This window comes from Emys orbicularis, chromosome 1, assembly GCF_028017835.1.
Source record: "Emys orbicularis isolate rEmyOrb1 chromosome 1, rEmyOrb1.hap1, whole genome shotgun sequence".
In the NCBI taxonomy this organism is placed as follows: Eukaryota; Metazoa; Chordata; order Testudines; family Emydidae; genus Emys; species Emys orbicularis.
In genome coordinates, this window is record NC_088683.1 from 21,811,647 (window position 1) to 21,883,735 (window position 72,089).

General features: G+C 43.3%; 1 protein-coding gene across 1 annotated transcript; it reads right to left on the reverse strand.

Annotated features, from left to right (window-relative positions):
• Positions 1-17,133: 17,133 nt before the first annotated feature.
• LOC135895444 (semaphorin-3D-like) lies at positions 17,134-58,113 on the reverse strand. The gene is made up of 7 exons (XM_065423556.1): positions 58,078-58,113; positions 38,510-38,581; positions 36,648-36,689; positions 34,888-35,045; positions 32,352-32,416; positions 29,712-29,851; positions 17,134-17,609 (listed from the first exon to the last, which is right to left on the reverse strand). The coding sequence occupies exons 1-7, from the start codon at positions 58,111-58,113 to the stop codon at positions 17,181-17,183; spliced, it is 942 nt and encodes a 313-aa protein (XP_065279628.1). The 3' UTR covers positions 17,134-17,180.
• Positions 58,114-72,089: the final 13,976 nt, after the last annotated feature.

A 72,089-nucleotide genomic window follows, 5' to 3' on the forward strand; every position in this document is an offset into this window, starting at 1 on the left:
TGCTCATGGTTTTGAACTCAGCTGCCCTGCAGGCATGCGTCCCTCCCCTTTCAAAGCTTCCTGACACAGCTGAGCCTGCTGCTCTGCTCTGGGAATAAAGAACAAAACATTAACATGAAATGCTGCTGTCTCCCGCACTATGAACACAGAGGTAGACAGGCAAGCAGGGGCATGTGTGTGTGTGTGTATGTGTGTGTAAGAGAGAGAGAGAGAGAACCCGCTGTGCTGTGCAGAGCCAGGAAGGGAGGCGGGGCTGATATCCGGGGTGTTCCCCCTCCACCTGGTTGCTGCCAGTGACTGTCTGAACGTAGAGACAGCATGTCAACACACACATTCTCCCCCAACATACGCACTCCCCCAACCCACACTTTGTTTCTTCCCCCCCCCCCCGCACACACACACACACACCCGCCCTCTCAGACACTCTCCTCCCTCCCCTCCCACTTAAGTTGAAAAGTGACTGACAATCTAGTAGGATGCTGATGGAATGATGGGATTGAGAAACCTGCATCATGTGACGCTTTACCTGCCCCATGAGGCATTACAAACCCTTCTCAAAGCACTCTGCATCCAGTTGCACAGTGGGATAACTACCCACAGTGCACTGCTCTCTGTGTTGATGCAAGAGTGCTAGTATGGATGCACTCTGCCAACACAAGGAGCATAGTGTGGACATGCAACAGCACGTTAATTAAAACGCTTTAATTAAAGTAGCAGAACTTTTGGCAACAAAACTCTGCAGTGTAGACATAGCCTTTTTCTCTCTTTGTACCATCAGTAAAATGGGACTAATGTAGTTTATTCCCTCACAGGGGTTTTTGTGAGGATAAACATATTACAAATTCTGAGTTGCTCCAATACTTTGATAATGGGAGCTACACCTCTACCCCAATATAACGCGACCCGATATAACACAAATTCGGATATAACGCAGTAAAGCAGCGCTCCAGGGGGGCGGGCTGCGCGCTCCGGCGGATCAAAGCACGTTCGATATAATGCAGTTTCACCTATAACGCGGTAAGATTTTTTGGCTCCCGAGGACAGCATTATATTGGGGTAGAGGTGTATTTAAGTACTTTAAAGAAATAAGGCCTTAAACACATGGCCATTTTTCCTCCCTTAAAATCAGTATGTTCCCTAAGTGTCCCCCCCAGCTCCAATCACCCACCTTCAAACCCCAACCACCCAAAGCTCCGTTCTCTTGTTGTGCTTTGAGGCATACAGCAAGGTTTTCACTCTGATGCTGAGTTCATGGGGTTTACTGTTAAAGGTAAGTTTTTGTTGTTGATGATGCTCCTCTTTGTGCATTGACTCCAGGCAAATGGGTGCTTATTTGGTTCCAGACCATAGTCCTGTCTATCCTCTTGTACTAAATGTTATTCATGATGATTCCCATGAGACCGATGGATTCTTCAAGCTCCTTCTCCATGCCCCGGTTGTTGATGTCCCATGCAAAAACAATGTTCCAGATTGCATTCTACAAACCCTCTGAGTTTTAGATTGTCAAGGCCTAGAAGGCGTCTGCTAATTTGAAAATTTCACATCTTCTGTGAAGCTGCTCTCTGTATTAGTATTAAACATCTGTGTAACCATTTTCTGAAGTTTCACATTTCTGTTTTTCTCCATTTGTACTGCCTCTCATTTGAGTGTATGTGCTGCACTTTCCAGATGCTTGTCACAGCTAGCCTGTCCAGTAAAATCAGCGTGCATGTTCCACCTAGTACACAATGACTTTCCTCCACTGTTTGTAGGGTATTGCTGTGCTCGTTGCTTTGCACTTATTTTAGCTACTTTACTCATTTTTTTTGTTGCTGCCTCTGTAGCATTTTACTGCTGCTGATACTGCCAAAAAGTTGAGATAACTTCCTGCTTCCACAAGACAGGTCACTGGTTTCATGGTTGAGTGGCAAGAAATGCCAAAATTCACAGGTTCCATGACAATGGTAGCCACTGTGACAAAATCTTATCCCTACACATGTTTAACTGAAGTAAATGGCTTATTCGTGGCAGTAAAGTTGAACACATAAGTGTTTGCAAGATCGGGGCCAATGATTGTTACCTCTAGTAAAATCTCGGCACACAATTAATCTGGGAATGCATGAGAGAAGAAGAAAGGGGTTACAGTAAGTGGGGTGTGTGGAAGGAAAACCTTCGAAACTGCGCTGGCAACTATATTCCCTGACAAATGAGGTGTTTGTGGTTGTTTTTCTCACAAAACCCAGGAAGATGGTGGTAAAATTGGGCCCCCCAATGCAGAGGCTGGCTGGTGTGCAGAGAATAATGGAGGGGACCACACATTGAATAGTAAGGGGGGGAAACAAATAGGGAACAGCTGGCTCATTGACTATGCACTGTCCCTCCTGCGTGCTGAATTAGGCATGGCTCTGCAGATATAATAGTATGTAACCATGTAATTAAAGTTTTTATTGTAAGGAGCATTAAGGTTGTAGAGGGAATCTTAATGTTGGCACTGCCTGACTTTAAAGTGTTTAGCTCCATTCGACTGTAACACTCTTTTAAAGATGCATGTCAATCTGTTCCAAAACATGCTTAGTTGTAATTTCCCCCCCACACACACACAATTTTGAGAATTAACTCTGAGTCAGAAATGTGGATTTGATACATCAGTGTAGAGAGCAAAGGAGAGAGCTTAAACTTGAATAATGCTAAATATAAGGGAACTTGTTGAACACCCTCAGCCGGTTTTGAAAGACATTGCTATGGTGTCACTGTATCACTCACTGGTGAAAGTGTTTACAGGTTTCCCCTCTGTGCCCATCCACAGAGGACAGGAATTGTTACAGCTTGTAGTTGTAGACACTGGGTGTTTTAGCTCAAGCTGTAGCAGCCCATACTTTTAGCTCTGATGGTCCCCCATTCAATCCTTTATGTGATAACCAAGATGATGTAACATCTTACCCTCTGTGGATCAACACAGAGAAGGTCCTGAAACACACACTCACCAGTGGGCAACAACTGTACTGGGTTACAGGTTTCAGACTCCTCATTGTTTGTACTGGGTTAGGAACTCCACTTTCTGCCACTTTTTAAAAACCGTGCATTAGCTGCAAGCAATAACAATACAGAGAAAATGTGGTGACGGGGAGCCCCTATGGGCAACTAGCTGTTCTTTCCCTCACTCCAAAATTGGATCAACTATATTACTTGATAGAAACCTAAATTACTACCAGTGTCAAGTAAACTTTGAATCTCTTTTCATTAACATTATAAATCTCATTGTGTGTGAATAGGCCCCCAAGTTCTTCCAAACGGCCAGATTTCACTTTTTCCCTCCTTTTCTCTCTTTGAGTAGTGCCTTATTTTGTCAGCAGCCCCACTGATTTCACAGAGACTAAACATGGAGTAATGTACTACTCGCTGTGAGCAATGGCATGCAGAAAGTTTAGAAAGCTAATCAGTTTCATAAATGCTGTTGTGTGAGCTTCAAAGAGCTCCTTGCTTGTGCAAGGGGCTCATAATTAAAAGGACATGGCAAACCGGGTACTTCACTAATTGTCTTCAAGTTTGACCCCATTAAACCTTTTCAGATAAAATGAAATATTTCAACTTAATTAGCTTTCCTGTCTACGGGTATCCATGAAATAGTGCTGTGCTTTAGACCCGACCAACTAAATATGTGGCTGCAGAAAGCAAACTGAGGATTTAATTTTTTTCCTCTTTCTCTCTACTCTGTTGAGCAGCCTGTACATTGCAGTGGATAAATAACAAAACATCTCATCCTGCCAGAGTTTAGACTGCTTTACCAGCTGCACACAGGGCCAAAGCCTGGTCATACTGAAGTCAGTGGCAAGTGACTGCAGTGGAACCAAGATTGATCCCACACAGGGTTCACATCATCTACTACTGAAGTGCGGCCACCTGTGGGGAGGGGAGGGGGGCACAGCAGCTGTTTAACACTGCACAGTAATACAGAGCAATCCTTTAGGCTCGGAATGAAGAACACCATATCCAATTGCAACTACAGGTGCAATTTAGGTAGGCAGAATGTTATTACCACAGTTGGAATTAGGCTTTGAGTCTCAAGCATAAAATACCATGGGAGCTTTTGTGTCCAGAGGTCAGAAGCAGTGTGGTCTATTGGTCTTTTGCGAACAGGGGCTGCTAACAGGGAGTTTCGCAAGGGAGTTTAGAAGGGGAGTGGGAAGGGAGTGGGAGTCCCTCGCCAGCCGTAACCCCATCCCTGTGGCCCCCCCCTAAAACCTATAAACCAAACCACATTCCAAAACTTCCTTCTGTAAACCACCCTTTCACTAACTAGGATAAAATGCAGGCAGAAGCCCAGCAGCAGAGTGGGGGCTATCCAGTTTATTGCACCGACTGTTGCATGTATGATTACCTGCCCTGTGGGCGGGTGGCGTATGTGTGCAGTCGGTGCAAGGAGCTCCTGGCCCTCAGAGACCATGTACGGACTTTGGAGGCCAGGGTGGCGGAACTGGAGGAGCTGAGAGAGGCAGAGAGGTATGTTGATGAGGCTTTCCGGGACACTGTAGAATTGTCCCACCTCCGCTTAGACAGCACCTGTGCTGTTAAGGAGGAAGAAGGGCCCAGGGAAGTAGAGCAGTCAATGGAAGCAGAGGGAAACTTTCCCATAGTTGGGACCCTCCTTCCAGATGGTTCTGGGGTTGCCTCTCGCACTGAGGTTGCCTCTCCGGGGGAGGGAACTCCAGTTTCTAGGAAAAGGCAGGTGTTAGTAATGGGAGATTCGATTATTAGAAATGTAGATAGCTGGGTCTGTGATGACCGGGAGAACCGTATGGTGACTTGCCTGCCTGGTGCGAAGGTTGCGGATCTCTCGAGGCATCTAGATAGACTTATGTGTAGTGCTGGGGAGGAGCCGGTGGTCGTGGTACATGTAGGTACCAATGACATAGGGAAGGGTAGGAGAGATGTCCTGGAAGCCAAATTTAGGCTGCTAGGGAAGAGACTGAAATCCAGGACCTCTATGGTGGCATTTTCAGAAATGCTCCCAGTTCCACGCGCAGGGCCAGGTAGGCAGGCAGAGCTTCAGAGTCTCAATGCGTGGATGAGACGATGGTGTAGAGAGGAGGGGTTCACGTTCATTAGGAACTGGGGAAACTTCTGGGATGGGAGGAGCCTATACAGGAGAGATGGGCTCCACCTAAACCAAAGTGGAACCAGACTGCTGGCACTAAACATTAAAAAGGTTGTAGAGCAGTTTTTAAACTAGGAGATGGGGGAAAGCCGACTGCTGCAGAGGAGCGTGTGGATCGGACACAGACTTCCCTTAGGGGAGAGTCTGATGATAGAGAATCTCCAGGTTATAGTCAGGAGCAGAGGACTGAAAAGTATAATGTAAGGGCCGGATCAGATGATAAACAGCCACATAAAAAAGAATCTGGCACATCAGAAAAAGACAGGCTAATAAACAGGGACAAGTTTTTAAAGTGCTTGTACACAAATGCCAGAAGTCTAAATAATAAGATGGGTGAACTAGAGTGCCTTGTGATAAAGGAGGATATAGATATAATAGGCATCACAGAAACCTGGTGGACTGAGAGCAATCAATGGGACACAATCATTCCGGGGTACAAAATATATCGGAAGGACAGAACAGGCCGTGCAGGGGGAGGAGTGGCACTATATGTTAAAGAAAGTGTAGATTCAAATGAAGTAAAAATCTTAAGCGAATCCACAGGTTCCATAGAGTCTCTGTGGATAGAAATTTCATGCTCTAGTAAAAATATAACATTAGGGATCTATTATCGACCACCTGACCAGGACAGTAATAGTGATGATGAAATGCTAAGGGAAATTAGAGAGGCTATCAAAATTAAGAACCCAATAATAGTGGGGGATTTCAATTATCCCCATATTGACTGGGAACATTTCACTTCAGGACGAAATGCAGAGATAAAATTTCTCGATACTTTAAATGACTGCTTCATGGAGCAGCTGGTACGGGAACCCACAAGGGGAGAGGTGACTCTAGATTTAATCCTGAGTGGAGCGCAGGAGCTGGTCCAAGAGGTAACTATAGCGGGACCGCTTGGAAATAGTGACCATAATACAATAGCATTCAACATGCCTGTGGTGGGAAGAACACCTCAACTGCCCAACACTGTGGCCTTTAATTTCAAAAGGGGGAACTATACAAAAATGAGGGGGTTAGTTAGACAAAAGTTAAAAGGTTCAGTGACTAAAGTGAAATCCCTGCAAGTTGCGTGGGCCCTTTTTAAAGACACCATAATAGAGGCTCAACTTCAATGTATACCCCAAATTAAGAAAAACAGTAAAAGAACTAAAAAAGAGCCACCGTGGCTTAACAACCATGTAAAAGAAGCAGTGAGAGATAAAAAGACTTCCTTTAAAAAGTGGAAGTCAAATCCTAGTGAGGCAAATAGAAAGGAGCACAAACACTGCCAACTTAAGTGCAAGAGTGTAATAAGAAAAGCCAAAGAGGAGTTTGAAGAACGGCTAGCCAAAAACTCCAAAGGTAATAACAAAATGTTTTTTAAGTACAAATCCTAGGAAGTCAAATCCTAGTGAGGCAAATAGAAAGGAGCACAAACACTGCCAACTTAAGTGCAAGAGTGTAATAAGAAAAGCCAAAGAGGAGTTTGAAGAACGGCTAGCCAAAAACTCCAAAGGTAATAACAAAATGTTTTTTAAGTACATCAGAAGCAGGAAGCCTGCTAAACAACCAGTGGGGCCCCTTGACGATGAAAATACAAAAGGAGCGCTTAAAGATGATAAAGTCATTGCGGAGAAACTAAATGGATTCTTTGCTTCAGTCTTCACGGCTGAGGATGTTAGGGAGATTCCCAAACCTGAGCTGGCTTTTGTAGGTGACAAATCTGAGGAACTGTCACAGATTGAAGTATCACTAGAGGAGGTTTTGGAATTAATTGATAAACTCAACATTAACAAGTCACCGGGACCAGATGGCATTCACCCAAGAGTTCTGAAAGAACTCAAATGTGAAGTTGCGGAACTATTAACTAAGGTTTGTAACCTGTCCTTTAAATCGGCTTCGGTACCCAATGACTGGAAGTTAGCTAATGTAACGCCAATATTTAAAAAGGGCTCTAGGGGTGATCCCGGCAATTACAGACCGGTAAGTCTAACGTCGGTACCGGGCAAATTAGTTGAAACAATAGTAAAGAACAAAATTGTCAGACACATAGAAAAACATAAACTCTTGAGCAATAGTCAACATGGTTTCTGTAAAGGGAAATCGTGTCTTACTAATCTATTAGAGTTCTTTGAAGGGGTCAACAAACATGTGGACAAGGGGGATCCGGTGGACATAGTGTACTTAGATTTCCAGAAAGCCTTTGACAAGGTCCCTCACCAAAGGCTCTTACGTAAATTAAGCTGTCATGGGATAAAAGGGAAGGTCCTTTCATGGATTGAGAACTGGTTAAAGGACAGGGAACAAAGGGTAGGAATTAATGGTAAATTCTCAGAATGGAGAGGGGTAACTAGTGGTGTTCCCCAAGGGTCAGTCCTAGGACCTATCCTATTCAATTTATTCATAAATGATCTGGAGAAAGGGGTAAACAGTGAGGTGGCAAAGTTTGCAGATGATACTAAACTACTCAAGATAGTTAAGACCAAAGCAGATTGCGAAGAACTTCAAAAAGATCTCACAAAACTAAGTGATTGGGCAACAAAATGGCAAATGAAATTTAATGTGGATAAATGTAAAGTAATGCACATTGGAAAAAATAACCCCAACTATACATACAACATGATGGGGGCTAATTTAGCTACAACGAGTCAGGAAAAAGATCTTGGCGTCATCGTGGATAGTTCTCTAAAGATGTCCACGCAGTGTGCAGAGGCGGTCAAAAAAGCAAACAGGATGTTAGGAATCATTAAAAAGGGGATAGAGAATAAGACTGAGAATATATTATTGCCCTTATATAAATCCATGGTTCGCCCACATCTCGAATACTGTGTACAGATGTGGTCTCCTCACCTCAAAAAAGATATTCTAGCACTAGAAAAGGTTCAGAAAAGAGCAACTAAAATGATTAAGGGTTTAGAGAGGGTCCCATATGAGGAAAGATTAAAGAGGCTAGGACTCTTCAGTTTGGAAAAGAGAAGACTAAGGGGGGACATGATAGAGGTGTATAAAATCATGAGTGATGTTGAGAAAGTGGATAAGGAAAAGTTATTTACTTATTCCCATAATACAAGAACTAGGGGTCACCAAAAGAAATTAATAGGCAGCAGGTTTAAAACAAATAAAAGGAAGTTCTTCTTCACGCAGCGCACAGTCAACTTGTGGAACTCCTTACCTGAGGAGGTTGTGAAGGCTAGGACTATAACAATGTTTAAAAGGGGACTGGATAAATTCATGGTGGCTAAGTCCATAAATGGCTATTAGCCAGGATGGGTAAGAATGGTGTCCCTAGCCTCTGTTCGTCAGAGGATGGAGATGGATGGCAGGAGAGAGATCACTTGATCATTGCCTGTTAAGTTCACTCCCTCTGGGGCACCTGGCATTGGCCACTGTCGGTAGACAGATACTGGGCTAGATGGACCTTTGGTCTGACCCAGTACGGCCTTTCTTATGTTCTTATGTTCTTATGTTCTTATGATACAGCATGGGGCTGGGAACCAGACCTCCTGACAGTGCCACTGACTTGGTGTATGGATCCGGTAATGATGTGTTGGCAGTATGTTTACAAAATATTCCCCCTTAGTCTTTCATAAGCCCTGTGAGCCATGGGTGCCTGTACTGGCAGACAGAAAGGGACTGGGGAAGGGATTTGTTTCCCATTCAAATGAAAATATATCACCCTCATAACCATAATCAAAGAGGGAGGCAACACAACCTAGCAACAAAATTCCCCAAACTCTGATGTTAAGGACTCTTTGCCATTTAGTGCAGACTGGTCCATTCCAAAAGCAATTGCAATTTGTATTTCAATGAACCACAGGGATAAGTTACAGTGCGTGCAATTGAATCATGTTCCATATACAGAGCCAATTTTGGGCATGGCTTTTAGGGTGACAATTCAGCACCTATTGGGCCAAATTTTGTTAGGTGCATACATGACTTACATCCAACTGCAGCGCTGTCAAGCCTTCTGTAGGACTTAAGTTCCTTATAGGCTCATGAAGCCCCTTCTTCATGAGGGAGTGAAATTTACCTCACTGCAGAGGGTGTGCACTGTCACAATCTACATGGACCTTGAAGGGAGGAGCACAGGTTGCAGGAGGGAAAACACCAAGGAACCAGTCTATGTGCACATGGCTAGAATGTTAGCAGTTGTACCTCCTCTGTGAATAGCATCATAAGAGCCAATTTAGTTTTTTGAAACATGGAGTCCTCTCCTGTTATTACCCAGCATGTGGTATATGAAACATGCACAAAGTCTATGTATCACTTATGTCCCACTTAAGCCCTATCTCGAGACTAAGTGAGCAGGCTGTCTGCACAGGGATGAATCTCACTGACAGTCCTTATTCAAGTGAAACTTCAGTTGAAGTCAACAAGATATGTATTTGAGTAAGATTTGCCCTGTTGACCTTGTATTAGTTCCTTAGGCCAGGTGCACACTACAGAACTCTTGGTCCGCAGTGACAAGAGATGTGATCCCTGACTGACATAGCTGTGCTGGCAGGAGTTCCTAGTGTAGATGCAGCTGGCAAAGTTGTTCTTTTACTGCTATTGCTTGTTTTGTTCAATACTATATGATACTATAAAGGTAAAATTGACTCCCACACAGAGAGTCAGTCTATGAACCACTTAAGCCCTATAACTTGGCCTTAAATGGTGCATAGTTCTTGTGCTGGACTTCTAAAATAGTGTGAATTTTGCCCTAAGTGAGAATATTAGCCTTACTGACAGAATGTGGAGCATTAACCAAATTCCTTTTGGTCAGTCTGTTTGGCTATGACTTTTCTCTTGAGAGCATTTGGGGAGCTTTTGAGCAGTTTCCTTTCTTCCCAGCCAAAGTTATCCTGAGATATTTAAAATGTTCTCTCTTTATTGGGGGGGAAAAACATGCATCTTCGTACAAGTGATTGAAAAGATTATAGATCAATCTCTCTTGATTTGTATGTTTCATAGATTTCTCTGTTTCTGATCCAATAGTAATGTATTCCAGTTTTTACGTCAACATGTTCACAAGCAACCTTAAAGTGACTTTTTTATGTTTAGTTTACAAAGAAATCTCTTCCATTTAAGTCATGAAGACATCATAAAAAAACAGAACTTAAGGAGCTGGTTGAATTTTTTTTTTAAAGTTAGATGAGTTTTGGAAAATTTGAGAGCAATTTTCAGTCTGTCATCATTTGTGATATTTCCATTTTTCCTGAATTTTCTTGTACAACATTCATTTTCAAACTGAAATTTTCAAAAAATGTCTAAAAAATCCTTTGTGACTAAGGGCTTGTCTGCATCTGGAAGTTAGTATGGAGTAATAAGCTAGGCTGTGAATTTAAAATGCACTAACTACCCATGTGGATACTGTTATGCTTTAAAGCACACGAAGGTGCTCTTAGTGCAGAATAAGTATGTCCACACAGAGAGTTAATGTGATGTATCTAGGTGCACTAGCTGCTCCACACCAGGTACTCTGGGCTTTTCCCCCATGAAAATAAGTCCTAAAAATTGGCCATGCAAGCCCCCCTTCTCCCCCCCCCCAAAAAATATACATTTTGAAAAGCAGCAAGCAGGCAAATCTTTTCTTCACACATTTCCATTGAAGTTTTTTGGGAAAAAATGAAAAAAACTTCAAAAATATGAAAACGTTTTTCCAAACAAAATTTCATTTTTGAAAAATGGCCACACTTTAATAAAGTATTTTTTTCCTTTTAAAATTTGACCATTTGTAGCTATCAGATTTTTACAACTTTGGATAACAAATTATATAACTTTAGGTGATGCTTTGAAGTATAGTAAATGTGAGTTTTGTAAACTGATCCTGGCTTTCAGCCTATAGGCAGATATATGGTACTGTCCTATGAAGTGCTAAGTGCTTTCAAAACTCATTAAAGTTGTGAAGCCCACAAGGCTCTGCCCAGGGCAGCCATGATATACCTTTGCAGACAAGTTATCTGCCTAAGCCTTCTGTTCCAGTCACTGTTACCACATATGTTGAATATTCAGAAAATGGCTGGTCTTGGACATGATTCCATTTAACAGCAGGAGTAGCAAGAACAAAATGATAGAACACAAAAAGCAGCCAAAGGCACTTCTATATAATAAGAGTAATAGAGCAGAATATGAAACACCACCAAAATCGAGACATGTCTGGGTCCATTAAAAATATCATGACTGCCTATGAGTGGACAGATGACTTTCTTGGCACGGACTATTTGAAACCATTAACTAGCGGTCCATAGCAATACTAAAAGTCACCTGGAAACATTTTTCTGGTTCTTACATCACCCAGAAAGTTTTTTGTTTTAAAGCACAACAGACATTGATTTTAAACTGGGGAACATTACACAATAACAATACAATAAAGAGGAAAAAGACCAACTTTAAACAAGAGTTTCAAAATCTCATTATTGAGGCAAATTTCACCTTCTGATCTGTGATTTGTCTTTCCAGATCTGGTTTACATCTGTCAGTCACTGAATTGTTTTGTGTCAAAACATTAGGAAAGTTTGTGGTAGACACTAATCTATACGAACACAAGTGCCTAAGAAAAAACATTGTCTGAGATGAGAATATGTTAAGGGGCCTTCTAGTGTGTTTAACTTTATACACCAAGCAATGAGTCAAATCCTGAAATCTTCACTGTTTTTCCTAGTCTTTTTCTTAATGTGAGCAAGAGTTTGCCTGAGTGAGGACAGAGTGAAAACCAAGGAAGGATTTGTCCCAATAGCTTGAGACAACAGACTTGGATTGTAGGTTATAAAAACAAACCTGAACAATTAAGAGCCCAATCCTGCATCTGTTGAAGTCTGTGGCAAAACTCCCATTAATTTCAATGGGGCCAGGTTCAGGCCCTTTAGCTGAACATTGGTGATGATCTGTTATCCCAGTATTATAATTTATTTAAATATTCAGCACTGTGAAAATGTGTGCCTGGCTAGGACACTTTTAGGATTATCATAATTAAAATACTATATGGAAGTAAATAACAAGATCATTTTTCACAGCCTTAAAATTCTCTCACTAGCTGTTCTTTTATCCTTCCTTTTTTCTTTCTGTAAAAAACTTGTTTTATAAACTTCAAAATTTGGATTACAATTACAAAGGATTTCACAGATTAGCTAATCACAGAAGCCTAATTCTGAGTAATATTTGTGACACTAAGGTAAAATATAATAAGGGACCACTTACATTTTCATAAATTGTAACAGAATATATAGGAGAGACATGTGGATTTGATTTTTCTGTCACGCAGGTGTAATTCCATTGCCTTCCATGCAGTTAACTCCTGATTCTCCTCTGTATAATGAATCTCTACATAGTTATCTACACTCTAGGCTGCGTCTTGGAATAACTTGCTATAATTACTTTGATTAGGTTCAGATCTATATTCTACTGAAAACAATGGGGCTTTGGTCACTGACATCAATGGCTGAACTGGCTCTGCAAGTATTTTTAACTCATATTAATCAGTTGCAATAACCTTGTGTTTCACATAAAATAAAATACATCCAATTATTTATGTAGGTCCCTACAGAACCGTCATACACATCACAGCAGTTTAGTAGGAAAATGAATGTCCACTAATCGTTTATTAATTTTTTATAAGGAATTTGTAAATGGTAGATGCATATCAAGACTTACATAGATTTCATTAAAATTTCAGAGCGTTTTAGACTATGGGCCCAATTCTGATCTCACATGAATGTAAACCAAGAGTAATTCCATTAAGTTTAATTGCATACATCAGTATAATTGTGATAAGGATCAGGGTCCAATGTCTAGTTGAGGACTGGCAAAATCAAGGATCTTGGCTCCTCAGTATGTGTGTAAATTTAATTGTTTGTTCAGAAAACTGTTTGCCTATGGTATGAATACGTATTCACACATGTCCCTAGAATGTTTTCCAGCAAAGGAACCAGTTTATCAGAGTAAGTGTTAAAAAGCTTTATTCCTTTGTCTGCTAATCCCACTGTCAGATTTATTTTAACTGACTTCTGGACTACTACTATATTTAGCAACTTGTTGAATCTTAAAGCTTGTATCAATTTTCAGCATTCTAATTACTATCCAAGCTGCACTGGATGTTCTGACAGCCTGTTTCAAACTCATGAAACTCAGGCAAACACCAGTTATGTTCTGAAGTGGGGTGAGAGGGAAGTTTGGGGTTTTTTTGGAGTTTTTTTTCAGGGGGGTGACTTTTAGGAGGGGTGTTGGGGTGGGAGAAGAGTACTTATTACTCATTGGAACAAAGTATTTTTTTAAAGTCTGCACTAGGGGATCTGTTTAAAACCTTCAGTTATTAATGTGGAGGTAACTTTTTCCATGCTTAACCCAAACTTTGGGTAGCATTACTGTTTATTGAGTCCTTTAAGGAGGCTGGGTTCAGTTTCATTTTAACTACGAGTATGTTGTGGCTCATTGTACAGTTCAGCAGCACAATGGACCATCAAGTCCTCATTTTGAAAGTTAAGTAGACCCAGGTTTGTGCCTTTAAATTATATATGGAAGGGAATCCTTTCTTGTCTGGCTCTTGTCGCTACAATTCCCTGAGTTAGCTCGTTCTGTTCTCCTTTGAGCCTGTCTTTGGGATTATACATTACAGAAGGATCCACCACTCTTACTCCTGACCTTGGTTATTGACTGAATAACAAACAACTGTCTAAAGAAATCCCTTCTTACCCTCCCTCAGTGTTCCATGGACTATCTAGCTAATTTACTGGTCTCCAGTGCCCCTTGTATCATCTACTGCTGTGTATGAGAAGCAGTGTGCTAGTTCAACATACATCGCTTATAAAATGTATTGAACCACAGATTTTTATCTGCACAATATTATTAAATACCCCTCCCCGGGGTGGTATGTATCCAATATACATAACGACTTAGAGGAAATTGAATTTATTTCCCCAGGATAGAAGTGGCCTCATTCCTTGCTTGGGACTTCACTCTGCTACTCCACCCAGGAGTGATGAGGTCAGTCCTCTGAGAGGAATCCTATTGCAAGAACACTTAAAAGAAAATAAAACCCCTTGAATTTAAGAGTAGTAACATTTAATTCAATCTTTTAATGCTCACAGTCCCAGTGGTGCACCCCTTAGGCCCTCAGGACTCCTGTTGAAGTTGACGGGGAGTTTTGTGCGAGGATTGTAGCACTAGGCTCTGCAAAGCTATTTAAACCTAAAGGAAACCAGTTCTGTTCAGCTCTCAAGGAAGATGGGAAAAAGTACTGAACAAACACAAACAGCTTATTTAGGGCCAAATCCTGCGCACCTTATCTCATTGAGTAGGGGCACTGAAGTCGAGGGTTGCCAACTTTGGTTGGACGAATTCCTGGAGATTTCATCACATGACATAATCTTTAATTAAAGATTAATCTTTAATTTCTGGAGACTCCAAGACAATCAGGGAGGGTTGGCAACCCTAAAAAAGTCCAGTGGTTCTACTTTCATGAAGAAGGTAAGTAGGGTTTGTGCTGTAATCAATAATTACAATTCTGGGTCCAGTCTTGCTCCCATTGACTTCAGTGGTAACAGGAGCAGGCCCGTTGTCAGTATATGTGAGCATCGGCCTAAAATGGATTAGTTGATGCTAGCACCTTAGCTTAGTCATGGCATGGCACCATTCATTTCCTGGAGGACCAAGTCTGGGAGATGGTACTCTCTGGACTGATAAAATACAACAAGGAATACATCGGTGGGTTCTGTATGGTGACTGCAGTCATCCTTAGGCAAAAATTTTCGAACGTGATTCAAGATTTTAAGTGTCTCATTTTTTGGGTGTCTAACTTGAGATTTCTTAAAGGGACCTCATATTTACAGGACAACACCCCTTCTGGAGTCTCAAATTGGGCATCAAATATCAGGGCAGTCAAAATCACTAGTCACTTTTGAAAATCTTGGCCTAAGGTGCTATTGCTGTACAAGCTGATTTCTGAGCATAATGCTTACTACTGTGAAAAGTTCTACAGACATTAATAGGCTACTCAGAGTAGTAAGGACTAAGCTTACTAATAAAAGCCTAGAACATCAGTCTCTTTGATTAAATGTCCTGTATAATGAAACTCCCCTCTCATCTTTTATAATATTTAACATTTGCAGAGTACACTATCAAAGTACTGTACACAAACTACCTAATACCTTCTAATTAACTAATGTATCTCTTAAAGAAAAAACAAAAAATCTAAAATTAATGACACAATATCCCTGGCTTTATACAATACATGCACATTCTGTTTTAGTTTTTTGTTTTTTTTCTACAAGAACTTGAGTCAGCTGAGGTTCCTTTCTACAATCTGAAAAACACATCACCATATTTGTATCATTTATCAGAAAGGAAATGTACAATGGCACAGATTGTATGGACACAATTATTGATCAGGAACTGAATGCACACACACATTGGGTAGCGGATAGGGATAATCTCCAGCATGCAGAGCCAAAGTTCTTGGTTCCTTAATGAATTGCACACCAATTACATGGCGTTCCCACAGACTTTGCTCTCAAGACATGTAGAATGCATGAGAAACAAGTAAAGTCTGTCGGTTTAGTATCCATCAAAGCTTTCTTCCATGTGAGGAAGTGGCTAATTTGTCATTTCACACTCAAAGAGGCGTGAAAGGCAGAAAGGGGGAGGTTTGGTAGAGTGGGGGAGAGGGGCTGCAAAGCATGAGAAGAGGCAATAGCCCTGATTTTGATCTTGCTTACACTAGTGTAAATTGGGAGAAAGTCCAATGAAGCCAATGGAGTTACACTGGTGTAAATCAGATCTGAAGGAAGCACAGTGTCTCTTGCTCATACAAGAAGATTTATCTTATTAATGAGAGAAAGTAAAACTAGGAACACTTTACAAATGATGTTATTGTAAATCGCAAAGCTGCTCATCTCTAACTTCTACTTCTGTTTATTTACATGTGGGCTCTTTTTGTTTTTATTTAATTCTAATAAAATAGTATTAATTCCAACAACACAATGCCTTGTTTGAAATACACAAGAGCTTTTATAAAACAAATACACAAGTCTGAGGAATGTCTGCTCTCTCCCCATTGTTATACCTGGCGTAAGAGCACTGTCAGTTTCTTTCTGTCACCAAATATGTTTCCCTCATTGTCTTTTGTCATCAAGTTTGGGAGGGTTTTTGTGCGTGTGTGTTCTCCGCTCCTCTTTTTTTCCACAACAAACTAACCATACTCCAGAAAATGAAGCCAGCCGGGGGTTAGAGTTGTAGAGGTGAGTGGAGACATTCAGGGTAAAATCTTCAGCGAGACAATAGAGGTGAAGGCAGAAATCCCATTATTTGTTAATAGGGTTTGTGCACATACCTCCCACGCGCTGCTTAGGACATTTACTCTTGAGTATCTTGCTGGCAGTTTCAATTTGAGTCAACATTTCATTTCAGCAGATGGACTGCAAACTAGAGGCTGCTTATGCCCTAATGAATAAAGCTCTATATTTCCTCCTCTTAAAATGTGATTACATTTTTTATGGGGAAAACGAGCGTTACTCTTAAACTGATATTTAATTTGATTTTTTTGCTTTGCTTCTATGTGCCAGCAAATGCCACCCATGTACCTAAATATATGCCCAATGGGTAATTTAGTATAGTTTTGCAGATCTGTCACAAAATGGCCTGTATCTATATGGCACCTCCCATCCTTACAAGATCAAAGCACTTTTACAAATACATCCACATACCCCTGAACTGCAGCCATCTCTGGGGTGGAATGATTAATAATGCACTATAACACAGACTTTAAATCACATATAAAAATTATGCTAGGGAAGCTGTGAAACACCCACATGTTCATGAATCAGCTTCTTGTGATCTAAGTGTTAGCTAAAAAATCTGAATTTCTGGGGAAAAAACCCAGATTTGGAATTATTGCCTTGAGTGCGATGCTCAAATAAGGAACTTGCCATTTGCTAAAGTATTCCAGTATTACAGTGCAGTCATATACAGACTAATAATGACTGTGCGTTATCTAATCTCAGTGTGAAGCAATATTAATTAATAGGAAGGATGCACAAAACAGAACACAGTATTTTTGCATGTTAAACGTCCTTTCTTTAAATAGAATATAAAACTACGTAGATGTAGGCCTGGCATGTGGGCTGCTGACAGGTTCATGGTGCCTTCGATTTCGCTTTTTCTTCATCTCCTGCATGTGCTTCCATTTTGCCCCACCTTTGTTCCGCTGCCGCCGCTTCTCCCGGTGCCACATCTGTTCACAATACTCATCCAGGCTGAAGCTGGGGCTGCTGACGAGTTGGATGTAATCCTTGTACCTCAGCCACGACTCAGTAAGCAAATCTCTCATCCATCTGTCTTTGTCCTCCGTTTTCTGAGTGCTTTCCATGTGCCCGTTCTCTATGACGTTCAAATTTAACTTCACGATGGTGTGAATGAACGTGTGCTCCTGTGCTTTGCAGTAATACGCCCCTGTGTCCTTTCTCTGCAGGCTGCGGATCAGCAGCCCGTATTCCGTTTTGATGATTCTCTCGTCAGCCTTCAGCTGTGAGATTGGACAAAGCAGAAAACAATGCATTAAAAGCACAGGAAAAATAAAATTTGAGTATGTGTTAGGTGGGGAGTAGAGGAGACAGAGGGGACGGTTGGCTCAGGGACTGACTATGCAGCCTTTTACCTCTAGGTCACTGGCATATAAGTACCTTAGATAGACAGATGCATATGGAACCATTTGAATTTCAGAGTTCTACTATTCAATTAATAATTATAGTCTCATCAGCATGCCTTAGTTAAAGGTACATATAGTCTGAGAAGATAGAGTCACCAAGAAATAATACAATTAAACAGACCAAAACAAGGGTAAGGTAGCCTACTTTCTCGAAGCAAGAGCTGGATAGTTAGCTGGACAAATCCCATTAGATTGCAAGCTGTTTGGGGCAGGGGCTATCATTTTATTCTGTTTCTACAACACATAGCACAATGGGGTCCTGGTCCACGGCTGGGGTGCCTAGCCACTACCACAATACAAATAATAAATCAATAGTAATAACAATTAAGTCAATAAGTCTTATTCTGATCTGACACTGGGTTTACAACAGTGTAAACTCTCTTAACTTCAATGTAGTTATGCTTCATTTATACCATTGTAAGTGAGAGCAGAAAAACGTGAATAAGATTCAGGGAGCTAAAACCCAGTGCAATTTTTTTATCATGTAGGGTTCAGGATCTGTGAATGAGAAAACCTAGAAAAAAACTGAGACTTAAAGCTAAGGCTGAATTTCTGTGCATTATGTACCCTATTCACTGCAGCATTTGTGGAATTGTACTTGAGATTGTGAAGGCTGTGGAAATACTTGCTATATCTAGCACAATATGACATGTTAGCCACTGGGGTGCTGGTGGCTCAATGCAATTGGTACCTGCTACTTTGCAAATCTGGTAACCTACAAGTGATTTACAAAATTAATTAAGCCTCACAATCCCTCTCTGAGGCACTGATATGTTAGGATCCTTGCAGATGGAGAAACATGGATGCTAAGTGATTTGCCCAAGGTCACACAAAGACTCAGTGGCAGAGCTGTGAGTAAAGCTCTGACTCCCAATCCCTTGCTCTAATTCCATACCCCAGGGTACATTCCCTATGAAGCGCTGATGTTCGAAAAGGAAGCTGGCACTTCACAGAGTGTGCAGTAGTGTTCTGCTGCCACACAGAAGCTGCAGGGGAGAATAACAGCGAAGGGATTGTGGTTCAGTTTGATTAGCTCACAATGCAGCATGCACATTAAGCACATCTTCAGCACCACTGGTGGCATTGTTATAATACACAAGGATCCTGTTTAATTCACTATTGTGCTGAGCGCCTCACTGGGAAAAAAGAAAGAAATCTGGAAAACGTCCCAGACTATACATCTGCCCTTCCAGCATATTTCAGAGGATGAAGATCAGGGAAGCATAAAGATGAGTAAATTAACTGTATTCACAGTGGGTAGACTACACACTGTTTTTATGTGAAAAATCTGTAAGCAATTCTTCATCCCTAAATAATATATATAAGTCCTGCTTGCCTGGCTTGCTACCATACTAGCTGAAGCACTCTTCAGCCAGATATGTGCAGCTGCCTGTGTGCCATTGATGACCCACTCAGAGAGCACACATCAGCTACTAGAAAGGCAGGGTGGTCTACTGAACGGAACTCGGCTCAGCTGGGGCTTACTGGTGGGTTCTGTTTGGTTCTGTCATGGACACACAATATGGCCTGAGGCAAGGCAGCTCCGGATTTCAGTTTCCTCATTCATAAATTGGCGACAATAATACTGACTGCATCACAAGGGGGAAGTCAGGCTTATTTAATAAGTGTCTGGCAAGTGCTTTGTGATCTTTTGATACCAGGCACTATACAACCCCAAAGTTTGTCTGAGTTAAACTAAATTAGTCATGGTCAAAATACAAGTACATTTACAGCAGCTAACAGTCCTGCAATAGCGGGGAGATGGACTAGGTAATTCAATAAGTCTTTTCCTTCGCTAGATTCTATCACATAGGGCAGTTTTACCAACCTTTTCAGGATGGCATCCCCTTATTTGAAGTAAAAAAAATTTGCAAACCCCTTGCGCTTACTGTAAGGTAATAAAAATGTATCAATGATAACAAAGATAAGCCTATATAATTTATTTGTGTGTGTGTTTCACGCTGCTGAGAGACAATACTTGACTCTGAAAAGTAAGGCTGTGTGGGCAATGGTGGAGAGAGATTTTCTTTGGTTTAGATTATAATAAAATTTTCAATACCTCACAAACCTCCCCCATCTCCCCAATTGCCTTTCATGATCCCCCCTTTGTTCCCCCCATAACGATTGTGACCCACTAATTAAGAAACATTGACATGGATATCTGCTGGATAGCTGAGGAAGACAGAGAAATATAGGGTGGGATTTTCAAAACTGCTCAGCATTGGCCTTTACTCTGGTGCCATTAGAACCCATATGGATTTCAACAGGAGTAGAGTTAGACCGAGTGAGCTTTCTTGAAAATTTCACCTAGACATGGCATTATATTGTGTCAAGTGATACCACAACATTTGGTATCCTGTAAAGATAGAATGTGAAGGAGATCTTTTAAGTTTTTGAAAAGGCCTATTTTAAGGGTAAGGGTTCCCTCATTTTTTCCTATGATTATTTCTAAGGCCACCCAAAGATGTATTCTTAAGTGCCTTCCAAAACAGAAAGAAAACAGAATGCCTTCTCCAAGGTGCTTAGAAGGCCAAGATTATGCATTTAATCAGCATGGGTATGGCAGTATGAGGAAAGGTTTTTAAATAATTCTGGGAAAACATGCCTTAACCTGGTTAATTTCATGTAGGCATAATGGCAAAGATAGATCTTAAAAAGGGGCTTGAATGAGTTGAAGGTGGCGTCTTTTCATAGAAGCGCAAGCAGCTCATGCCAGGAGTAGGGACTAGTGTGCAAGAAAGTGCAAAGAGGGCTGTGAGTAAAGTTGATGACCAGGGCGAAAAGTCTGGTGTCGCTGGTGGAGCAGAAGAGATGACACAATAAGAGACAAGAGGCTCAAACCACTGCTGAGCCCAGGTAAGGGAGTTTCAAAGAGGCATCCTGTGGCTCCCTGGCACCATAGTTTTGAGCAGATTGAGGGCTGTTCTACACTATGTCCCAGCTGCAATGTCCTCTGAAGAGCTGTTTGCCAGCTGGGGATCACCAGAGTACAGCTTGCGCTGGCCACATCTCTGATTCGGGTGGCAGAGCGCCAGTTACATTGGCTTTGGGTAACCAGACATCCTGATATTATTGGGACCATCCCAATATTAGGGGCTTTGTCTTATATATGCAACTATAGCTCCCCGCAAAAAAGTGTCCCAATTTTTCACACTTGCTATCTGGTCGCCGTATATTGGCTATACGTCAGACCTCCTACAGTAAGGGAATCTCCAGCTGGCTGGCTAAGCTGGCTGTACACTGGTTCAAAGAAACCACAGTGGGGCTCAGCCTGTTGTCAGGTAAAAGGAAGGACAGAGCTATGGAGGATCTTGAAGAATCTAGAATTGGAAAGTAGCTGTTTGGTCACTTAGTCCATCTCTGTACTAATTATTACCATGTGTTATTTGTAATACAGTAGCCTTCATATGCAGTTTGACACAGTATAGTTATAAATGTGCTAAACACTGAGGTTCCCATCACTCTCCTTGGGAGCCCACACCACAGGCTAACACCACTAAAGTGGTTGTGTCTCTTAATCCTAATCCATCTCTACTTCTACTTTTAATTAATAAGGTTCTTATTCAACGTCCCATTTACATGTTGATTATTGAATTATGGTGACTGTCACCCCCTCCTTTTCTGTGTCTTCATTGTTCATTCCTTTCTTATTCTCTGACAGGATGAAATTATGGCTTTGATTTCACACATACTGAGCCACACTTCATTATTGTTTTCCCTCCCACTTCTCTTTTTTGGTATCCTGTTTATGTTGTTTTACCCATAGGTTCAGAACTCTTCCTGACTTTACTCTCTACTTTTTCCCCCACAGGACTCTGGAGTTTCATAAACACCTGGCATTTCATTACTTGGTAGTAGATCTTTAACCTTTCACTTGAATACTTAATTTGTTCTTTAGTTCCTGACCTGCAGACGTAAAACATGTTTTATTAAATTTTGAGTATAGTGAAAAGCCTGGTTACGTAGGAGATATCGTTTTATTTCTGTCATATGTGGTTTCATTATTTTTCAGCATATCATAACCAATCATTCTGCTGGAGCTATAACAAGTTTTTTTTAGCAATTCAGAAGACCAGAGATTCCAATTCAATAATGTGATTAACTTTAAGCAGGTATTTTAAGCCAAACATATGATTAAGTGTTTTGTTGAATCAGAGCCAATATTGTGAGCCACAGAAATTAAGCAGTAATCAACATTTATCCACGTAACTTTTCTGGCGTCATGTAGTTGCTTTGATTCAGCCTGCAAATAGGTTGCAGTGTGCATGCTATATCTTCTCAATGACAAGGTAGCAGAGTTGGACAGCATTCTGTATATTCTTTCAGCAACTTTTAAATAGTTTTTGATCCTTGATATAAAATATTAAATAAAACGTGCAGAGCACAGATACAGAAAATGCCTGGCAAATGAATAAGAGGTTCATTTATATTAATTGCTTGATTTTTACAGCATGAATTTAGCAATGGGGGGAAACATGCATTGCCATAAGGATGGCAAATCTTGAAACAGTCAGATGGAAAACAACTAAGGATTCAAAAGTGGCATGGCATCACGTTAGGTCACCATCTTTTGTCCTTTATAAATGGTGTGTTTAGATGGCTCCCTTATTACAAATAATTCACATGTCAACTCTTTCACAGTTAAAACATTGCACCTGTCTGTGAGAAGATAGAGCTTCAAAGCCTGCCTTCCCTCATCAATCAACATGTGAAAAAGCACTAGAGGTAAAGCTGAGCTAACCATGGGTTAAATGTTACCACTGAACAAAGAAAGGGTGGAAGAAACAAAAATAGGGAGCGTTTACTGAGAATTCTCCTTGGTCTTCATTATCAGTGGCCTATATCATCATTCCATTGAGAACGTGGATCTTTTTATTATGTGCCATGTTGATACTATTATATTGAGAAAAATAATAATTAAATTCAAACACTTTTTTACAACATCTATTTGAACTTAAAAATCTAAAGGAAAAATGAAAAATGTGTTGGGGACATAATAGAGAGACAAGGTGGGTGAGATAATATCTTTTATTGGACCAACTTCTGTTAGTGAGAGAAACAAGCTTTTGAGCTTACACAGAGCTCTTCTTCGGTTTTTGGGACATAATGTCATTATGTATGGAGAGACATCAGTTCCACTATAGGCAAGGTTGAAGCTAACTTCCCATTGGAAGGGTAATTTTTAAACTCCCACCCTACGTTTACCCAAATCAAATCAATCTCCCTGAATTTCCACATGGCATATCTCAGCTCAGGATATAATTTTTTCTTGGAAATTGTGGAAAAAATAATGGTCTGATTTATGGACTTCAAGGAATTAAAAAACAAACAAACAACAACAACAACCCACCACCACCACCTAATTGGTTAAAGTAAAATAGAAGTGTGAAAGAATCATTGGTCAATGAAACAGTTCAAACCTTTAAAGAGTAAGTTGACCCTGCTGTCAACACCAGGAGATTTCCCCAAGAAAGCACATCACACCACTAACTTATGGTAAAAAGCAAATTGGCTGCACCTTTAATTAAATTCAACAGCAAATTAGTCAATAACTACCTACTATGACATTCCATCCCTGCCGGGCAGTGTGTATTTCAATCTGGCCCAGAGTTGTCACTAATCACCATTCACTGGGCCCCCAAGACAAAATTCGCTTCTCAAATAATTGGGCTTGATACAGGATGGTGTATTCTTAAATCTTTACTCGATAATAAGGTCTATGCCCATAACTGCTATTCTCTGCCAAACTTAGCCCTCTTCTCCATTCTGCTTTCATCTGACTCTTGGGTTTGGGGTTGAATAGTCACAGAATCTATCTACAATCACCACCAGAAACTCATGCCCATGACGTTGTGGCCAAAGAAAATAGGCTGCAATCACACAAAAATCATCAGCCACTGACTAAACCAACAAAGACCAACGCCTCACTCACCAATTCACCACCAAAAATATCAACACCACAAAACAGAGATAACTGCCAGATGCAACTGAAGCGCAATCCCTCCAACCAGGGCAAAATGCACCTAGGGAAAAAATGCATCCCTGTCTCCAATATGGTGACCACAGCAATAGAGTTCAGTGTCCTACCAAACACATACCTTTCAAAGAGGATTACCAACCAGGCTGGATGGCCCAATCCATGGCTAACATCAGCCAGCGAACATGCGGTGGGACAGTGGGAAAGAGTGAGCTGCTGGTGAAGAAGCTGAAATATGCTGAGGCTCCCCAGTGGGTTAACTTCCATCGCCCACACCATGCAAGGAGTTAAACCATATCAATGAATAGGCTGTCATTTCAAAACATATGGCTTGCTATGTCCCATGGAAAGGGACATGACAGCCTGGCAAACCTGTGGCCACAGGAGACTCTGGGTCAGAGACAGACGAATATTTTTAAAAACCATAGGAGGCCAATGTTAATAGCTTTGCAGGGAACACTGGGTTTGCTTTTTCTGGCCCAGACACCTATTATGTACATAACACAACACATAGGAATTTAAAAAGGAATAAACAAACAGCCGAGTTTAAGCTGCAGGAAATTCAGCACATTAAAGCCTTACGAACAAATGATGTACAGGCTTTTTTATTAATCCAAGTCACAAAAATGTTCTCCGACAAGTCAGTGACTAACCTTCCAAATATGGGAATAAACATGATCAATTGCGTGAGCAACACTAAATACAAAAGTACCAGATAATTGACTCATGACCCACCAAACCGCAGGGAAACGCACTCCCCCTGGCAGCAGAATGACCTGGTGACAGCTCCTGTACCACAGGAGATCCTGTCCCCTCCCATAGGCCATTCTGACTGGAAGTAGGATTCTGAACCATGACCTTAAAGGTGAAATGCAGGAGACATCCTGCTGGGCCAAAGGCTCCCAATCTAGTCTGGATTTTGCCCTTTCTCTCCCCTCAGGAAGCTGTATTGCATGTCATGGACAAAGCGTAACCATCTATTTGTAAAGTGAGATTTAAAGATCTGCTGAAACATTCCAGCTACACCACTTCAACTAAAAGTCTGTAACTTGAGTTTCCAGGTGCACTGAGTCATTCACAAAGCATGGTATCGTCATCACAATAAGTTATACCTTTAAGACATGCACTACAATAACATACAGTGTTATTAGAGAAATATAACGCAGGAAGAGAGAGCGGAATATAGAACTGTAATGGGAAAAGTTATGGTAAGGTATTGACTGAGCAAAGATCAGGCTACATGTTAAATACAATTACCTTATTTCTGTTACATATGGTGTTTTAGTCAAAGTAAAGTGCATTAAAAACCCCTCAACTTAATATCTCTCTATCTTTGGATTTTCTATAGAGGCCATCTGTGTGGTATCCAACACTGAGGGAAAATTTCAAACATGGGTGCCCAAAGCTAGACCATCTCAATAAAAAGAGCCTGTGGTTCAGAGATGCCAAACACCAACAGGAGTAGTGAGTGCTCAGCATCTCTTAACATCGGGCTGATTTATTTAGGTGGCTACACATGAATTTACAGACCTTACTTTAGGTACCCAATTTGAAAATGCAGCTTTATTATTTTTTTCTTTATCTTTAAAAATAACAAAAGAAAGAACAGCATTGTAGTTGTATTGGTCCCAGGATATTAGAGAGACAAGGTGGATGAGGTATTATCTTTTTCTGGACCAACTTTGGTTGGTTCGAGACAAGCTTTCAAGCTTATACAGAGCTCTTGCCAACAGAAGTTGGTTCAATAAAAGCTATTTCCTCATCCACCTTGTTTCTCTAAAAGAAAGAAATTTTTTTGTTTTGTTTTGTTTTGAAATGCACCATCAGGATGATTTTGAAAAGGGAAAAAATGGTTGCCCCATTGCTTACGATAAGAAAAACTAGACTGGGTCAAAATACTAGCAGATGGAACATAGGAACAAGCATTCACCGGCAAGGATGGAGATGAGCTAATAGGTCTATCCCATCTCTAATTGCTACGATCTTGTAAGTAAAAAAGGACTCTGGCTGGGGACTTTGGTGGGGAAAAAAAGTATAAGAAAAAAAAATCCAGAACATGAGCTCCAGCATCTAGTTTATAAAGATAAAACATCATGTGTATACTCCCATGGATATACTGGCAGCTTGTGATAAGAAACTCTTTGCTTGTAGTTAACATCCATAACACAGAAAAACAATGTGGAGAGTTTTCTTCTCAAATGTGCCCAATGGTTAATGTAGCATTTTATCAAAACTTGACTTTTCTCATATAAACATGTCAGATTGTTTACATAGTGCGAGCCTAGTAAACATTGCCTTGAAAGGCTGCAAATGTGTGCTGGGTGCATATTAGAGATGCAAGTGCCATAAAACTTATGCACACCCCCCCTTATGCCTTTCATGCCAGATCCTTGGTTCTATTTTTTGAACCAGCTGTGGAATCCTGTGGTGTAGGGGAGTCCCTGGGTGGCATAAAACCTATATGGCTCACTCTACACTACCTGTTCTCATGGCCCGGCTTAGGGAGTGGGGCCAGAGCATTCTGGCATATTGGCTATTTGGGGCTATTACAAGTTGGTGAAAGTTTGCCCAGCCCTTAGCCTGTTCTCATGTAACCAAAGGCCAGTTTGGCCTTAAGCCAGCTCCAAGAACATGTGAGATGGAAAGGTCCTTTAAAGACATCTTTGTTTTGCCCACCATCAGTTGCACCGATTGAGTCTTCGATTTCTAACAAAATCTGTGTTTTTCCAAACTGGGTTGAACAAAATCCAGGGAGGAAAACTAGTCTTGTTAAAGCATCAACAGAGAGCCAGGAGTTTCAATTCCTGATTTAGCTACAGGAATGGACATTAGTAACCCACCAACCCTGTTGTATCTAAGTTTCCCAACATGAAAAATGAAGGTGATCGTGCTTAACCAACTTTGCAAAGCACTTTCAGATCTAAGAGGTGTTAAACATTATCATTATGAAATAAACCCTCTTCAGATGTAATATTTGGTTAATTAATGTTTGTAAATTCTTTTGAGAACCTTGGTTAGGTATTACAGAGGTGAAAGGTTGTTTTTATAATGACTGTGGCTCATCTAAACCCCAGTTCCAGTTCCCTGGAACACAGTTAAGCATGTGCATAAATCCCTTTGAAAAGAATGGGACTTAAATAATTGCTCAGTTGTTTTCATAAATTGGGTTGGATGTAATCATATACTTAAGCGCTTTTCTGAAGAGGGCCACTAGTGAGGTAAGGAATACAACTTCCTGCACAAGAGAGTCAAAAATAGAACGATTAGGGCAAGAATTACAATATTTCTGGAGTGATAAATATAGGTCTTCCAAGCCATGCATGGCACAGTTCTCAGTTTAGCCACCTGTGTCTGTTGGTGTTCTTTGGCCATTCTCAAGACATACCAGCAGGCCTGCTGATCAAAATACAATATAATTTTTCAAGTATTGATGGATGTCAAAGTCAGAATTTTAAATCACTATACCTTTGTGACACTCTGCCCCCCAAAGCAACACTCTGGCACTCCCATACGATTATGTTATGTTTTGTGCAAAGTATGCCTTGTGAGATATCATTCTAAAAGCCTTAATCTGTTGAACATTAATATCCTGTTGGATTGCATGTGCTGTCATTGAAGTTATGAAGTTATGAAGTTTTGCTGTGTGTTACTGAAATATGTTGTGAAGTTGGAAACACCCACAACCGGCCTTTCAGGTACAACAATGGGGCAGCCAGAAACTGATGATGGCCCATTAAGGGGAATACCCACACGCACAAGGATTACCCCAGGAACTGTATATAATGTAAACCTCCCAGAGATAGCACGTACACAATGGAGGCTGCTTGACTCACGTCATAGCAAAGGATCATTCCAGCAAGCTGGAAGAAGCTATAAAAGGGGGAAGTAACCTCATTATTTGGCTTCACTCCCCCCACAACACAACATCTGGAAACATGTCTAGAAAACAAAGACTGAACTGCAGAGGTGGTCCCAGGCTGGAAAGGAGAACCCCAGCTAGTATATAAAGGAACTATACCATCATGGTGAGACACTGCTTGATTTAAATCCTGGCTAGTTTAATGGAACTCAGATTGCTTTTCTACTTGTTATTTCTTAGGTAACCAACTTTGATCTGTACTTATATTCACTTAAAATCTTTCTGTAGTTAATAAATCTGTTTTATATTTTTTACCTAAAACAGTGTGTTGCTTGAAGTGCAAGGGAAATCTACTCAGGAACAAGGGCTGGTGCATGTCCTCTCCACATTGAGGGAGGGGCAGACTGGATAATAAAATTACACTGGTCACGCTTCTGATCAGGGCAAGACAGTACAGCTCTGAGGTTTTAGGCTGGGGAGCTGGGGGGCATTGGCTGGAGCCTCTGTATTGTTGGTTCATGAGTGGATGGCAAAAGCATTCATGTAACTCAGCTGAGTGTGTCCCTGCCTGTGGGTGGCTGTGTGAGTGCAGGACCTTGCAGCTTGTCACAGCATCACAGTGTGAGAGGGAGCCCAGGTTGGTAAGACAGGCTCAGTGATACCCCAGTTCTAGGTTGCTCCCCGGGGAACTCATCACAACCTTTACCTAAGGCTTTAAGCCTGGGACATGAGACATGCTAGATATATAAATACATTTGTTATGTGCTCATGCTCAGTGGTGAAGTTCACTTTGCCAAGCTTGAGTATGTAGGGGTTGATACAACAAAAGTACCCCAAAGCCAGGGCCTGCAGACAGTCCTGTTCCTCCAGCTCCTGTGGTGGAAAAGCAGCTGCAGCCTGAGCTACTTGCACATAAAATAGATTATCTGACTCCCAAGGTTAGCACCCGTCACTACTCTCCATGGGCCACTACTGGTGTCATAGCCCTCTCATGTGGCCTCCCACATGGCCACTTTTCCCCAAAGAGCCCAGATGGTGCTCAGGGTCCTCTGCAACCTGATACAGGGCTATAACCTCACAAAAATCAGCCACAGCTGGAATTTCTCAGCCCTTAGAAAGGAAGAGATCAATCTTGCCATCACAGTCAATGGGAGAGTTGCTAGTGCCCACAATCAATGGAAGGCTGAGCCATAAACCCTGGTGTATATTTAATAGTTCCTGTAAGACTCTGATATTTAAACTCTGCTTGAACTTGAAAAAAAAAACAAAAAACAATTCGATCTGGTTCAGATCCAAAGGCATCTGGGATGAACATTGAACAATAAAGCTCATCTAAAGCCTTCGACCAACTTACCTCCCCCTTTTCACTACCACCACAGTTGTGATGACTACGCAGGTGGTAGGGAGTGGCCTGAAATGAAAAATAGCTTGTATGAGGGCAAAAGGCATTCTCTGTGAGGGGTCCTTAGGTTTGAAAGTCAGTCCAAACCAGTCCCAGTGTGTTGACCTTCAGGACATGCTCTAGTGCCCATTTGTTTTTCACTAGTGTGAGAGGACTCCATGGGAAATTATAAAGATTGTAAGGCAGGAAACATCTCGGGTGCTGGTCCTAGACTGTGGAATTAACTCCCCCAGGAACTAAGGTTCTCAGATACTAGCGTGATGAGGGTGGTATGTAAACTTATAGAGAACAGAAAATTCTGAATATGTTTTTGGCTGCTGAGTTATTCCATGTGTTAATTATTGGGGGAAAAGGTGTTACTGGAGTAGTCTTTCTTTTTAAAATGCACCCAGGAGTGCTTAGAGCAAAGGTTAGGTTCTCTCTCTCTCTCTCTCGCCCTTTTTTTTTTTTTTTTTTGAATGAGTTTATAAATCAGAATAAATAAAATAAATCTGCCTGTAGTACAGTGCAAATGGCCTCTCTCCCACCCTCTTTATGCCCTAAATAGTGATACCAGAACGCTACGTGATCCCTAAGGTGAAGCAAGGAAAAGGAAAACATCTACTAATCCCAATAACTCCTGCCTTCGAATACTCAGCTGAATTTCCACCGAGGAAGCTTGCCTTGATACCTATAACTTACCTCTTCTCGATGTTCTTCTCCAAAGCATTGAATATACCACCTAATAGAGGCTTGCTGGGACTTAGGAATGCATTCCAGAAAAGTTGAATTAAATTCAATGCCAAAAATCACCTTTTCATCAGCAGTTTCATGACTAATGCCTGGAAAGCAAACATGGTACAGAAGATTAACCCTGACCTGATTTTTAAAGCAATGATAAAATAGACTGATTCAGAACAGATGCTATAGGAGCAAGTGAATTATAAAATAAGCAAAAGGAAACTTAACTTTTAGCTTAAAATCTAACAGCTAGGACTTAGAGGCAGCTGCTAACTTTCCTCCAATGCAACTGTTTTTTAGAGCAGTTAATACAATCTGTACCACTGACTTACTTAAGTTTAAAGAGATACAGCCACTGCTGGTGAATTCAATATTTTACCTGCATTTTTCCTCTGCTCCATCCTCTGTGCACCCAGTGGAGACTAAGCAGAGTAGAGGTGGGGTAGCCATAAGTGCTGGTTGTAGTTCCATCAATTCTGAGAGCCACCAGGGACCGCTTTAGCACCCTGCATACTTTAGAGCAGCCTCAAGGCTATCTGAAATCACTCCCTTTTAGTGGTCATCTACTAGGCAGTTACTGCTGGAGCTCAGTGTGTTCCAGATAGGGCACTGAACTAGAAGTAAGGAGACTTGGCTTCTTCTCTTGGCTCTGCCAATGACCTTGAAAAAGTCACTCCACCTCTCTGTGCTGTTGTTTCCCCTCCCAGCCTTTGTCTGTCTTGTTTATTTAGATTGCAAGATCTTCAGAGCAGGGATTGCCTCTTGCACTCTGTTGGTACGGTGTCTAGCACAATAGGGCCCCAGTCACAACTGGAGCTGGGAGGTGCTATCATAATATAATTATTATCTATTATTAATACTTATTATTATTAATCTGCCAGGGGCTGGAAGTGGGGTGGCACAAGGCCATCTGAACCTGTTTTACAGCACCAGGGGAAATACCCACCTAGCTGCTAAAGCTAGCCATACATTCCATTTTTGCCACCATATTGGGGCTCAGGATTGAGTTTATATTAGTGCAACATCTAAGTAATTTTGTATTTGTTCATCAAAGACAATAACTTCAATAACCATTTCTCTACAAAGAGCTACCTGACAGCAGCAGTCAGGCTGGCATCCCTACAGTAACCCTATGCTCTGTGGCATATCTCAGATACCACTATGTAGTAATTGTGGGGTGGATCATGAGAGTGCAATCCCAGCCCCATTGAAATCAATGGGAGTTTGGCCGTTAACTTCAATAGAACCAAGATTTCACCCTGACTTTTTAATGATCCCTGCAGTATATATGCACAGTGAGAGCCCCGTATACCATGCAACAGACTGGTCTTTGATTTCATGGCAAACAGCCCTAATTTTTGCCGCAAAATATGCTGAGTTCTGCAGCAGGCTTCCAGCACCACAGTGACGTGAAAATTATCAGAGATCGATCAAAGGGAATGGCTTCTACTAGGTCAAAAATTAAACTTGGCAATACTATCAATACTGTTGTGATTAGGGATGTAAATATTGGCTAATAAAGTTAACCGGTTAAACAATTACAATGATATCATTTAACTGGTTAACCGTTAACTGAGGTCACTCCGGCTGGCCTGGCATAGCGGGGGCTGGGGTCACTCCAGCTGGCAGCACAGTCCAGCGTGGCCAGGGCTGGGGTCACTCCGGCCCACCTGGGGTTCCGCCAGCCCAGACAGTGCGGCGCAGCCGAGGCTGTAGTCCCTCTGGCAGGCCGGCCCGACTTGACCAGGGTAGCCGGGCCTGGGGTCCCTCCCGCTGGCGCAGGGCTGCCGAGATTAACGGTTAAGGTCAGTTAACAGTAAGCCTAATGCTAACTGGTTAACCGTTTAACCTTTTACATCTCTAGTTGTGACTGGGCTGTTCATTTTAATAATTGAATGTAAAAACCTCAGACTAACTCAAACTTCAGTTTTGAAAGCTTTTCATTTATTTTACGCTGCCACAGAAATTGCAGCGTAACCGCAGGATTTAGAATTGACAGTACACTTTGTAAGTGAACTGCAGCAGTTGCCAAGGGAGTGAGCCAGACTGTTTGGCAGCTGGGAGAGGGGGATTTCTTGTTGAGGGAAGGCTCTTGTTAATAGGGGGAGTGTTTAAGTAGCTGCAGGGAGGGGGAGCTGGAGGGTTTGGCAGCTGGAACAGGGGTTGGGACTTTTGTCAAGTGTGTGTATGTATTAGGGGAGGAAGAAGGAGCATTTCCTGCTTCCTCAGAGGTTTTCTTACTTGGATCTCTCTCCAGATACTCTGCAAAGGAGTGGAGGTCCTGGCATCTCACTCATGGTGCGGTATGGGGTATTCATATCTATTGCCTTATTTCTCCCCTCATGTGGGTTTCTGGTGGTATCTCCCTCCCATGGAGTGTGTGGGGGGGGGAGCTGTTTTCGCCATTTACTTCTTTTAAGTTCCCATGGCTCAGTGAGTCTAACTGCTGGATGAGGGCTGAATGGAGAGTATTTGGGGATTCTAACTGCCTCGGCATTAGCTGCCCAGATATCTCCAGAGGCCTAGTTCCAAAGAGCGTAGTAAACAGACAGACACACTGACCGTACACATTTTGTTGGAGGAAGAGGCGCAAATACTTACTTTCTTCCACATCCCAGCACTGGGTGACTGGGTCTCCATATCTGACATCTTGCCTCCTGGCTCGTCTATAACAAGAGCATTAAAATGTGTAACACTTGAGGCATAATTGCTGGAATTCAGTAACAAAATGCAGAGGAGCTCGGCAGATGTGGGACCGCAGCACTTCTGCCCTATCGTTGGCAATTACAGCCCTAAGTAAATCCAGCCTCCCTCTCAAGTGGCATGTGGCCCAGAGAGATTTGTACAAATGGCACAGAGACAGGCCGGTGATTTAAGAAAATCACTGTGGGGAGACAGATCTGCCTAGAAGAGGGTGAGGAGGGCAATCTAGTGGCAGAGACAGCTTCCAAATCAGCTATAGGAGCTCTGCCAGATCCAAAGGCAGAACAGATGTTGTGATCTGGTGGGCCAGATCATCCTGGAAACCATCAGAACCCTCAACACCTACGTCACGTAAACCTACGAGCTTCAACAGACCACATTCCTGACTCAATTCAAGGCCAACACAGTGTAATGTCAACTACTGAATTTTCTAAAACAAGCAATGCTGGCAAAGCGTAGGTGCTGCTTCAGACGGAACAGTTTTGAGAACAGCAGCTACAGCGTTCGGTTTGGGGAACTTTCTGTAGAGATGAACAGAGCAGGGGATTGGGAGTCAAGATTCCTGGATTCTTTTCCCAGTTCCGCTATTTAACTTGCATAGTGATCTTTGGGCGAATTACTTAACCTCTCTGTGACTGTTTTTAGGTTTCATTACAATAATATTGATAATACTTAACTCTTACGAACTTTCATCCGTAGATCTCAAGAGGATAAATCTGATTATTTTCATTCTTCAGATGGGGAAACTGAGGCACAGAGCGGCAAAGTGACTTCCTCGAGGAGACACTGCGAGCCAGTGACAGAGATGGCAATAGGCCCTTACAAAGCGCAGCAATGTCTAAGTGGAAGAGCTGGCTCCTGATGCTGATGTGTCCATTTGGAGAAGAGACTTAAATATGCTGGGAGCACAGTGTGCCAGATAGCTAGACCGAGCTAAAGGAAACTACGCAAGTAACTGACCTATGGAAGGTGCACAAAGCAAAACATCAATCCCTTCTTCTGGAGCCTTGCACCCACAAAGCTTTGACCTATCCACCAAGCCAGGGAGCTCTATAAATAAATGAGCCCTCGTTCTCTGTCTCCGCATGCAGTGGAAAGAAAGCACTGCAGCCTTCAGCAACCTCATGGGGCATAACTTCTTCATTGAATCTTAGCTTTTATAATTCTCTTCTCATTTACATTTCTCTGTATTTATTCTAGTTCACTTTGGCTTAGGGGAAAATGCACATGGTTGCACAATGAATGACACAATAACCTGCAACTCATTAACTACAATAACTCAGTTCATCATTTAGGCCCAGTACTGCAGTCCTTAAGGAAGCAAAACTCTCATCACAGACAGCAACCATGGGCCTTGATTGTAAGCAGAGCTGGGCAACATTTTTCAGGTGAATTGTTTATATGCCAAAAAATGCAGTTGCAGCCAAAAAATCTTTCATGGGGGGGGGGGGGGGAGAATATTTTGTAATATTCTGATTCAAACTAAATTTTGTTTCAATTTTTTGGAACTGCCAGCAATCTGACCTGGGAAAAAATGCCTTTGCAACCTCGCATGTGACAATCAGTTAAATCCCATGAGCACGAATTATGAGGACTGCCCACAGGACAGTTTCATCGAAGGGGTGGAAGAGGAGGCTGAGGAAAAGCCTTGGAATAGTGGCATGAACTGAGAAATTCTGGCTGACCCAGTCAGAATGCTAGTAGGGGGAGCTAATGCCAACTCAGTAACTCTATTAGCCTTCTAGAGTACCGCATGAAATCCCTCCATCTGGCTCAGGGAGAGTTCAGATATGGCTCCCGTGGTCCTTTCTCTTTTGGGAGGCTGGTGCTGCAGCTGGTATTAGCCCAGCAAAGCACTTGTGTAACCTATACCAACACACTATGGTTCTCTGTTCTTCGCTAGTCCATGGATAGAGGTTTGTAAACTCTAAAGCACTTGAGCCATGAGACCTGTGTCTTTTAGCTCAGCTCATCCTTTCAGTTCCTGCTGCCGATGACCCACCCAGGGGTATCATGTGAGAGTCACACTCCCCATTGTGATTGTGCCTGGCTCCCATGCAGAGGCACAAGTACGGGAGGCTCCTTGAATCACTTCCCTCCTTTGCACACTCATGCAGAGCCAGACACAATCTAGCCCTTAGCCTCATAACTTGGTATCTTAAAACATGTAGCATAACAATAAGTATCGTGATCTTGTTATGTTAGACACCCTAGCGCAGTTATCGCTATTCATATTAAAGTGCTGCACTGTTTTCATAGCACTCCCACCAAAACATGGACACGGTTATGTCTACAATTTCCCTAAACAGCATGCTGAAAAAGTGCAACTTGTTTTCGCTGGCCTAGAAACTCAGTGGGAATCTCTGAAGCCCTTAATGTAGAGAACATGAGTGGGTGGATTTTCCATATGAACTCTATACATATGCTTGCTTACCTTTTAGAAGTTGGTGCATATCTGGAACATGAGTTTCCATCCCAAGCGCAGTATGGGTCTCTGGCAAGGCAGCAGTCTGCACAAGCCTTCCCATACGTGTGACATCTGTGCAGGGAGAGCTGAACCAATCCATCTTTGGAACCAATGTACAATTGTTGCTGCAAATCAGGCAAGGCAAATGAATTAGAAGCATTCTTCAAACAATTATTTTAAATGTTCTCTTTCTCGCTACCACCCTCACAATGTTGGCCCAGAGTGTATTGAATGGGAGAGAATTTCACATTCATTATAAAATGTTTCTCAGGGCACTGTGTGCACTGGCCAGTCTCCATCCATTGCAGATGACATGATGTTGGAAAGGGGCTATGGAACTGGAAGGACAAGGATCTAAAACACTGGTAGGATGTTGGCATGAATTTACAGTATCAAAAATGAGCAGCAATCCACAACAAAAGTAACTTTACTAATAATTTGATAGAGGAAGATAGATCTTGATGTTAAGTTCAACAGCCGTGGGGCTCATTTCTGGTTTATGTCTTATGTTCCTAAAAGCTCATGCTTCAGAGTTTCATACGGTCACCTGCACAGGTCAGAAAGGGATTTTTTCCCCTCCAATATATTTATCACCTTCCTCTGAAGCATCAGGGATGGCTGTGGCTGGAGATGGGATATTGGATAAGGTGATCCAGGGCTCTGAGGTGACATTGAGCATTCTCTCTCTCAGGTGCTTGGCTGGCTGATTCTTGCTCACAGGGTCTAACTGACTGTCACATGTGAGGTTGCAAAGGAATTTTTCCCCAGATCAGATTGGCAGTGACCTTGGGGCTGTTTGTCTTTCTCTGCAGCATGTAGGTGCAGGTCACTTGCTAGGATTACCTGGGTATATCTCACCTAATCATTTCCCTGCCATTGCAGGGACCTCAGGTACTGTGCACCTCGGGCTCTCGCCTACTCTCTGCCTGTAGCACATAACATTCAGTTTCTTGTGGGCTATAATACTTTGTTCTAATTTCAGTTGTTGGGTTTAGTGTGCAGGTCCTGGGTGGTGTTGGTGGCCTGTAACATACAGGAGGTCAGACTAGACGGTTTGGTAGATGGCCTGTAACACACAGGAGGTCAGACTAGATGGTTTGGTGGTCCCTTCTGACTTTAATCATGACACTGACCTGGAATTCATGATATCTGGATGACCTTGGGCAAATAACTATACCACTCTGTGCCTCAGTTCGGTATGTAAAATGGGGAATAATAATACTTCCTTTCTCCCACCTTTTGTGACTTGGGTAGTTAGACAGTAAGCTCATAGATTGGGGACTGCCTCTTACTATGTGTACGCACAATGCCTGGCACTGTGAGGCCCTGATCCCTATTTGGGATCCCTAATGGTGCTGCTTGTAATACCGCTACTATAACCAATAGTAAAATAATACTAATATCTCGTTGAATTGATAGATTATACAGAGTCCAATTTTTGTTGTGTCTGGAAAATATGTGTGTATTAACTTAATTCACAAATCCCACATCCATATGACTAAGGATTTGTATCCATGAGTAATTACCAGTTTGTGCATACAAACTACTATTTGCAAGCAAATGTCAATTTTCCAGGCAAACTAGTTCACACTATACTTTCCAGATGCAGCTTAAGTGGCAGCCTTTGAAAGTTTGGCCAATAAGCAACAGATGTCACCAGCAAAGCAACAAGCTAAATGCTCAAAATACCAAACTATTCATATGAATTAAACAAGTGTGTGAATTACCTGCTTCAGTGACATCTCCATAGTTGAGATAAATGATGGATGCTGAAAAATTAATGAGTGAATGTCAGTGTACCTGTTCATTGACATTTGCTTCTGTCTTTAATAGAAAAGATGACATATCTTAACACCTGCCTAACAACAAAATAAATAAAACTACAGATCAATTTAATTGGTTTATGCAGATGTGAAAAAAAGATCAGAAATTATGACTGCCAGCAAATATTCTCTGCTACTTGCCAGTAGATGACTTTTATCCAGGAAGATTGTAATTCACCCTGCACAGAGTGCCAGCACCAAGTCTAAAAACTCCATTTAAGAACTATTCTGAAGGCTTAAATGGGACGGAAGGGATGCACTTTACTCCTCTGCACCAAAGGTGAATATTACCTCTAGTGAAGTGAGTGGATGTTGTGCCAATAACTGTAGTAAGAACAGGATGGTCCTGGTATATTATTTATGCTCTATCACATAATGCAACATCTAAGCCTATTGTTTAGTGTTGATGTGACTTTAAGAATAATAAATGGTTTGCAGCTGCTCTCTCCTCTTCAATTTTCTGTATTAAAAATATGTAGAGGTAACATTTATAAAGTAGAGGACTGTCTGCTGAGCAAACCCCAACCCTTTTAGTGTTAAATATGATATGCCATGTTTGCCCTTGACGTTATGTTATAAGAATGCAGCAAATTGGTATACATACTGAAACTCCTGATTACTTGGCAGACTGTTGAGCAATCTTGGTATTTTCAAAGTAATATTTATAATTGGTGTTCATTGCACTGGAAAGAGGACATTGAGAGCCTTTAGGATTCTTATCCTATAGATGATGTATCAAAAGGCACATAGAGAGATTAACTCAGTAATATCAGTTTTACAGAGTCCGTACTAATGCTGGGTGAACTCATTGTGTCTGATTTCAAACCCTGATTTTGGGTTGGAAAGTTTGACTACGACCCCACTGTTCTTGGGCTCGCACTGCCCTTAGGAGAGAGTCCATGAAAAAAGGGCAGATGGTGGGGAGAAAGGAAAACACTAACAAAACAGTAACGTGAAAAATGAAGTAGAGCTGGACACAATGAAAGGGGAACAGCAAGAGACTGCCAAAAAGGAGGAGAGAAACACTTGAATGAAAAAATAAATCAGCAGACACATTCTATTCTCCATTACACTGGTGTAAATCAAAATCAACTCCATTCCATCAACAGAGTTAATCAGGATTTATGTCAGTGTAATAGAGAGCAGAATTTGGCCCAATATAGATACCATTTATGGGCAACTCACTGGTGTTGGCATGACTTAGTGGATTTCTTCTCTCTCTGACATTCTACCGGCCAACCCCAAGCACACTAAACCTTGAATCAAGCTCCAAAAAAACCCACCCCAAAACAAAGCAAATCAAGAGATTGATTTAAAAATAATTAGTGTTTAAAAATAATAGATATTAGGTTCATTTTATTTACCTCGTGGTTATTGTTTCTTTGTTTTAAATTTGATTGTTTGTGTTTTCAAGGTTTTCTCCACAACCATGATGCTTGAAAACATTTTTCAAATGATAACGGGGATCGCAGGACTCCAGAAGCTGAGGCTTTAGGAAAAACATTAAAAATCAAGCAGTGTTGGTGAGACATGATAAAACTGCAAGAGTTGGCAGCAGTTTCCTAGGAGCTTGAAAATTCATGTTCTTTTTGATTCAATCACCTTTGGAAAACCAAAGGATCTCAATGTTAAAAATAAAATAAGTTTGGGAACTTGCACTAGTTCTGAGAAATGAATTGCTTCAGAGGTTGAACTCCACAAGGTTTAAAACTCCCCTAAACTATTCTCTGATGCTGTTTAAACACCCAATGGCTGTTAATGCTTACCTTGAAAATCTGCAGCTCTTCCACAGTCCACTTCTCCTTTGTAATGCCACAACTTTCAGACCGTTCCTGTGTCTGAAACAAAGGTATGTAGTATACAAAGCAGTGCTTGTGTTTCAGTATTTAAGTACGGTTCTGTTTCTAACTGACTTTGTATTAACTCCCCTTCCCATTCTTTTTCTAAGTGATGCTCTAAACTTCAGTTAGAAAGAAGATAAAAAAAGAAAGAAACTAGACATCAGAGATCATGCTTAATGTATCCAGGAATTTGCTTTCTAAATACATCTATCCATCCTAGGTACTTGTATGGCCTCTATCACTATAGTGTCTGTGCAACTCACAATTTTTAATGGATCTTAAACAACTGTTTTTTCTTAACCTCAGAATACTCTGTGAGACAGTGCTATTATCCCCATTTTACATATGGGGAACTGAAGTACAGCAAGACTTGCCCAATCTCACAACAGAAATTTGTGGGGGAAGCAAGGAGTTGATCTAAGGTCTACTGAGTCCCACTCTAGTGCTTAGCTACTGGATCATCCTTCTTTTTCAGTAAGAACGTATCTATTTAAACAGCTTTAGGGACCACAAAGGTCCTTTGCTGAATAGGGGGTCTTAGTGACTACCTATGCAGTGTGGTGTGATCAGACTTAAAACGGAATTGAAGTGCCTTTAAAATGACTCTAAACAGTTGTTTAAGATCCCAAAGCATTAAGCACCTGCTGAGGCCCAAATGTGGGACATGTCGTGTGACAGTGACCCAAAGTCAGGGATACAGAAATGTTACTCACGCAAGAAATTTAAATTGCAGTGGAATCCTTTATTTTAGTTTAAATAACTCTTTGGATCACCTCAGCTCCAAGATTCTGCATTTCTGCTGTAAATCAATTCCAACCATAACAGTGAAGGGACACCAAAGTTGTGTGGCATTTAAGTATTTGGGATTGCAATGAGTGGCATCCCTGAAAATGAAGCCCAGTTGAGAGATGTGCCTGAACAAGGCCCTTTGCAACACTCACATCCCACTTGGCCTAAACATGGGACTCATGAGCTGCATAAAGCCCTGTGCATGGGTTGCATATTTTCCTGACAGAATACAGTGCACATAGGGAGGCAGGTTGGAAGTCTAGTGAACTGAGTATTGGACTGAGCATTAGGCATGCTGGAGTTCTAACCCCACCTCTGTCATTGACTCCCTGGGTGGCTTTCAGAAACTCTGTGCCTCAGTTTCCCAAACTCATCAGGAATTAAAACACCTCCCTACCTCAAAGGGAAGATAAAATTCATTGATATTTGCAAATCCCTACTAAAGATATCAGGCTCGATCATCTACTCGGACTCCCCAGTGCTGTACATTCCAGTTGGTGGAGTCCCACCATTGCAAGGGAGCTAGCCAACCCTGCCCCCAAAACACATAGGCTGGTGAAGGGACATGGCCTGGATGTCTGGAAGATGCAAGGCAGGACTGAATCAAGCCCATTCAGTACTAAATATTATGTGTAGTTTTAAATCAACATATAAAACAAGTAGTATTAAAACGACAAAAATACATTTTAAAGCAAAGTAGGAGACTACAGCTGATGACTTCAAGTGGAAGTTAGAAAATGTCACTACCTGCCTTCTATGTTAGTAATGTCAACACCCTTATCTAGGGTTGCATAGATACAAAGGGCTGCAGCTGGAATATCTATACATAACAGGCAGCCTTTCTAAATTCTCCAGCAGCGTTGGTTGAACACATTCAAACATATTTTAAGCTTCTGATCTTCTGGTGACCAAAACCTCCCAAGTTATTTGGTGTATTTTTATGCACTCATTATATAATCTTTGAAATATTATCTTTCAGCCTGAATTTCCACAGGATAGATTTAAATATAAAATGAAATAAAACCATGTACTTCTGAAAAAAGAAGAGCTCACTTTTTAACTAACAGGTGTGGAGCTAATAATTTTCTCTCCATTCAAATTATGGAGCACCACCTAGTGACTACATGGTACCTAGCCACCTCTAAATATCTAAAGAAGAATTACATTGAAGAATTAGATGTCAGTGCTAGCTATCAATAGCTAACCCGACAGGAGGTTAGCTATTGATCTAATATAAGTTCATTCTGTATGAAAACCTACTGCAGTAGAGGATAGCACAAAACTGAATGCAGATTGTAGAACTTGCCAAACAATATTCTCTGTGTTAGGCAACAAATCTACCTTTTCTGAATCTATGTTTAATTTTTTCATAACTTTTCAGCATGTGTAATGTGAATGATTGTGTGTGTGTGTGTGTGTTGTGTGTATGCTTCAGATGTATCTTTTATACTTGAATTGTAGGGGTTTCACAGTATTTGAAAGTGCATGATTATTTTCCTCCTTTAATTGCTGTCAGAAAGACTTCATTCAGAGAGGCAAAGCAATGAAGGTTCTCCATGATTGGGGCAGTGCTTGTTCCTGGACAGCCAACTGTGCTGTGAGAGCAAGCCACACTAAAGTTCTTCCTCATGCTAAAATCCTAGTCCATCTCACTCTCGGTCATGCTGATGGGAGCCAGCAAGCTAGTGAAGATGCTTCAGCAAGGTGGAAGGCGGGGGTGGCTCCAGGCACCAGCGCAGCAAGCTCGTGCCTGGGGCGGCAAGCCGCAGGGAGCAGCCTGCCGGTCGCTGGGAGGGCAGCAGTCAGGCTGCCTTCAGGGGCATGCCTGCTGGAGGTCCGCTGGTCCCGCGGCTTCGGCAGTAATTCGGGGCAGGGACGCTGAAGGCGTGGCACCGGCGGACATGCCACCGAATCCGGGTGACCAGCGGACCGCCCACAGGCGTGCCGCCGAAAACCGCCTGACTGCTGTGCGTGGGGCGGCAAAAACCATAGAGCCGCCCCTGGTGGAAAGTGAATAGGCCTGCTTTATAGGCTACCCTGACTGCCCTCTGAGGGCACGTCTACTCTGCGTTTGGGAGTGTGATAAGTGTTCTGAGCCGGATGAGTCATCCTTGTCCTGAGTCTGACCTGTCACTACCTGTCAGAGTCCTAAGGGTCCAGACAATCCACACGCAAGGGTCTAACCAGGTGACCCAAGTCAGATATGTAGGCTCCTAATTAAAGGAGAAACTCCAGTATGCTCAAGGTCACTACCAAGGCTGGATTTCTAATTAGGCACAGTGGGCACATGCCTGGGGGCCCCGGCGTTCTAGGGGTATTGCCAAATATGAGACTTTCTAGCCAGGCATAATTTCTTTTTTCTGCAGAAAATGTGCTGTAGTTCCACATTTCTCCCACCAGAGGCAGCTGTGGCACCAGAAGAGCCTGAGCTGGCTGAGACTGACTGGTCTGGTGGGTGGCGGCAAACAGCTAGCAGGCGGGCGGTGGGTCCATTTTTTCCTCAAGTGAAAAGTCACAGCAGCCTTCTTGGAGCCAAGTTAGGAGGCAGAGTGGGCCACACAGGGCTGATGGGGGGTCACAGGGCCACATGGGGACGTGGGAGCGGGCCCCAGGCAGGGCCATATGGGGACACGGGAGGGGGGTTCCAGGAAGGGCTACATGGCCACATGGGGACGTGTGTGGGGGGGTTCCAGGCAGGGCCACATGGGGACACGGGAGGGGGGTTCCAGGCAGGGCCACATGGGGATGTGGGAGGGGGTTCCAGGCAGGGCCACATGGGGACATGGGAGGGAGGCTCCAGGCAGGGCCACATGGGAACGTGGGAGCAGCCTCCAGGCAGGGCCACATGGGGACAGGGGAGGGGCCTCCAGGCAGGGCCACATGGGGACGTGGGAGGGGACCCCAGGCAGGGCCACATGGGAACGTGTGTGGGGGGGATTCCAGGCAGGGCCACATGGGGACATGGGAGGGGGTTCCAGGCAGGGCCACATAGGGATGTGGGAGGGGGTTCCAGGCAGGGCCACATGGGTACACAGGAGGGGGTTCCAGGCAGGGCCACATGGGGACACGGGAGGGGGTTCCAGGCAGGGCCACATGGGGATGTGGGAGGGGGCTCCAGGCAGGGCCACATGGGGACACGGGAGGGGGGCTCCCGGCAGGGCCACATGGGGATGTGGGAGGGGGTTCCAGGCAGGGCCACATGGGGACACGGGAGGGGGTTCCAGGCAGGGCCACATGGGGATGTGGGAGGCCACATGGGGATGTGGAGGAATTGGAGCTCCTGGTCCAAGAAATAAAACTGGATATCGTAGGAATAACCGAAACGTGGTGGAACAGTAGTCATGACTGGAGTACAGGTATGGAAGGGTATGTGCTGTTTAGGAATGACCGGAAAAAAGGTAAAGGTGGGGGAGTGGCATTGTATGTCAACAATGAGGTAAACTGTAAAGAAATAATAACTGATGGAATGGATAAGACAGAGTCTGTCTGGGCAATAATTACACTGGGTAAAAGAACTACTAGAGCCTCCCCTGGGATAGTGCTTGGGGTGTGCTATAGACCGCCAGGATCTAGCCTGGATGCAGACAGAGAACTATTTAATGTTTTTAGGGAAGTAAAAACTAATAAGAGCTGTTTAATCATGGGGGACTTTAACTTCCCAGATATAGATTGGGGAACAAATGCTAGTAACAATAATAGGGCTCAGATGTTCCTAGACGTGCTAGCAGATGAATTCCTTCATCAAGTAGTAACTGAACCGACGAGGGGGGATGCCATTTTAGATTTGGTGCTGGTGAGTAGTGAGGACCTCGTTGAGGAAATGGTTGTAGGGGACAACCTTGGCTCGAGTGACCATGAGCTAATTCAGTTTAAACTAAATGGAAGGATTAACAGAATTAAAACTGTGACTAAGGTTTACGATTTCAAAAAGGCCAACTTTAATAAATTAAGGCAACTACTTAGGGAAGTGGATTGGGCTAACATACTTAGGGATCTAAAGGCAGATGGCGCCTGGGATTATTTCAAGTTGAAGTTGCACGAGCAGTCCGAGGCCTGTATCCCGAGAAAGGGAAAACGGTTAGTAGGCAGGAAATTTAGACCTAGCTGGATGAGCGAGCGTCTCAAAGGGGCGATTAAGAAAAAACAGAAAGCGTACAAAGAATGGAAGAGGGGAGGGATCAGCAAGGAAACCTACCTTATTGAGGTCAGAGCATGTAGAGATGCAGTGAGAAAGGCCAAAAGCCGTGTAGAGTTGGACCTTGCGAGGGGAATTAAAACCAATAGTAAGAGGTTTTATAGCCATATAAATAGGAAGAAAACAAAGAAAGAGGAAGTGGGACCGCTGAAGAATGTAGATGGAGTGGAGATTAAGGATAATCTAGGCATGGCACAATATCTAAATGAATATTTTTCATCGGTCTTTAATAAGGCTAATGAAGGGCTTAGGAATAGAGGGAGCAGGACAGAGGGGAATAAAAGAGGGGGGGTTGACATTACCGTATCGGAGATGGAAGCCAAACTTGAACAGCTAAACGGGACTAAATCGGGCGGACCAGATGATCTTCATCCGAGAATATTGAAGGAACTGGCGCCAGAAATTGCAAGCCCCTTAGCGATAATTTTTAATGAATCTGTAAACTCGGGGGTGGTACCGTTGGACTGGAGGATAGCTAATGTGGTTCCTATTTTCAAGAAAGGGGAAAAAAGTGACCCGGGTAACTACAGGCCTGTTAGTTTAAGATCTGTAGTATGCAAGGTCTTGGAAAAAATTTTGAAGGAGAAAGTAGTTAAGGACCTTGAGGTGAATGGCAATTGGGACAAATTACAACATGGGTTTACGAAAGGAAGATCGTGCCAAACCAATCTGATCTCCTTCTTTGAGAAAGTAACAGACTTTCTAGATAAAGGAAATGCGGTGGATCTAATATACCTCGATTTTAGTAAAGCGTTTGATACGGTACCGCATGAGGAATTATTGGTTAAATTGGAAAAGATGGGGATCGATATGAAAATCCAGAGGTGGATAAAGAACTGGTTAAAGGGGAGACTGCAGCGGGTAGTACTGAAAGGTGAATTGTCGGGTTGGAGGGAGGTCACCAGTGGGGTTCCTCAAGGTTCGGTTTTGGGTCCGATTTTATTTAATCTATTTATTACTGACCTCGGAACCGAATGTAGGAGTGGGCTGATAAAATTTGCGGATGACACAAAGTTGGGAGGTATTGCCAATTCGGAGAAGGATCGGGATATCCTGCAGGGAGACTTGGATGACCTTGTAAATTGGAGTAATAGTAATAGGATGAAATTTAATAGTGAGAAGTGTAAGGTGATGCATTTAGGGATGACTAACAAGAATTTTAGTTATAAGCTGGGGACGCATCGGTTGGAAGTAACGGAGGAGGAGAAGGACCTCGGAGTCCTGGTTGACCGCAGGATGACTATGAGTCGGCAATGTGACGTGGCTGTGAAAAAAGCTAATGCGATCTTGGGATGCATTAGGCGAGGTATTTCTAGTAGGGACAAGGAGGTGCTGCTTCCGTTATACAAGGCGCTGGTGAGACCTCATTTGGAGTACTGTGTGCAGTTCTGGTCTCCTATGTTTAAAAAGGATGAACTCAAACTGGAACGGGTACAGAGAAGGGCCACTAGGATGATACGAGGAATGGAAAACCTTTCCTATGAAAGGAGACTCGAGGAGCTCGGTTTGTTTAGCCTAACCAAAAGAAGGCTGAGGGGAGATATGATTGCTCTCTTTAAATATATCAGAGGGATAAATACCAGGGAGGGAGAGGAATTATTTCAGCTCAGTACCAATGTGGACACGAGAACAAATGGATATAAACTGGCCGTGGGGAAGTTTAGGCTTGAAATTAGACGAAGGTTTCTAACCGTCAGAGGGGTGAAATTTTGGAACAGCCTTCCGAGGGAAACGGTGGGGGCAAAAGACCTCTCTGGCTTCAAGATTAGGCTAGACAAGTTTATGGAGGGAATGGTTTGATGGGATAATGTGATTTTAGTCAATTAGGCAATAACGTGCCATCGCTGGTAAAATGAGGGTCCAGCTGGAGAATCTTGCCTGTATGCTCGGGGTTCTACTGATCGCCATATTTGGGGTCGGGAAGGAATTTTCCTCCAGGGTAGATTGGCAGAGGCCCTGGAGGTTTTTCGCCTTCCTCCGCAGCATGGGGCAGGGGTCGCAAGCTGGAGGATTCTCTGCGACTTGAAGTCTTTAAATCACGATCTGGAGACTTCAACAGCTGAGTTAAGGGAAAGTGGGTGGGTCAGCTTTTGTGGCCTGCATCATGCGGGAGGTCAGACTAGATGACCATAATGGTCCCTTCTGACCTTAAAGTCTATGAGTCTATGAGTCTTTGAGGGGGCTCCAGGCAGGGCCACATGGGGACACGGGAGGGGGGCTCCCGGCAGGGCCACATGGGGACGTGGGAGGGGGTTCCAGGCAGGGCCACATGGGGACGTGGGAGGGGGGCTCCAGGCAGGGCCACATGGGGACGTGGGAGGGGGATCCAGGCAGGGCCACATGGGGACACGGGAGGGGGATCCAGGCAAGGCCACATGAGGATGCTGGTGGGGGGCTCCAGGCAGGGCCACATGGGGACACGGGAGGGGGCTATAGGCAGGGCCACATGAGGAGGGGGAGGACACTGAAGATGCTGTGCCTAGGGGCACGTAAGGTGTAAATCCGGCCCTGATCACTACCTTGTTGGGGATACCCCTAGCTGTCTGATAGTTCTGACAGACTGCCCCTGCTCCAGCCTGTCCCTGCTCCAGCCTGCCACTGCCCCTGCCCCTGCTCCAGCCACAGTTGGTCACCCAGCTGTCTTGCTAAGGAACAAGCCTTCCAACCTGGGATTACAGACTTGTGTTAGTGGGGCTCATGCTAGTATTCTAAAAATTGCTGTGTAGGCTGAATCTTGAGCTCTGAAGCCAGGGGAGAGGGCTTAAGAGCCAGAGCCACAATGTCTTCAGAGCTATTTTTAGGGTGCAAGCATGAGCCCTGCTAGTACACGTCTGTGGAGCGGGGCTGGGAGGCTCACTCCCAGAAATAGTGGAGACATGCTCTGAAGAGCCAAGGAATGGAGGAGTGTACAGACAGATACCTCTGCGAGGGATGAGGAGATACCAGGCCACCACTAAGGCAATGGCAGCATGTATGTGGGAAACCTAGACAGTTTTCAGGGAAGCAGGAGGGTCCCACCATAACCTCTTTGCCACACTTCTCAATGTTTCTGTGGCAGGGAGTTGTAAAGACGGGATTCATGGTTTTGGGGTTGAAATTCAGTGGGTTTTTTTGCAGATTGTCACATTGATTTGTTGTCATATATCCTGGATTATTTGCCTAACATAGGCAAGGAAGAACCTGAACTCTGCCTTAGCAAAACCTGCAACATCCTACCATAACCCAAAGTGGACAGTCACAGATGGTGAGAGAAGATGGGGGCAGGTTTAGGTGCCTTGTAAAGCATGAAGTGGGTGCATCCAGGCAAAGAAGAACGCCGAGTATAAAAAAGGAACACAGGCTCAAAGTGTGCATGCTTCATGAAACTTTGAGCAGAACTGCACCCATGAAAGAAACCACAGTGTAGCTGGTATTATGGATAAACTTTACTCCCTGTCTAAATCTGTTCCCAACTCCCACACTCCCACATGCGCACACCCACACAAATGAAATCTGGGCTTTGCGTGGGGGAACTAAGCAGGGTTGGGGGGAGGAGAAATCCTTCTCCAAGTGCAGATACTCCGTGCCTCTCCTGAAGCACTTTCCACCTACTAGATCCAAGTAAGCGTGGATCTTTTGGTTCTGCCCCTAGCCATACCCAACACTCCCCTTGACGCCAACATTCTGAGCCAGCATGTTGGCACTCAGGGGTGCAGTGGCCATTCTGCATGGCCACTTCACCCAGACCTTCCCATGCCATCCGTCTCTGGTAAATTTCACCATGCATTAATTCTCCTCCTTTTCTCTGACGGAGTGAGTTACTATGAATACTGCGTTAGGTTGATTACTTCAGCAGACACAAACCTGCATGGAGACAGGATATGGTTGCTTAAGTGATTCCTATAGGTATTACAGTACAGTATGCAATTATCAAACATGTACGGGTTTTAACTTCTATTCTCTTTCCATAGCAGCAATAGAAATGGGAATAAAGAAACAAAATACAGACACTTCAGCTACTCTTTACAACAAAGCAGTCCCTTATGCCCTCCAGTCTCACATATCACTTTTTTTTGGTTCACAAACCTACACAGAATAATGCATTCCTATAAACTGTGTATTCACTGAAAAACACCACAGTGAATAGTTCAATAAACCAGAACAAACAGCCAGACTGTGCAGGTTCCTCCACAACAGGCTTAACTTCCCTCCTCTGTTTGTTATTTTATTATCCTAGCAGGGCCACTGGTGCTCTTTTAGTTAAGGTTTTGTCAGCACTTCTATTATAACGCCTCATTTTTAGGGATTTATAGTTTTGACTAAAGTAATTCATTACTGGCTTAAACTTAAAGTTTTTGAGCCTTTAACCGAAAATCAAATGGTTCTACAATTAAAAAAAGAAAAAAAAACCTCAGCTTTTCTGTTCAGATTATTCTGTTTTGCTACTGTACTATAAACCAGTTAGGACCTGATCCAAATATCATTGAAGATAATGAGTCTTCAGTCAGATTTAGAACATACATTAAAATAATTTCCAGGTAGGCCATAGGCTCCAATTCAGAAAAGTAGGTGCTTAAATCCCATTGCCATGGGGGGGAGTGTGAACCACCAGCTGAGGGAGGCTAGCCCCCAGCCCTGCCACTTCCACCCGAGCCCAGGGGTGGCAGGTTTGTATAATTTTTGGTGGTGACCAGAATGGGTCCAAGTGCCACGTGCCCCCTCCCCCCGCCACACACACACACACACACACCCCTTGTAAGCCAATATATATATTTTTAAAATAATGTAAAAATAGACTGGAAACAGTAAGCGTTTAACAGTTTCCCTATATTGCACAAGGTGGGGGTGGGGGCTCTGACTGTGGGTGAGGGCTCTGGAGTGGGGCCAGGGATGAGGGCTTTGGGGTGTGGGAGGGGCTCAGGGCTAGGGAAGAGGGTTGGGGTGTGGGGGAATGAGGGGTCTGGTTGGGGCTGGGAATGAGAGATTCTGGGTATGGAAGGAGCTAAGGGCTAGGGAAGAGGGTTGGGGTGTGGGGGGGTGAGGGCTCTGGAGTGGGGCTGGGGATGAAGGCTTTGGGGTGTGGGAGGGGCTCAGGGCTAGGGAAGAGGGTTGGGGTGTGGGAGGGTGAAGGTTCTGGAGTGGGGCTGTGGATGAGGGCTTTGGGGTGTGGGAGGGGGATCAGGGCTAGGGAAGAGGGTTGGGGTGTGGGGGGTGAGGGCTCTGGAGTGGGGCTGTGGATGAGGGCTTTGGGGTGTGGGAGGGGCTCAGGGCTAGGGAAGAGGGTTGGGGTGTGGGAGGGGGAGGGCTCTGGAGTGGGGCTGGGGATGAGGGCTTTGGGGTGTGGGAGGGGGATCAGGGCTAGGGAAGAGGGTTGGGGTGCGGGGGGGTGAGGGCTCTGGCTGGGGGCACGGGTTCTGGGGTGGGGCCAGAGATGAGGAGTTTGGGGTGCAGGCAGGCTGCCCTGGGGCTGGAGCCAGAGAGGAGGACTCCCCCCAGCCCTGTCCCCACTGGCAGCAACGAGCTCCGGGAGAGGGCCTCCCCCCTTCCTCCCGAGCAGCACACTCAGCCCGCACCACTGTCACTGCACATGCTCCTAGGGCCCCTCTCTTGTCCAGGAAGCCCCCTCGCCTCCCCTCTGGTGGGTGCTGGGGGGAGTGAGGGCTGCCATCACGTGTGTGCCTCCTCCCTCTGCAGTGCCGCCACCTCAACCTGCCGCTGGTGCCGCTCCCTTTGGTAAGCAGCAGCAACGGTGGCTGGAGAGGGAGCGCAGCACGGGCGGCAGGGCAGCCACCCAATATCCAGGGCGCAGGCAGGGATGCTCCGGGAGAGGCGTGCAGGGTGGCAGGTGGGGCCAGGGGAGAGACCCAGCCCCGAACATTGGTGGTGCCGGGCCCCTGGGCCCTGAATATTGCTGGACCACGGGCACCATGGGCCCATATAACTTGCCGCCTCTGCCCAAGCCCCCTGCCGCTGGAGCCCCGAGCCCCCTCCACCATGGCCACCGGCCCTGTCCCGCCCCAGGCTATCCCGCCAGCCCCAAAGGAGCACCTGGAGGGCAGGTGGCATGTGGCCCCAGCCACCCCAGGCCCGGAGTGCCAGGAAGGCGGGTGGCATGCGGCCACAGCCCCTACAACTCCGAGCGCGAGGAGGGCGGGCGGATGCAGCCCACCCAGCCCCGGAGTGGGGCCGCACTGGGGACTGGAGCCTCACGCAGGCCAGAGAGCAGTGATAAGCAGGGGGCGGGGCCACGCCTGGCTGTTTGGAAAGGCACAGCCTCCCCCAGCCTATGTGACCCACCGCTCATGCCCATTGCATTCAATGAAGTAGGCACATGCTTAAAATATATGTGTATACAATTAGAGTGTATAACCCTGTGAACACAGGATCGGTCACTAAGGGCTAAGAAAGTAGTACAAGCCTGGGAATGACTCTGTAGCCTGGTGGTTGGAACTGTTGTCTGGGAGGTAGAAGAAACAGGATCCAGTCGCCCTGCTCCAGTACCTTTTTTCATTATTTAGCCACAGTGGAACAGCTTTAACAGGAGAGCTTGAGAAAGCCTACTGTCAGAATATTCCCTAGCCCAGTGCCTGCTGAGAGGTAGCAGAGCTTAGTTCAAATCCCTGTTCTCTCTCAGGAAGAGGGGAGACTTGAATGGGGGGGTGATTCCTACTTCCCAGGTGAACACCTTAACCACTAAACTATAAATTATGAGGAAGGGCCTTTGCCCATCCCTCCCCAGTGTTTTGTGTAAACTTTGCTATAGGGGCCCAATCCAGTGGGCAAGCTCTCTGAGCACATTTACCAGATCAGGCCCTGCTGATGAGTTAGGAAGATAATTGCTTATCTTCCTTCAGTTCATGCATTGCTCTGAGGTTTAGGTGTCCAGATGCCTGGCATGGGGCTGCAGTGCACATGCTCAGAGGTGGAAATATAGGTGCCTGTAGCGGGGTGGTCCCCCACTCCTGCCTGGAAGGGCTTAAAACAGCCCTGGCAGAGGGCTGCAGCTCTAAAAGCTGGGCTGATTGGGGAAGAAGCCACAGCTGGGCCATGCCCCAATCAGGCCACAGCTGGCCTGTATAAAAAGACTGGGAGCCAAGAGCCTCTCTCTGCACTCAGAGAGAGAAGGGCCTGGCTGCAGGGAACTAAGACCGAGTACCTGGGAGGAGCAGGGCTAGGGAAAGGCTGAGGAGCTCCATCCTGGATAGCCCCAGGCTGCGGCCTAGTAGGAGGCCAAGGGATACTGGGGGTTGCAGAGGGCAGCCCAGGGGTAGGCCAAGGCAGCAGGTCCAAATTGAACCTTGCCTGTGATGAGTGGCCTATGCTACAGTCTGCCCCAGGGAGCGGGGGCTAGTTGGTGACTGGCAGTGGCCTTATTCTGAGGTGAGGTAGGGATAGTGGGTGGGGTCTCCCTGGGGAGGGGAGACCCTAGTACTGAGGGGTGTACTGCCAGGGGGCAGCACCCCAGATACAAGGGCACCAGGGTCTGGGAGGGACACAGGGGCCAGAGGACAGGTGGATCACTGGCCTGCAGGGGGTGCTCCAGGATGCTGGAAGAGCTAATTCCCAGAAGAGACCAGCAGGAGGCGCCATGGGGTGAGTCTGCCCCTCTACAGTGCCTAAGCAACTTTTATTGCAAAATGTAGATGCTGAGTGATTTTAGGCACCTACAGTGTTCAGGAACAGCTGAGAGGGGGCTTTGTGAATCCTAGAGGGGCCTGATTCTGGGATTTAGGTGCCTAAAGTGACAGGCACCTAAGTCCTTTTATGACTCTAGCCCTAAGTTAATTTTCTGGTTTTTAGAACAGGACAGGCTGAGAAGGAAGAAAAATAATCAGGATTGTAAGTGTTTTTCATGTTGTGTAGTTTAAGCAAAATTGACCTTTCTGTTGAAATTAATTGAAATTTCAAGGATGCTATTTGACCTAATTCAGCTGGACCTCATTGCATAATTTGTTCTCACACCTCTTTATTAATTCACCAATGTGTGCAGCCAGCTCTTATAAACTTGTCACTTCCTTGCTGAAAATAACAGGTTGGTTTTTAAAGAAAGTAAAGTTAACATTATCCTTGGCCAAATAAATCTTGCTGTGTGGTCCACTGCCACTTTCGTTGACAATAACCTACTAATTCAAAAATTCAGGGTTATTGAAAAATATCGTAATGCGGACCCCAGGTGGTTCACTAAAACGCAAAACAATATTTATGAAAGATCAAAAGTTCAATGCCAGTGAAAAGCAACCATCTATTACATGGCTTGGTACTATAATAAATACTTTCACATTGTCTTGTACAGGCCTGTATTTTTTTTATTGGCCAGAAGCGGCAGAATGGCTGGATGTAAAAGGATTAAGCTATTAATTGTTAAGTTCACTGTCACATGTCAAAATAGCAGATACTAGGCGTCTCAAGCAGCTGAGAAAATCTTGTTTGAACACTGAGTGAAACACATACATGCTCAGCAAATAAAGGCTCTTTGTCTCTCTTAGAAATTCTCCTGCTCAGCATTCATTGTTTTACTACAATATATTGGCAATGGCAAGCATTGTTACCTATAGAAAAGCACTTTTTGAAAATATTTAGAACTACAATTAATGCTGCAGTCTTTTTGTATCAATTGCGTTTGTAAGAAGCTGGAACTTGAAGTAAGACTCTAGGGATATTCACAGGTCTGGTGTTTTTGAATTGCAGTTTGCACATAATCTCTGTGTAAATCATTTTAAACCTTCCTACTGATACACTAATATGCAATGCAGACCACTAAAAGGTTAGGGGAGGGGAAAGGACAGAAATGAGGAGTACTGGGACATGGCATTTGGCTGGTTTTTATTGAGAAAACAAGCATAAAATCATTTTAAAGAGCATATAAAAAGATCTCGGAATGGCAGTCAGACCATTCAAGAGTCTACATCGTAAAATGTATGCTAGTTCCTTATTCTTCATTTAAGGCATACAGACTTACAGCATTTTTTTTTTCAAACCTGGGTTCCTAAAGTTAGGCTCCTAAATCTGTGTGTAAGCACTTAAATGAAAGTGAGCTGATTTTCAGACTTCCAGAGCACTTACTAGTGCTACTGAAGTCCATGACAACTACAGATACTGAACACCTCTGAAAAGTGAGAGGTGAATCAGGGCCATAAATTCTATTCTCTGACCTTTAAATATCCCAGTTACTAGACTGGGGCCAATGGGGTTACATTATAGCAATGACATACATTACACAGAAGCAGCCAATTCCTTTGTCATTGACTGGTCCCTAATAATTCTCCCCATACTAGAGTGGTCCTTTAAGAAGAAGATTGCAGTGAGTTTGGACCTTTAGGCATTGCCTAGAAAGGCCTCCTTGGGTCAGCTGTGGTGGAACCAGCAAGACTTGGACCTCCAGCAGCTAGAAAGGCTGGGAGCAGGCAGAGGCCAATTGGGGCCCAGCTGGCCAGAGAAGCAGTGAGCACTTTTTATATCAAATGGCAGTTCTGGGTGAAGCTAGGAGAGGGAAGAAAAAAAATCTTTCTCTCTGCCTTAACCCAAGAACCCAGGCTGGGCCAGAGCCTATTTCTCACTGCACTTTGTATTTACATCAATGAGAAACTTTTGATTTATTTTGGGGAGTGTAAGGTCCAAGTTGCCCATCCTGAATTAGACATTAATTGGACTCCTGAAAATTAAGTGTGCTCACTTTGCCTACTAGTTCAGGCAAGCTGGTGACAGGGAGTCTTTGTGCCTGCAGACCTGCTGGAGCCGGGTGGGGTGACTCATGGTTACAGTGGTGCTCAACCTATTTACCATTGTGGGCCACGTATACAGCTCTCTGTTATGGGGCCACACCCACACAATATATAATACCAGTGACCATGATAAATAATACTGGGGGGGGGAGGTGAATCAACCGGGTTCTGTACAATAGTCAGGATTGTTCTGGATTGTTGATCACTGCCGGATAATTGTGAATCCCTGAGCTCAGTGCTTAAAGTGGACTGAAAAAAGATGGGGGGGGAGGGGGGTTGTGAATCGATGATAATCCCATCTGAAATAAATATTTATGCACTTGGTAGGGCAGGTCTTAAAGTGCACCCCTCAGTGACCCAACTCCATTTTTAAGTGTTTTTTTGCCAGGACTGTGACCCCTTGCAACTCTGCCCACTTTAAGCCTTGCCTGAGCTGGGCCCACAAAACAGCTGCATTGTCAGCAGTGTGTCCTCTTCCAGGCTACTGTGCTGTAGTGCACACAGTAGCTCTGTTCCTTGGGCACCTCTTACCTGGTTAGGGTTGTCAGGTGTCTGGTTTTCGACCGGAATGCCTGGTCAAAAAGGGACCCTGGTGGCTCTGGTCAGCACTGCTGACCGGGCCGTTAAAAGTTTGGTTGGTGATGCAGCGAGGCTAAGGCAGGCTCCCTGCCTGCCCTGGCTCTGCGCCGCTCCTGGAAGCAGTGGCATGTTCCCCCTAGGCATAGGGCAGCCAGGGAGCTAGGTTGCAGCTGTGTGCTAATTGGGCTGCAAGTGGCCCAAAGGCTCTGGGTTGAGAACCACTAGGCTAGAATCATCCAGATATTGCATGTGGTAAGCATAAAGTTCTCATTAGCTATTTGAAGGTACTTGGGTGATTTCTATTGTGGGCAAGCAGCTTGACAGTATACACCCAGAGTCACTCTTTCTGACAGCGAAACCAAGAGAACGCTTGGGTAAGGATTTTAGAAGTGGGAGCCAGACTGTGAGACTTAGTGGTGCAGCAACATAAGGACCAGAAGGGTCATCTGTAAGGGTTGTGTCCCAGGGACTGCAGTCTTTTGTTGCATTTAGACTGCAGGCTCCCACCCCCCCTGTGGAGAAGAGAAGGACTAGAACTGCTGCAGGCTGTGCAAATTGTACACTGTCTTTTCATAGAATCATGGAATATCAGGGTTGGAAGGGACCTCAGGAGGTCATCTAGTCCAACCCCCTGCTCAAAGCAGGACCAATTCCCAACTAAATCATCCCAGCCAGGGCTTTGTCAAGCCGGGCCTTAAAAACCTCCAAGGAAGGAGACTCCACCACCTCCCTAGGTAACGCATTCCAGTGCTTCACCACCCTCCTAGTGAAATAGTGTTTCCTAATATCCAACCTAGACCTCCCCCACTGCAACGTGAGACCATTGCTCCTTGTTCTGTCATCTGCCACCATTGAGAACAGCCGAGTTCCATCCTCTTTGGAACCCCCCTTCAGGTAGTTGTAGGCTGCTATCAAATCCCCCCTCATTCTTCTCTTCTGGAGACTAAACAATCCCAGTTCCCTCAGCCTCTCCTCATAAGTCATGCACTCCAGACCCCTAATCATTTTTGTTGCCCTCCGCTGGACTCTTTCCAATTTTTCCACATCCTTCTTGTAGTGCGGGGCCCAAAACTGGACACAGTACTCCAGATGAGGCCTCACCAATGTCGAATAAAGGGGAACGATCACGTCCCTCGATCTGCTGGCAATGCCCCTACTTATACAGCCCAAAATGCCGTTAGCCTTCTTGTCAACAAGAGCACACTGTTGACTCATATCCAGCTTCTCGTCCACTGTGACCCCTAGGTCCTTTTCTGCAGAACTGCTACCTAGCTATTCGGTCCCTAGTCTGTAGCTGTGCATGGGATTCTTCCGTCCTAAGTGCAGGACTCTGCACTTGTCCTTGTTGAACCTCATCAGGTTTCTTTTGGCCCAATCCTCTAATTTGTCTAGGTCCCTCTGTATCCGATCCCTACCCTCTAGTGTATCTACCACGCCTCCTAGTTTAGTGTCATCGGCAAACTTGCTGAGAGTGCAGTCCACTCCATCCTTCAGATCATTAATAAAGATATTAAACAAAACCGGCCCCAGGTCCGACCCTTGGGGCACTCCGCTTGAAACTGGCTGCCAACTAGACATGGAGCCATTGATCACTACCCGTTGAGCCCGACGATCTAGCCAGCTTTCTATCCACCTTACAGTCCATTCATCCAGCCCATACTTCTTTAACTTGGCGGCAAGAATACTGTGGGAGACCGTATCAAAAGCTTTGCTAAAGTCAAGGAATAACACATTCACTGCTTTCCCCTCATCCACAGAGCCAGTTATCTCATCATAGAAGGCAATTAGGTTAGTCAGGCACGACTTCTCCTTGGTGAATCCATGCTGACTGTTCCTGATCACTTTCCTCTCCTCTAAGTGTTTCATAATTGATTCCTTGAGGACCTGCTCCATGATTTTTCCAGGGACTGAGGTGAGGCTGACTGGCCTGTAGTTCCCCGGATCCTCCTTCTTCCCTTTTTTAAAGATGGGCACTACATTAGCCTTTTTCCAGTCATCCGGGACCTCCCCCGATCGCCATGAGTTTTCAAAAATAATGGCTAATGGCTCTGCAATCTCATCCGCCAACTCCTTTAGCACCCTCGGATGCAGCGCATCTGGCCCCATGGACTTGTGCACGTCCAGTTTTTCTAAATAGTCCCAAACCACTTCTTTCTCCACAGAGGGCTGGTCACCTTCTCCCCATATTGTGCTGCCCAGTGCAGCAGTCTGGGAGCTGACCTTGTTTGTGAAGACAGAGGCAAAAAAATCGAGTACATTAGCTTTTTCCACATCCTCAGTCACTAGGTTGCCTCCTGCGACGTTGTGCAGTCTATATGGTTTTATAAAAACATGATAATAAGTGAATATAATGTAACTGGGATATTTTATATAAATTTGACAATAAGTGAATATAATGCAACTGGGGTATGCTTTGTGCAAAAGGTCTCTTGTAAGGTATCATTACAAAGCTCATAATCTACTGAGTGTGATCATCCTATTTGTAGAAATGTACCATGCTTGTATCTAAAACTAGAAATATAAAACATAACTCTGAGGGCCTATTGTAATTATGTAAAGTGTGGGCCATTAATGATGGTTTGGAATCTTGATGACTCCCATTAACAAGGACCATTGTCTGCAGATGACTGTGTTTACCTGTGAGTCTTCCTGTATATGTGTGTGTGCTGGCAAGTGAGTAATGAAGTCTTGCAGTGACATGTGATCATGTCACCTGAACTGGAATCCATCTTTAACCTGGTGCTTTTCCAGTGAGGGGGGGTGGAAACCCAGAGGGACAAAGGGTTCCCACCTTATGCAAAAGATATATAAAGGGGTGGAAGAGAACAGAGGGAGAGAGGAGCCATCATGAAGAATCCCCTAGCTATGACCTGAGCTGCAACAAGAGCTGTACCAGGGGAAAGAATTGTGCCCAGGCCTGGAAGGTGTCCAGTCTGAGAGAAACTTACTGAAGCATCTCTGAGGGTGAGATTATCTCTACTCAGTTTGATTAGACATAGATTTGCGCATTTTATTTTATTTTGCTTGGTGACTTACTTTGTTCTGTCTGTTACTACTTGGAACCACTTAAATCCTACTGTCTGTATTTAATAAAATCACTTTTTATTTAGTAATTTACTCAGAGTATGTATTAATACCTGGGGGAGCAAACAACTGTGCATATCTCTCTATCAGTGTTATAGAGGGCGAACAATTTGAGTTTGCCCTGCATAAGCTTTATGCAGGGTAAAACGGATTTATCTGGGTTTAGACCCCATTGGGAGTTGGGCATCTGAGTGCTAAAGACAAGCACACTTCTATGAGCTGTTTTCAGGTAAACTTGCAGCTTTGGGACAAGTAATTCAGACCCTGGGTCTGTGTTGGAGCCGGACTGGACTGTCTCGCTCAGCAAGACAGGGTGCTGGAGTCCTGAGCTGGCAGGGAAAACAGAAGCAGGGGTAGTCTTTGCACATCGGGTGGCAGCTCCCAAGAGGGTTTCTGTGATCCAACCCGTCACACCTCCCTCATTCAGTAAGGGTCCCACACTTCCCTTGACTTTCTTCTTGTTGCTAACATACCTGAAGAAACCCTTCTTGTTACTCTTAACATCTCTTGCTAGCTGCAACTCCAAGTGTGATTTGGCCTTCCTGATTTCACTCCTGCATGCCTGAGCAATATTTTTATACTCCTCCCTGGTCATGTGTCCATTTGAGTCTTTTGCAGAGACTCAAAGGAAGTTAGGAGACTGTGGGCCTGTTGCTTGTTTCCCAGACTTTAAGAAGCTGGTGTGCCTACAAGGGCTTGGACACCATTTCACAGCATCTGAGAAAGGTAAGCCTCCCAGAGAAGAGCTCTAGGGGGTGGATGTCTATGTATGTGCATAATTATGTTTTTCATTTGAATTTTTGATAGTAACAAGCAGGGCCGTCCCTAGGAGGGTGCAGGGCCCAGGACAAATCAACCTCCCCCTAGTCTCCTCGCCATCCGCAAGGCACACTTGCCTGCCTGTCTGCCACTCGCTTCCTCACCCCTACCCCGCCCACCCACCCACCGCTCTCCTCCTCACCGTCTGCTTGCCCGCCGCTCACCTCCCTGCTAGTCTCCTCGCCATCCATCCAGCGTGCCTCCCCGTCCGCCTTCCTCCTCACTGTCCGCCTGCCCGCCTCCTGACTCCCCTCCCGCCCGCCAACCTGCCGCTCACCTCCCCGTTCACTTCCTCACCCCACTCACCTCCCTGCCCACCTCCTCACCTGAATATCGGGGCAAATAGCATCCCAATCGTACATTGGTCGGGATGCAGGACAAAGGGCTAAATATCGGGACAGTCCCAATTTTATTGAAGCGCAGGGGCCCCCAAAGCACAGGGCCTGGAATGGTGGTCTTGATATGGCCTATCCAAGGGACGGCTCTGGTGACAAGTAGTAAAACTTGGGTGACACACACACTTCCCCGAAAGTGTTGTCTTTAAAATAGCTGCTATTGACAATATTCACAATTGTTTCAAGGTTATAAGTAAACTGTTGTGTATTCATACAGATAGATTTAGTATACATTTTCCTTTAGAGATTTTGTCTTTCTATCGGAAGCTTAACTCTATATTATTTAGATAGATATATAAAGTCCTAAAAAGACTAAACTCTGGTCTGGTCCCCAGCAGAAAAGTAAGCTGAGATACAGAAAGTAGAAAGAAATATTATATCCAATATTAGCATATTGCCTTCTGCAAACTTATTACACATACATGCAGCATACTCAGTTCATTTGGATACTACAGTTTTAGGGGACTGGGTACGCCAGGAAGCTGTGCTCGAAAAGGGCTTAATCCTGCTCCCATTAAAGTCCATGAAAAAACTACTATCAAGTTTAATGGTACAAGGCCACGCTGAAAGTGAGGGACTGCAACTGGGCCTGATTACTGTATCGAGATGTGGGGCAGGAGGGCTCAATATGAGTGTGTGTGTGGGTGAAGAGTAGGAGACTCAGAAAAGGGAAATCATAAGGCAATATCATGAGGCTAATTACACTCTGAATATTTTGGCCCAGATTTAGCAGTTGCCTTTTTAGCGCTCCAATAATAAATTCTGATGCAGATTTACCAGCTGAAATGCATGCATATTGCTGTTTCTTCCCTATCCCTGGAATTGTGACAATCCGTTGTCACTCAAAAGGGTATATCATTCTGAAATTCTGCAGCAGAACTTGCAGTTTGAAATAGGCTTGCAGTGGAAACCTAAATGGAACTATCAGTTTTTCATATTAACACCTCCAGGAGTATGAGCTTCTAGAATTACCGAGAAGGATATTTTCACATCATAAAAAGGGCTCAGTCTGAATTTTAAGCCAACCCTTTCTTTTTTTAACTTCTTTCCTCAAATTTTATTTTATAGGAACAGATGAATGTAGATCTGACCAGGTCTAATCTGGTATCCTGCCTCTGCTAATAGACAGTACCAGTTGCCTCACAGGAAGGTGCAAGTAATCTTGCATTAGGTAATGATGGGAGAACCCGTTCACAGGATAAGTTCCTTCTTACCCCCCCACTAGTTACAATTTATCAACATCCTTCTTGAATTATGGGCACCAGTATTCAAGCAGCAATTGCCCCAGTGCTAAAGACAGAGGTGAAATAACCTCTTTCCTCCTACTCCAGATTCCCCTGTTTATGCATCTGAGAATTGCAGTAGTCCTTTTGGCCACAGCATCGCAGTAGGAGCTCATATTCAGCTGATTATCCACCCCCAACCCCCCCCCCCCCAAAAATCTTTCAATCACAATTTCCCAGGATAGAGCCCCTCATCATGTAAGTATGGCCTACAGTCTTTGTTCCTAGATGTATACATTCACTTTTAGCTTTATTAAAACACATATCATCTGCTTGCACCCATCTTACCAAGAGATCCAGATTGCTCTCTATCAGTGACCTGTTTGCTTCATTTACCACTGCCCCAATTTTTGTCATTTGCAAATTTTATTAGTGATGATCTTATGTTTTAAAGTTATAGATGCTAAATTGAGGAAGAAAAGCCAGAGACGTTTTAGCTCAAAGCTAGGTGAGAAAATTGATTGCAGTCAATTCAGTTGAAATATTTAAAGATAAGATGGCATTTTTGTATCCTTATCCATTTTATTCTCATAAGCATCATGGGAAACATGATGACAGAACTGGTAAGCCATCATTAAAAATTGTACTGATTATCACTTATTTCAAATTATCCATATCAAGAACCCCCCGCCTCACAAAAAAAATACTTACCTCACTTACACAGTATAGTTTATAGCCTTGCTAATTTGTCCCAATGTCTGGATGGCCCTTTGAAAATGACTGAATTCTGTAAATAATTAAATGAAAAATGTATTGATAAGAGGCAAATTGACTTATAAAAATACTGAAATTTCACATCCTGAAATGAACCAGACTGATTATATTTTATTTTTTTCCCATCCATGTGGACCCCAAAGGGCTTTAGAAACTTCACTAACTGATTGTAAAAATAACTCTCTGTGTATATATTACGTATCTTTATCCATAAAGTTAATCTCTGGTGTGAAATGCATGAAGGTCTAATGCAGGAAGACAAAACTGTATACATTTGAAATTACAGCGATTATAAGTATATAATTACCCAAATTTCCCATGACAATGGGATTAAAAGCTGTAGTCTTGAGAAAAGTGCTGTGTGTCAATTTTTCTTTTAATTTTTAAAAACCCTGGGAATTTTTGGAGTATTTTTAACAAAAAATAGTTTTCCTACATATTACGGAGCTGTTGAAAAATGTTCAAATTTTGAATTCTGAAAAAAAATGTGTTCCCCTTTCTCCCCCCCCCCCCCCAAGCAGCTCTAACTATAGCATTTTTCATGGCTACAACTGGACTCTCATTCGGCAGGATTCTTTTGAACATCCCAACCCACACCTCAAAGGGCCATTTGCAGAGTGGTGCTCTTTAACATCATGAAGGGCTGTAATGACTCATAGGGAAAAGGTGCATGCACAGAAACACCACTTTGGTTTTCCTTAGAAATCTCTCATGTGAACATAACCTAGCTTGACCATGGTTAGTATGGGGTCGGAAGACATCACAGTTTGAAGTATTATGAATGAAAGCAAATAAACATTCACTGCAAGCTTTCAGTGACCATAGGACACTATCTGGTAATTTATATATCGTGGAATCTGAGTACCTTGCTATTAATGGATTTCTTCCTCTCTTCTCTCATGTGACACAAGTATTAATTCTATTTTACAGCTGTGGCAGCTGCCAACTTGGTCAGCACACCAGGGATCTTCAGAACCAGAAGCATGAACTGCTACAGCTTGAGCTAACAAGAGAGGGTCAGTAGATGGGGCACGTAACAACTTGTATACTCTGTAGATTGGCACAGAAGGGCACCTGCAAAACATGCTCATCAGTGGGTTTACAGAAGTACAGAGAGATTAAGATCAGACATTTCCATTAATTTTGGATGTCCAATTCAAGATACCTAAGCCCAATTTTTGAGAGTACTTAGTATTGTATAGCTCATTATATGCCCAGAGCTGAGTTCCCATTGACCTCAGTTGTGAATGCACAGCACTTCTAAGGGTAAATTAAGTGATTTTGGCCAATGCCACACAGGGTATCTCTGTCTGAGCCACGAGTTGAACCCAGGTTTCCTAAAGCCTCATCCACTGCCATATCCACCAGACCATCCTTCCTACCTTGCTATATCTTTCCCCATATATTTCTCTGCACATATTACACAAACTGTATACAAAATATGATACCTAACCTAGTTTCATCTCACAGGCCATCTGACATGAAACTAAATGAATTTTAAATATATAAGTAAAATAGCACTATAATCGTTAATATATTTACTCTAAAATATAGCTAGTTCCATACCAGGGATTACTTGTGTTGTATGCTCAAGGTCAAGTCTGTATATACACCTCTACCTCGATATAATGCTGTCCTTGGGAGCCAAAAAATCTTACCGCTTTATAGGTGAAACAGCGTTATATAGAACTTGCTTTGATCCGCCGGAGTGCACAGCCCCCCCCCCCCCGAGTACTGCTTTACCGCATTATATCAGAATTCATGTTATATAGGGTAGCGTTATATCAGGGTAGTGGTGTACTACACGTATTCTATGTACATATGAAATATCTTTGATGAAATATAGGGGAGATGTGGCTTATCCATATGGCTTGGTTTTGACATAAGGGAGCTGTATGTTTCTATGGAGAACATAATACACAAAGCTAATTATAGTAGGTAAAGAGCTGAAAGCCACAGAGTGGGAGAGGCAGGTGTTCAACTGGATTGTCACATAGGAATGTCTTAAAGGTCACTGGTGGTGGTGAGATCTCAGAGATTCCCAAATCTACATAAAGTTATTCCTCCCTTCCCCACGACACTAATCACGTACTGCTCTATTGTCAGTCGGTGACATGGGATGGTAGGTTTTTCCTCTTCAAATTCGACATTGACCATCTCTGTCAATAAAAAACATGGGCATCTTTCACTGGCCATGATAGGCAGGGGCCTGAAATACTGGTGGTGACTTACATTTCCTTTGCTTCATCTAGAACATCTTGCTCTGTGAATGTGCCAAATTCTGTGAAGTGATCTGGTATGTATTTTGCCTAGGGCTTGGTGTAGGGTTGCTGCTGTCTGGAGATGTCTCAGATGTTTTTCTACCTTTTTTTAAAGAAGTGTATTACCAATACCTCATATAGTGCTGAGTTGAGTTGATTTATAGGGTGGATTGCAATTAGGATTGACAAAGTAGTTTAAATTCTGCAGGGCAGAATTACTGACACCAATTGGCCAATAGTATGGGGTGTGCATAGGGTTTTACAAGGATCCTTTGGGTCAGATAAATGCATAGTAGGTCACCCAAGGATGACATGTGAGATCACTACTGAGAGCCTGTAAAACTGGTTATCATAATCATTGTAAAATGTGGGAACAGATATTATTTAGGGATTTGTGTGGCTACAAAAAATATATTCTTAAGGTCTTGGAGTTGTGGCCCGTCACTTGGAGGTGACATACCTACTGCCTGAAAGGAACATTACAGAGGTAACAGACACTTATCTCCCTGTCTGGTCATCTGTGTATTGTATGCCTGTTTGCAGACTGAGCCACAGACAAAAGAAGACATTGCAAAAACTACATGAAAGGAAATCTACAAAATGAACAAATGGCAGGGGGTCCTTTCTATGAATAAAGACAAAGGATTGTGCTGGTATATCTGGGGGTACAAGGAAACACACGGGGTCCTTCGCCAAAGAGGCAAGCGGACAACATGTTTGTTTCCTGAAAGGAGGGTCACCGCGAAGGTTGGCTGTAAAGTGCTGCCAGGATTTGGGGTGAGCAATACTCTGTAAGACTTGAGTGTCTTGTTAATTAAGTACGGGCTCTAGAATGTGGTGTTATGGTTTTATTTTCTATGTAACAATTTTTTTCCAATACTTCTACTTGCTACTACTTGAATCTCTATGCTTTGCTAAATAAACTTAGGCTTGATTTCACTAGAAACATATCGAAGTGCTGTGTGTCAAGCAGAGCAGTGACCGCAGGTGGAACTGGTAAGCTGGGACGTACTGTTTCTTTGGAAGCAGTGAATCTGTAAATAGTGAGTGTCCAGTGGACCAGGGGCTGAACACTTCAGGAAGACACTTGGAGGGGTTGGAGGTTGTCTGTCGCCAACCTGTAGAGTAACAGTAGGACCTGTGTAGACCTAGAGGGGAGAACTTGTTGCCTGTGGCTGGTGGAGTCGGAGAGCTGACCCCCCGGCAGGCACAGACAAGGCTTTCTCACACTAAGGGCAAGTATGGTAGCGAGGTGCCTCACAGCCCTGGGTACTCCTGGAAAGCGTCACACTTACGCTCATCCGTGACATTGGATGTTGGGAATTCTTTCTGTTGGATTTTATCTGTATCTGAACATGTTTTCCAGCAATTCTCTAGTTGGAGCAGCAGTGGTGACAGTTCAATGCATGTGGGTATTCTACAATGAGGTCTAAACCTCTTAAGAGGCAGACACAAGGTAATTCTAGATTTTTGAATGAGTCAGATCTGCAGAAAACTCCACTAACTTTGCACATGCAAAATGAACACCCAACAGCGATGAAGTGGAGATGTAATATGCATTATGATTTTGCATAGAAATGTTCAGATGCTGATTTCTTGATAAGACACTCACAGTTTGAGTGAGAGCTAGTTGTTGCAAAACAAGAAATATTCAAATATGTCTTAGAATCAAGAATCTCAGCTTTCTTAAATAAAATGTAGGACAAAACATACCTCCCATTTACCAGTGGCAAAGCTTGACGTTCTTTGCTATAGATAGCTACAGGGGAAAATGTCTGGCTGATGTGCATTTTAGTGATATATAATGGAGGTATGGTACAATGGTATTGTAATGAACTGGCTGGTATGTCATTTAGAGTCAGAACTGTTTAACTGTGTGTCAGGAGCTCTACAATGCTAATAGCTACTGAAGATTCTTCTTTAGCTTAAATGGTAGAGGACTATGATTTTGGAGCAGGAGGCTCTTAGTTGTATTCCACTGCTGCTGTGTAGGTCCAAAGGGCTATGACGGCCAGTATAGTGACAACTGAGAGTCCTTATTGGCTATTGACTTGCTGTAGCATTGCTGAGTGGTGTTAAAGTTTATCTAGTAGTCCAGCTTACTTAGCTAGTGCAATGGATTAGCATAGGGCACTGTGATGCATCTGCTAATGGCGATGCTTCAGCTGCTCAAGGGGCTGTAGGGCCAGGAAGGGAAGATTCCAGGGCAGTTGGGAAGAGAAGGTGACAGAAGCAGGATGTTTGGGGCCCTGGGAGGAACAAAGTATTTGAAGGCAGTTGGGAAATGATATTGGAATCAACTAAATGTTACAGGTATTAGCAGCTGAAATGCCTACAGTACTTGACTCAGCTGTGTTAAAAGTAGCACACTAACAAGGGACTGTGTCAGGTCAAGGTTTGGTACCACGGCACACTGGAGACCTCACAGAAGAGCTACATGTGTCTCACACATTAACGTTGATGACTCCACATGCATGTTAATGATGCCGATCTCTACCATGCCATACATGACTAGTGCTGTCAAGGAGAACACCTAGCATTTTTAGTGAAGAAGATATTAGCCTCCAAGAGGATAAATCAGACAGTGGGATGGATGTGGAGTTCTGTTTCTGACAATGCATTGCGTTGCTGTATATGATCTTGAGAAAACCATCTTTGATTTAACCCTCCTGCCCCACTTTACAACATTTAGATACTTCCCTTATTGAACTGCTGACCAGCTTAACTAATTAATGTTCGTAAAGCATTTTGTGTGCTGCATGTACATCAATGTATTACTATTACTTTTAAAATCTGAATCAAGAAAGCCTATGAGAGAGAAAACTATGAACGTGGTCTGCTAGGTGGGTCTGAGGGCAAAGGATCTGATTCAAAGCCCGCTTTAAAAAAAAAAAGTCCTCCTTGTGGCTTCTTAGAGACTAACAAATTTATTTGGGCATAAGCTTTTGTGGGCTAGAACCCACTTCATCAGATGCATGAAGTAAAAAATACAGGAGCAGGTATAAATACATGAAAAGATGGAGGTTGCTTTACCAAGAGTTAGGTCAGTCTAATGAGAGAAATCAATTAACAGCAGGCTACCAAGGGAGGAAGAATAACTTCTGGAGTGGTAAGAGAGTGGCCCATTACAGACAGTTGACAAGAAGGTATGAGTAACAGGAGGGAGAAATTAGTATTGGGGAAATTAAGTTTAGGTTTTGTAATGACCCAACCACTCCCAGTCTTTATTCAGGCCTAATCTCATGGTATCTAGTTTGCATATATTACATCTCTAAGGTACCACTAGGACTCATATTATTTTTATTTATTTATTTTTTTTTGCTGATACAGACTAACACAGCTACCACTGAAACCCAAAGCCCACTAAGTCTTTGTAAGGATTCCCACTGACTTTAATGGGCTGTGGATCAGGCCCTGAATAGAATATGGGCTCCTTTAGCAAGTCTTCCCAACTGATTTAAGAGGGAAGTCAAATTGTGTGAGGAAGTTTTCCTTTTGGTCAGTCCCTTCCAAGAAGTCTGGAGAACTTATTCTCACTCGGGGGAAGTTGCTCCTGCTAACTAATTTGGAGAACAGGAAAAAGGAAATTGCACACTAACGGGGTTTACACTAGACAATGGAGCAATCTCATTATTGCTTAAACATACAAGCTTCAAATTTTTTACCCTACCTCTTTCCATGACACAAAAAAGGTAAATAAACATGAAAGACCTATGGACTTATTATATTTTACACAACAGAGTGCAGCTTTATTGGGCTTTATTACATCTTGAAAAGATTAAGTGCACCTGCATATGAAGAATCCTCCACCACCCAGATAAGCAGGCAAAGGCACCTTCTTTATTAGAGCACATTCAAAGGAGATATTTGACTACACTGTTTTATAGCACATGTAGTTTAACCAATGACAGAACCTATAACTTGTGAGGTGCAAGACTGCCACCTAGTGCTTAGACTCAAATGTAGAGGGGACAAAACATTTCTTTGGATGCTATGGAAGAGAAAATGTTCAATAGGAAACTTGCATTTCTCCATTTTAATTGTTGATTCGGGGGAGGGAGGAGGTTGGTGTTTTTCTTAACTTTCATATTGTTCTGCACACAGATCTGGGAGGGAAAAAAGTCCAGCAAAATGATTAGCATCAGCAATTTTTTACAGTTTATTTGAGAAAAATGCATAAAACGTAAACTTTGTTCAGTGCTTCAGCTTTTGCATGAACTAATGAAGCTGTTATTTCCTGTTAAGCATTTCATTCTCAATGCATGTAATGAAGCGTAAACTTATTTTTAAAGTAAAACCGAATGAATGATTACTTTAAAGTAAAACTGAAACTACAGTGCTATGTTAAGGTACATACCTTATTAAAAAAAGGAGTAGACATCTATTCACCTGGTCAATGGGAATCTTTCCATTGTCTTTATTGGGTTTCAGATCAGGTCCTAAATGAATAGGAAGGACATTTGAAGTTACACAGCACATGACAATTGTGTGTATTGCATCCCATTAATCCCCCAGGGACAAACTGATCAATAAGTAGCGTTAGTAGGAAATGTCCCTTGCAGAGCCACCCTACAACCATCAATGTTTCTGACTGCTGTGATGGGTCTCAGGGCACCCAGGACTGTGAGTCACCTTGTTACACCCCGTGCTCTCCTCTGCACTGTGCCAGCCCTGTCTTTGCAACTTAACAATAGGTGCATCCCAGTCCCCAAGTCCCTTTTAATCATTCCCTGTGATAGCCAGCCCCCAACATTGGCTACTCAGGAATTCCAGATCCTCTGCACCCAAAGGTGCCATGTACCCCAGTTTGCTAGTTTTACCTTAAACCACTGCTCTTGTAAACCACACAGCACTTGTGAGCACTTAAAATAAAACACACATAGGTTTATTTAAGAAAGGGTAAAGATTGAACTAGAAATGAGAGAAAGTGATGGAAACAACTGTTTAGAACACAAAACAAAAATCATAAAACGCAAGCTATGGCCTGTACTTACTAATAGTTACCTTTTCCATCTAAAAAAGTAGATTTCCCCCACCCCCAAAGTTCAGTCTGTTGCAAAGCTGGCTGGTTTCATAAGAACCACGATCCAAACTTTCATGAAAATACCCCTGCTCCACAAGTGAATGGATTCTCAAGAGCTCTCCCACCTCTGTTATATTGAAACAGTCTTTTGTTTTTACCCATCTTGTTGTAATGTTACTTTTTTACCTTTACATGATTTTGATTGTTTGCAGTTGCCTGTCCTGATTTTCAGTTGAAAGTTTTAGTATTGTGCAAGGCTAAACAACTGAGCCTTGCATTGCATCAGTAGCTAAAGTTAGGGTGACAACTCCCCCTGGCCCAAATCAGCCATCACCAAGACAGGTTATCCCCTGGTGACGAAATTCTACTCCAAATCTATAAAGCAGACTTTCAATATAAATATATTATTCCTTAAATATTATCTGTACATACATTTCACAATGTGTGAAGATTATGAATCTTGACAAATTGCAAGATTTCAGTAGAGACCTCACATGTTACTCTTTATGGATAAATATCCTGTAAGACGTATGTTTGGCACAGTGAGTTTGTCAGGTCTGAGATGAGAGTTGTTTGCAAAGAACAGGGGCCCTTTCTTTGTTCCTTTGCTAAGGAGCTTCTGTGTCACAACTACCTAAAGGCGTTGTCTTGTGGTTAAGGCATCAGAATGGTAATCTGTTCCTGGGACAAATCATGTAACCTTCTTGTGCCTCCATGTCTCTGTTTAAAACAGGGATAATAATACTTACCTAGTTTACAGGCACGTTGTGTGACTTGATATGCTATATAGTGCCTTTGCAATGTTTTATAAATGACAATGTAAGTCTAATTACCATTAATTTCAAATAGCTCCAATAATGGTGCATCAATCTGTTTAGCATAACAAAGAGAAATGTAAAGGTTGATCACAAACTACAAGTACCTAATGGGGAACAGAAATTTTATAATGGATGGCTGTTCAGACTAGAAATAATATGCAGAGTTTTAAGAGTGGTAGAAATTAACTATCGGAACAGCTTACCAAGAATTGTGGTGGATTCTCAATCACTGGCATTTTTAAATCGAGATTGGATGTTTTTATTAAAAGACATGCTCTCATTTAAACAGGAATTAATTCAGGGAAATCCTACAGCCTGTGTTTAGACAGGAGGTCAGACTAGGTAATGGTCCCTTCTTACCTTATGATCCATGAATCAAAGACTTTCCTAAAAACATTCAATTGTTCCTACTGTTAGAAACATTTTTCTTTCCTTTTCATTAAGTTTTCCTGGCTCAAAAGATTTCAGCTACTACATTCTATTGCTAGAGGTGACAGCAAAAATCCAAATGGTATGACGTTCCAATAAACATCTTGACTTCTGAGTTACCCTTATCTGAACTGGTCAAATCATTTGGATTCAAAATAAGTCTGCAAATCTTGTGAGAACAGGTTCTTTTGCAGTTTTGAGATCCTTCGGTCTCTAGTGAAGGCTAGAACCAGCTAGGAACCACAGAAAAGTGTGATACTGATTTTTCTTACATTTACCCAACCTCAAATAGATTCAGGTCTATTTTGAATGGATAGGTGCAGCTTCCAAGCTGTTGTTCTTTTATCCAAAACAGTTTTTCTATTCCTAGTTGTTCGTTGTTGTTGTTTTTTACTCAACCTCTCAGCAGTTCAGGAAAGAGAAACATTTTGAATCTTGAGATTTTTTTTTTATTAAATTCAATTGTTTGAATAAAAGGATCACAATCTGGCCCCAAATGAAAAGATCTCTGAAAAGATTCTTGGGTGTGGTGTATTAAAGCCTTATCTGAGCAATGCACCATTAGAAACTCTTGCTCCTCGGTGGCAATACAGACATGGGGTATGTATTTTGGTTGTCCAATGGGAAATCAGTGCTGTGCCACTTGCAGTTCTAGAGCTCAGCAATATTGTCATGCAGCTTTTACACTGGTTGTGTTACTTACATATAATTGTGTTTTGAGGGATATAGTACCCTAAAATTAGGAAATACAATTAAATGTATCATTGTTAAAAATATCAGGAAAAATATCTGGTTTCTCCAAATAACCCCATAAATATTCATGCTATATAGAAAAGAAAAGCAAAACAAAGGGCCACGATCTTCAGCTGGTGTAAATCAGGGTAGCACCATTGCAATAAATGAAATTACACTATTAGCCCTAAATGTATGCATCTAAATACACAGAACTACCATCAAATAGCCTCTGGATTAATTGAATGCTCTGTGTTTATTGGCTTTTAGTTTATCTCACTTCCAAAAGATTTGCAGTCTAGTTGTAGCATGTTTGATCCCAGGACATGAAAGAGACAAGTAGGTGAGATAATATATTTTATTGGACCAAGTTCTGTTGGTAGAATGTGCAAGCTTTTGAGCTACACAGAGCTTTTCTTCTGGTCTGGGGAAGGAAGCTGAGGGTTGTAAATCTGTCCAGTGAGCAGAATAATTCAGACACTCTTATGCTCGTAGTAACCTTCTGTACCTGAGCTTTGCCTATTGTCCCATAACTTCTATTCTGGAATACAAAGCGAGTCTGAAGAAGTTAGTCCTTCCTAGGCTTCCATCAGGGCAATGGGAAGCCGTTAGATAAGACAGACGTGTGTATAGATTGTTGTCTTGACATTCTTTTTCTCTTGTATTATCATTTCTTCCTACTGTTAAGATTAAACAACACTCCGAAGACTGTCTGATCACTATATTCACCACTGTTCACAGACTTGCAAAGGGAAGAACCATAGATGCCAAATCCACTCGAATCTGCTCAGTAAGCACGGTTGACACAGAGGATGCTGTAGCCATGGGCCCAGTCTAAGAGTGGGAGAATTGTGTGATTTCACCCCAGAAGAGGTAATGGCATGAGACCTGATGCTTGAGGGGGTGCATTCAGAGGGTATGTCCGCACTGCAACTGGGAGCAAGCTGTCCAGCTTATGAGCTCATGCTAGCATGCTAAAAATAGCTGTGTAGATGTTACTTTGAGGTTGCAGCTTGGGGGTCTCGCGTTTGCCCACCCCCAGGCTTGAGACCCCAAGCTCTAGCCCAAGCCTCAGGCTCAAAGCAACATCTCTGCAGTTATTTTAGCTTGCTCACACAAGCCAGTACACTTGGGTTGGGAGGCTCGCGCCCAGATGCAGTTAAGTTAGGAAGGGGACAAAGGGCAGCTAGCCCTGTAACCATGCCATCGTGCTTTAGATGTGGGTGGCTTTTACAAGAGGCAGATTAGTGCTGCACAGATCTGCAATAAAAATCCCTTTACGTGGCTGCCATTTCTTTGTGAGGTCTAGGGGCTGCTACGGCCCCAGCAGAGAGCAGTCAGGTAATATGGTTCCTGCCTGGGCAGTGGGTATAATAGGCCAGGGGAGACTAAGCCTCCCCTAAACCAAGCCTGGCCCCGCCCATGCTCTGCCCTCTCCCCCAAGTCAGTGCCCAAGCTGGTGGGAGCTCAGCTCTGCCAGAGGCCAGTTCTGGGGACATCCCAGTGGTGGTGCCGGCTGGGGGCCTGGGGCAGTTCGGCTGCAGCTCCTCTGCCCACGGGGGGGAGAGGGAGCACTCAGGACTCCAGCGGATTGGGAGTAGGGGCAGGGCCTTGGGCGGAAAGGGTGGGGTCGCATGGCTCACATGCTGCCCATGGGTTCCTGTAAGACATACCACCTCGGAGAGGGAGCCAGGGAACCTGTGCAGATGCTCCTTCCCTATGGGATTTTTGTGGATTTAGGAAGTGACTTCCCTGCCATTTCTACAGCAGTTAAACACTGCCTCCCTGCCAATCCAACTGCTACATCTGTCTAGGTTTAGTAATACTCCATTTATCCAATTCTCTATTATCGGGCTCTCTGTATTAACTGAACAACCAGAGCACATAGGTCCAAAGTGGACAATCCATCCTGTGGCCACTAGATGGCGATGTAGCCTGGCACGTTCCCACTTTCCGAATTATCCGAATTTTTGATTATCTGATCTGGCCCCGGTCCCAGTTAGATCAGATTAAGGAGTTCTGCTATACATAATTCGTTACTGTAGTGTCTGGATTCCATGGCAAACTAGGAGGAAGTTCCATTAAGAACCAGTGCATGGGAAAACCCACTTTGGGGTAGCATATATGAAACAATCCAGATGTGTGTTTGACATGAAAAGCCATTCAAATACACTTAAGTGACAATAAAAGAACTATTTATCTCTGGATAAAAAGAGCAGCTGTAAAAACACCAACCTTTACCTCATAGGGGCTTCTTACAGGTGAGCTCAAATAGCATCCATCAGCCTGTCAGATTTGGTCATTTGTTTTTAGAGATTTGCCCAGCCTATATTTTGCTGTTATGCATTCCTATAGTCATTTATTATTTCTAGACATGGTTGAAACTTCTATTTAAAAAATTATTTAACAAGCCTTCAAAATTACATTTTTTTCTCCATTTCAAAGGCATTGAAGAAGATTTTAATAAATCTATAAAATATTTTTATTGGAAATTTTATAAAAATGATTGAACTCTTTCTTTCACTGAACAAAAATCATTTTTGGTAAATTAAAAGTTTCAAAACCATTTTAGATTCAAAGCAAGTTACAAATGTAATAAAAAAAGAAACATTTTGAAAATCAGTGTGGGGACAACATTTTTCATTTTTGAATAAAAAGACTCTTTTTAGATGGGAAAAGTGTT

Coding starts and splice junctions, on each gene's coding strand:
- LOC135895444 (XM_065423556.1), bottom strand. CDS start 58,113: ATGTACGATTGGGATGCTATTTGCCCCGATATTCAG. Junction 35,046..36,647: donor TGGAGATGTCACTGAAGCAG/GTAATTCACACA, acceptor CCTGATTTGCAG/CAACAATTGTACATTGGTTC. Junction 29,852..32,351: donor GTGCTGGGATGTGGAAGAAA/GTAAGTATTTGC, acceptor TTTGCTTTCCAG/GCATTAGTCATGAAACTGCT.